At 42.1% G+C, this 62,327-nt stretch overlaps 3 protein-coding genes across 3 annotated transcripts; 1 reads left to right on the top strand and 2 right to left on the bottom strand.

Annotated features, from left to right (window-relative positions):
* Positions 1–13,418: 13,418 nt before the first annotated feature.
* Positions 13,419–31,334, bottom strand: LOC121585444 (hepatoma-derived growth factor-like). Its single transcript, XM_045221978.1, has 6 exons — positions 30,846–31,334; positions 20,637–20,713; positions 20,143–20,287; positions 19,696–19,854; positions 14,841–15,035; positions 13,419–14,413 (listed from the first exon to the last, which is right to left on the bottom strand). The coding sequence occupies exons 1-6, from the start codon at positions 30,930–30,932 to the stop codon at positions 14,393–14,395; spliced, it is 684 nt and encodes a 227-aa protein (XP_045077913.1). The 5' UTR covers positions 30,933–31,334; the 3' UTR covers positions 13,419–14,392.
* A 10,866-nt stretch (positions 31,335–42,200) lies between these two features.
* On the top strand, positions 42,201–48,577 carry prcc (proline rich mitotic checkpoint control factor). The gene is made up of 7 exons (XM_045221977.1): positions 42,201–43,103; positions 43,240–43,287; positions 43,773–44,252; positions 45,610–45,708; positions 45,974–46,120; positions 46,393–46,458; positions 46,806–48,577. The coding sequence occupies exons 1-7, from the start codon at positions 42,786–42,788 to the stop codon at positions 46,890–46,892; spliced, it is 1,245 nt and encodes a 414-aa protein (XP_045077912.1). The 5' UTR covers positions 42,201–42,785; the 3' UTR covers positions 46,893–48,577.
* Positions 48,578–50,509: 1,932 nt separating this feature from the next.
* Positions 50,510–59,503, bottom strand: mrpl9 (mitochondrial ribosomal protein L9). Its single transcript, XM_045222362.1, has 7 exons — positions 59,201–59,503; positions 53,386–53,545; positions 53,155–53,279; positions 52,909–52,962; positions 52,572–52,673; positions 51,947–52,030; positions 50,510–50,898 (listed from the first exon to the last, which is right to left on the bottom strand). Exons 1-7 carry the CDS (start codon positions 59,297–59,299, stop codon positions 50,647–50,649), a joined length of 876 nt encoding a protein of 291 aa, XP_045078297.1. The 5' UTR covers positions 59,300–59,503; the 3' UTR covers positions 50,510–50,646.
* Positions 59,504–62,327: the final 2,824 nt, after the last annotated feature.

Genomic DNA, 62,327 nt, shown 5'->3' with positions numbered 1-62,327 from the left:
ATTTATTTTCTTTTAAAATGTAATTGAGAGCCTGCATGTTCAAGATCACAATGTCCTGTAATTGTGATGGAGGTGGAGGTGTGGCTGTTTATATTCAGAACCACATTCCTGTAAAGCTTAGAGAAGATCTCATGTTAAATACTGTTGAAGTAATATGGCTACAGGTTCATCTGCCTCACCTAAAGCCGATTCTGGTGGGAAGCTGCTATAGACCACCAAGTGCTAACAGTCAGTATCTGGATAACATGTGTGAAAACACTAACTGTAAATGACTAAAATGTAAATGTAAGAGCCTCTCTATTTTGCAGAGCCAATTTACGCAATTCTTTTAGCAATGCCAATTTTCTCTACGTCTCTAGAGATCTCCCGAATTTGGTCTAGGGCACATGCATATTGACTTTCACAGGGAAGAGAGAGAACACATGTTATAACAGTTTCACACCAACCTTGATAAGAATGAGATTGGCGCAAGGTTAGCCCAAGCTACAATCTAGTGGCTCTCCTCACAATTTAGGGCATAGCTCTGTCTCTAGAAGCCTCACCTTTCCAAATCATAATTATAACTATTGATAAATTATCCAAACCAAATTTAGAATGACAGTCCTTAGTGCTTCATGTTGGTTCTATCACTTTAATTTAAGGCCCTCAACTTAGCACACACCGATACTGGCAGAATTACATTTACATTGACATACAGTATATATTTCTAGCATTAACTATTCTCATCATTTGTGGTAATGACAGATTGGTATCTCAATGCATTCTTAGTCTAAATTACTATACATTTCGCAGTGTGCAGACCTCCACAATCAACCTGATACCCAAAATAAACAATTTTGGATAAGCCTAAATCAATTACGGGCACGGTTGACCACCCCCCTCCCTCCCGGCACTCATCCTTCTGGCGTTTCGTCATGTTCTTCTTCAGATAGTGTTTCAGTTTGTCCTCCCAATGGCACATGTTCAAAGTGGATGGCCCTTGAAAATGTCTCTCACCTGAGCTGCCACTGTCCATTACAGTCCATTATGTCTTGTCCATTTTCCTACCAGTACACCAGCAAGTTTGGATGGGATCTCTCTCCATGCTCACTCCACGTGGACCCATGTTGCACTCCTGAGAGAAGATGCATGAGAGAAAAGGCAGTTGATAGATTAGACTGGATGCTGTGTACAGGTTGCTGGTTCGGACTCAGGTCTCACGGTAGAAGTGGTGAAGGACCATACTGAACGCCATTGTCGCCATTGCTTCAGCCTGTTAGGGGGGGTTGAGGTTCACACTGTTCTTGGTCAAATTATTCCTTCCATGCATCTAGACACCATCTGTGGTCACCTTCGCCATAACCGCGAGAGAGGACAGACCAGAACAACAGTTTAGTTTAGGGCATTTCTGATTCAGGAAATGTTATTTACTGTATAACAAATTATTACTACTACCAATATTCTTAATACAGATTTCTAAAACAAATGTAAAAGAAAATAACACACAGTTGAAACCATTTTTTTTCTCTCCCAAATTGACTTATACTCCCCTATCATCTTGGCGATCTCACCGCAAAGCGAGGGTCAGGAAGTTAGAGGGCTAATCCTTAGGGAGAAATCCCGACCATCCAGCAGATCCAATCTGGTGAGATTTGCTATTGAACAAGACAACAACCCAAGAAAATAAAACAACAACAGCAATACACATACAGTGGGGAAAAAAAGTATTTAGTCAGCCACCAATTGTGCAAGTTCTCCCACTTAAAAAGATGAGAGAGGCCTGTAATTTTCATCATAGGTACACGTCAACTATGACAGACAAATTGAGATTTTTTCTCTCCAGAGAATCACATTGTAGGATTTTTTATGAATTTATTTGCAAATTATGGTGGAAAATAAGTATTTGGTCAATAACAAAAGTTTCTCAATACTTTGTTAAATACCCTTTGTTGGCAATGACACAGGTCAAACGTTTTCTGTAAGTCTTCACAAGGTTTTCACACACTGTTGCTGGTATTTTGTCCCATTCCTCCATGCAGATCTCCTCTAGAGCAGTGATGTTTTGGGGCTGTCGCTGGGCAACACAGACTTTCAACTCCCTCCAAAGATTTTCTATGGGGTTGAGATCTGGAGACTGGCTAGGCCACTCCAGGACCTTGAAATGCTTCTTACGAAGCCACTCCTTCGTTGCCCGGGCGGTGTGTTTGGGATCATTGTCATGCTGAAAGACCCAGCCATGTTTCATCTTCAATGCCCTTGCTGATGGAAGGAGGTTTTCACTCAAAATCTCATGATACATGGCCCCATTCATTCTTTCCTTTACACGGATAAGTCGTCCTGGTCCCTTTGCAGAAAAACAGCCCCAAAGCATGATGTTTCCACCCCCATGCTTCACAGTAGGTATGGTGTTATTTGGATGCAACTCAGCATTCTTTGTCCTCCAAACACGACGAGTTGAGTTTTTACCAAAAAGTTATATTTTGGTTTCATCTGACCATATGACATTCTCCCAATCCTCTTCTGGATCATCCAAATGCACTCTAGCAAACTTCAGACGGGCCTGGACATGTACTGGCTTAAGCAGGGGGACACGTCTGGCACTGCAGGATTTGAGTCCCTGGCGGCGTATTGTGTTACTGATGGTAGGCTTTGTTACTTTGGTCCCAGCTCTCTGCAGGTCATTCACTAGGTCCCCCCGTGTGGTTCTGGGATTTTTGCTCACCGTTCTTGTGATCGTTTGGACCCCACGGGGTGAGATCTTGCGTGGAGCCCCAGATCGAGGGAGATTATCAGTGGTCTTGTATGTCTTCCATTTCCTAATAATTGCTCCCACAGTTGATTTCTTCAAACCAAGCTGCTTACCTATTGCAGATTCAGTCTTCCCAGCCTGGTGCAGGTCTACAATTTTGTTTCTGGTGTCCTTTGACAGCTCTTTGGTCTTGGCCATAGTGGAGTTTGGAGTGTGACTGTTTGAGGTTGTGGACAGGTGTCTTTTATACTGATAACAAGTTCAAACAGGTGCCATTAATACAGGTAACGCGTGGAGGACAGAGGAGCCTCTTAAAGAAGAAGTTACAGGTCTGTGAGAGCCAGAAATCTTGCTTGTTTGTAGGTGACCAAATACTTATTTTCCACCATAATTTGCAAATAAATTCATTAAAAATCCTACAATGTGATTTTCTGGATTATTTTCTCTCAATTTGTCTGTCATAGTTGACGTGTACCTATGATGAAAATTACAGGCCTCTCTCATCTTTTTAAGTGGGAGAACTTGCACAATTGGTGGCTGACTAAATACTTTTTTTCCCCAATGTATATATCGTTAGAAATGTATAGGTACCTCTCAAATAATCGCTTTGTGGTGTTTTTAGCCAATTCTTAATCGACACAAATCACTTCTTCAAACATTTTACCCGTGGAACCAAAAAAATAGACTGTCATTTCCCGGACATTGCCCTTAGCTCTGCAGTCGTGATGGTTATGACCTGTTTTGTTACAGTATTTACACGGGGCCTTACACTCCCTGGCCAAATGTCCCTATTTGTTACAGTTAAAGCACTTCCTCTCTCCTTCGCGCTTCCAAAAGCCATACTCTCGCTGTCTCTAGCCCCTCCCCTCGCTGTTTTTTCAAATCCGTTCCAAAGTTTAGCCTCTAATTTCTCCACATCGAGATGCCCAATAAATCCATACCTCTTCTCCCAAATGGATCCATAAAACATATTTCTTCGATCCCTCCCTAACATATATCTTTCATCCCCCGTTAATTCTCTGACCTCTTTAGAATATTTATTTCCCATGGTGGAAAAATAAGAAATCCCCCCGTTTAGTAATAATTCAATTCAGAATTATTTTCCTGGGACTTATTATTAGGTGCGACTCTTGAGCCAATGTTTATGATCTGCTTTTGTAATTAACCATTTAAATTATCCAACCGGTAACCCAGTTTAAATCCCCCCGTTTAGTAATAATTCAATCCAGAATTATTTTCCTGGGACTTATTATTAGGTGCGACTCTTGAGCCAATGTTTATGATCTGCTTTTGTAATTAACCATTGAAATTATCCAACCCGTAACCCAGTTTCATGAAAGGGATCGGACAACCATTTTTTCTCACGCAACCTATTTTAGTTCCTTAAAGGGATCGGACAACCATTTTTTCTCACGCGACCTATTTTAGTTCCTTCCTTGAAACAATTATCACGTATTTCGATGGATCATTAAGTCTCACACGTATACAACCTTATATACGATTCTTTGCTAACACTATCTGAAACCTAGAGGTCGTAACTGCTCCAGTTTCATGAAATAGACAGAGTTAGAGCAAATCCCCAGTTGTTTATGCGACTTTCGACTTGTTTAATGTATCTATCTCACACGACGATAATTATCCCCCTTCCTGTTTATATTGTAAAGACTGTATCTCGTACAATCTCAATATAAACTAGATTATTTTGGTAATAGCTATTCACCTAGGGTCAATTCCGGACCCCCCTTCCTTCCTTTAATAATTATTATTTCCTTTGAGATTTTGGTAACTATTCTCTGCCCTTCACAATAATTACTATTCTTATACAAGTTCAAATAATTACACCAAAAACCATGAATAAAAATGACTGACCTTCTCCTTGCAGTTTGGATTTAAATGCTTTTTCAATCTCGTTAACGTCTTTATCGTTCATAAGATTAATCACTGGCCTGTTTATAACCTTAACGTCGAAGGCCAGGACTATTCTCCACGGATGCAATCATCCGCCCGTGCACGGTTTCGGTGTCCTTAGAACGACAAAGACGTATTTTTAAGCTCCGCTCGAAGGACCACTTGTCATGAGAATTTCTATCTCTAATTCAACCTAAGCTTGAATCATTACCAGGGGTTGTAAGGCTCTGGTTTTAATCATAAATGATTCAAGGTCCACAACCAGCAAGAATGATCTGCATTTTTATTCATGGAGAGCTCTCCCGCCAAAACCCATACATTCAGCTTTATACCCCTTGACACACAAAGGCACTTTGCTCCGCCCACCTTTAGAAGGCTTTTTTTAAACCCGTTTTCTCAGTCCCCTTCACCCTGGAATGTTTAGTCCCACCCCCCTCTGTTAGTGGGTTGCCACTACATTATAACTCTAACACCGTTCACACATTTATACTGTATTTGGGGTGAAATCCTTTAGTCATTATTCTTAAAATACAAATTAATCTAACAAGGCGGCTTATGTTAGAGAAATGAACATTCAATTCTCTGGAAACAGCTCTGGTGGACATTCCTGCAGTCAGCATGCCAATTGCACGCTCCCTCAAAACTTGAGACATCTGTGGCATCGTGTTGTGTGACAAAACTGCACATTTTAAAGTGGCCTTTTATTTTCCCTAGCATTAGGTGCACCTGTGTAATGATCATGCTGTTTAATCAGCTTATTGATATGCCACACCTGTCAGGTGGATGGATTATAATCACTAACAGGGATGTAAACAAATTTGTGCACATAATTTGAGAGAAATACGTTTTTTGTGCGTATGGAACATTTTTGGGATTTTTTATTTCAGCTCATGAAACATGGGACCAACACTTTACATGTTGCATTTATATTTTTGTTCAGTATATAACCTAGGCCTTTTCCAAAGGGGTCTAATGTGAGAGGTGTGCTGCAGCTCTGCATGATTATGGAGTAGAGTGAAAGAGATTCATAGCCAAAGGCCTGTACCTTATGGGGATTTATTATTCTCATAGATGGATGGGATGACTAGCTTGGAAGGAATGCATTAATGATTAAGGCATGGAGGGTCTGGACTGTGCTGATGTGGGTTGTTTCACCTGGCAAGCTGTGATTGATGTGAAGAGCTGTTTTAGGGGGTAAGATAAGATAAGAATTTGTGTCTCCAAATACTAGACTATACTGCTTCTTTGTGATCTGTGAACCGTCCTTGGACGTAGGAATGGTGTCTAGGGGAGCTGGCTCTTCTCACCATGACAGGTTGTTATGATAAGAACTTATACCTGGCAACAGTGTGCAACGGGGGATGCGCCAAGAGCCTGGGACCAGCCAGTGCGCCAACGGATTGGCTGAGTGAGTCTAAACCACGCTCAGTCTCTACCCTGATAGGCCCAGCAGAGAGCGGGAACTAAAAACTGTCAGAGTATTTGAAGAAGAATCTGTAACAATGGATTAGTTCTCTGTTTGCCCTGCGTGGTATTTCAGTGAGCCCGTATACGAACCAACATACTTATCATACATACATTTTGCATATAATAAATTTAGCTTGGATTGAAGATCTCTTGATTCTTATTCCAATACCAGATTTGAATTACGCAATTTCTAACAACCTACTAGTCTGGCTAACACCTAATCTCGAAGTCCTCCTGACTTCAGAGTCTAGGAAGGCTGTTTTGATGTTGTTGAAACGATGTGTTGATAATGAAGGGGGCTGTGCTTTTACTGGATGGTTCTCCTCAGTGTCTAGCTCACTCAAACACCCACAGGCATAGTCACACTCAGCCCCAGAGTGCCGCCCCCTTCCATTACAACCGTTGGATTTTAAAATCCAAATGATGAGAGGTCTCAACCGCCCAGGAAAAAAAAAAACTTTTCAGAGAACCAATCAATGAGTCCGCACAATTTCTGAGCAAATTTTGCATTAACAAACAGCCTCCTGTCAAGACCAGTGAGTCACAGCTCTTCCTCGCTGTGTGATCACGTGGGTCGCGTCAGCCAGGCTACGAACACACAAGCATGACCAACAAACAGATGAGCCGGTGCACTTACACATAAAAGGTATGGACGAAGTAGGCGTGCATTCTCAAAGCCTGAGGATGGAGGATTGAGGATCACTGACCAGGTCTCCCTTGTCAATACAATATAGTAAAAGCAAAACTGATACTCTATCTGCCCCAAAATGCTTTTTGAAGATCATAAAAGAAGGGTGTGTGGTCAATGGTGAGAGTTTATGATGAGGCAGGAAAATCCAGACCCCGGTGCGTGTGTGTGTTTGTGTGTGTGTTCTCATCATTTCTGGACCGATGTAATGCATTAATTATATTAACAAAATGAACTAGAAAATGAATATAGTTGCTTGAAACCACACATTTCATCATATTATAGCACTGCAGTGGTAGTTTTATTGCTGTTTTAATGCTTATGCTCCTATTGTAGACATACTGCCTAGTAGCCAAGATAACTTGTAGAATGTGCAACTCAATGCATTCAATCCTGACCATTTGTTTTCAAGTGTATCTCCCAACAAAATAGTGGGCAGAGAAGGCCACACAAAGAGCACGAGATAATCAGACAGCAGCAGATAATTGAAGTACCCAAAAAGGCCACTAGATGTCACACTGACAGAGATAAAACAAAGTAGATCGTATAAGTCATATTATAGATGTATCTCTCCCAGAAAACATATGTTAAACGTAGTGTTAGTACAAGGAACCTATACTCTCAAGAAGCGAACAATATAACCGTAAAATGGCAAAAACAGATACAACAATACGCAGCACTACATAAATTGCACCAGGAGATGTCTAGAAAACAACTATCTGTAAGTAAAGGGTACCTGTGGTACACTAAGGGCAGGTTTCCCTGACAGAGACTAAGCCTATAAATATTACACTGAGTAGGTGTAAGTAGTGCCAGAGCCATAGTGAGGCAAACTATTCTCCAACTTGGCACTAAAAGTACTATGACATTCTCATTCATAATTTAGTTTTATTGTGGCCATGGAACCTTTGGGCCAGCATAGCACCCACCAAAATTATAATGTCAAACACCCTACGAGAGCTTTTAAACCCAGTCTCTACTTTCAGTGATGTACACGTTTATCATTAGGATAGCCTGTCGGAGCAGCAAGAACATTTTGGTAATCAAGTTGAAAATAGATTTTAAAAATATGGCTCAGTTTCACGACCAGGGGCAAATAGTAAGTATATCTCCAACCCATAAGAATGCTAAATAGCTAACAAAATGGCTACACAGACTATTGGAGTTGACCCTTGTATTTTATTTTTGCACTGTCTCTATGCACACTCACAGGACTCTACACACTCACACACACTGACGCACACTGACACACACACACTTCATTTGCTCACACACATAACATGCACACACATTTATACTGACTACACACACGCACTCACATACAATCATTATATACGCTGGTGCTATTCTGTTTATCATTTACAGTATCCTGAAGCCTAGTCCCCTTACCCCTATACATACAGTGGGGAGAATAAGTATTTGATACACTGCCGATTTTGCAGGTTTTCCTACTTACAAAGCATGTAGAGGTCTGTAATTTTTATCATAGGTACACTTCAACTGTGAGAGACGAAATCTAAAACAAAAATCCTGAAAATCACATTGTATGATTTTTAAGTAATTAATTTGCATTTTATTGCATGACATAAGTATTTGATACATCAGAAAAGCATAACTTAATATTTGGTACAGAAACCTTTGTTTGCAATTACAGAGATCATACGTTTCCTGTAGGTCTTGACCAGGTTTGCACACACTGCCTCAGGGATTTTGGCCCACTCCTCCATACAGACCTTCTCCAGATCCTTCAGGTTTCGGGGCTGTCGCTGGGCAATACAGACTTTCAGCTCCCTCCAAATATTTTCTATTGGGTTCAGGTCTGGAGACTGGCTAGGCCACTCCCATTCCTCCTCTGGATCATCCAGATGGTCATTGGCAAACTTCAGACGGGCCTGGACATGCGCTGGCTTGAGCAGGGGGACCTTGTGTGCGCTGCAGGATTTTAATCCATGACGGCGTAGTGTGTTACTAATGGTTTTCTTTGAGACTGTGGTCCCAGCTCTCTTCAGGTCATTGACCAGGTCCTGCCGTGTAGTTCTGGGCTGATCCCTCACCTTCCTCATGGTCATTGATGCCCCACGAGGTGAGATCTTGCATGGAGCCCCAGACCGAGGGTGATTGACCGTCATCTTGAACTTCTTCCATTTTCTAATAATTGCGCCAACAGTTGTTGCCTTCTCACCAAGCTGCTTGCCTATTGTCCTGTAGCCCATCCCAGCCTTGTGCATGTCTACAATTTTATCCCTGATGTCCTTACACAGCTCTCTGGTCTTGGCCATTGTGGAGAGGTTGGAGTCTGTTTGATTGAGTGTGTGGACAGGTGTCTTTTATACAGGTAACGAGTTCAAACAGGTGCAGTTAATACAGGTAATGAGTGGAGAACAGGAGGGCTTCTTAAAGAAAAACTAACAGGTCTGTGAGAGCCGGAATTCTTACTGGTTGGTAGGTGATCAAATACTTATGTCATGCAATAAAATGCAAATGTATTACTTAAAAATCATAAAATGTGATTTTCTGGATTTTTGTTTTAGATTCCGTCTCTCACAGTTGAAGTGTACCTATGATAAAAATTACAGACCTCTACATGCTTTGTAAGTAGGAAAACCTGCAAAATCGGCAGTGTATCAAATACTTGTTCTCCCCACTGTATATACCTCTATCACTCCAGTATCCCTGCACATTGTAAATATGGTATTGGAACTGACCCTGTATATAGGTTACTTTCTCGTGTTCTTCTTCTTATTTTTATTTATTGTGTGTTTCTGTTCAACCTTATCTTATTTTTAGTACTACTTTTATATTGATTACTGCATTGTTGGGCTTAACACTTGCAAGAAAGGCATTTCACTGTACTTGTGCACATGACATTAAAACTTGAAACCTGAAACTTGAAATGAGCAAGATTTACTACATTGAAATTAGGACTGGGATTGGTGTGTTTTACGTTGTTTTACTCTGAGCCAAAAACCAACTGGAAAATGGACTTTATGCCCACGTTACCCTTTGAAACAGCTATGTCCATACAAGTTACATCTGTCTACTTTCAGTAGAGGTAGTAGCACATGACTTCCATTTAGTGGATTTAAAAGCGTATAGCAAAGGGGTATTCTGTAGATACACTACAATTCAGCCATATTTGACATTTGAACCAGGATTAGGGCCATACTAAAAATTAAAATAAATCACATAAAGCCTATTATTTGGCAGGGAATACTATTTGTAGATCAGTGATTCTACACCTCACTTTGTTTAAGCTGATCCTCGCCAACGGATTTAGAAGTTTTACCCACAGAACAGCCTCAATTCGTTGGGCCATGGACTCTACAAGGTGTCAAAAGCATTCCACAGGGATGATAGCCCATGTTGACTCCAATGCTTCCCACAGTTGTGTCAAGTTGGGTGGACGTCCTTTGTGTGGTGGACCATTCTTGATACACACAGGAAACTGTTGCGCATGAAAACCCCAGCCTGGCACCTACTACCATACCCCGTTCAAAGGCACTTAAATATTTTGTCTTGTCCATTCACCCTCTGAATGGCACACATACACAATCCATGTCTGTTGTCTCAAGGCTTAAAAATCCTTCTTTAACCTGTCTCCTCCCCTTCATCTACACGGATTCAAGTGGATTTAACAAGTGGCATCAATAAGGGATCATAGCTTTCACCTGGTCAGTCTATGTCATGGAAAGAGCAGGTGTTTCTAATGTTTTCTGCACTGAGTGTATATTGTAGCGAATTCAGAGTTTAGCCTCGACTCGAACCCGGATCCAGCGCCCATCATTCCAGGATGTCACAGTCATTCAAGGGTGGAATGTTCTCAATTATCCATATGTTTTAAATGTATTTCTATGGTAAGTCAGTGGCGGTCTTAACTGATACAGCAACGGAACACATGGCTAGCATGAATGGCTTGTTTAAAATAGAAGTGTGTGTGTTTGATCTCCACCGGTTATTGTGCACCATGAAAACTATAAATATATGGTTACATGCCTCAATCCAAATAGTAATATCAGGAAGGAATTACAATGTATTAGTGCTACCATCGTGTTGCCAGAACAAGGCAACTGTTAACCATGCATCCTTGTGAAATAAAATGGCCTTGTATGATCTATTAATAAGGCTGTCATAAATACACTGGAGTCTTAAGTGATTTCAATGGGTTAATAAATGATGATTTATCCATTCCCAGGATAAATAAGAAAATGCTTTGACAGGAATCTACAAACATATTTTCCACACGTCAACAATGGCACTGTCGGATAGTGGACTGAAGGTAAAAGTTGCCTGTCTATCTTACATTTGGCAGCTGTGGGATAAACGTTAATGTCCAGGTGGAACGATTAGAAGGGAAGGTGCACATTCTGTAAGGAAAGACACTCCTGGTGGTGCTGACATAAATCCACATAATCACAGGCACATAGAAAGTTAAACATGACAGGCGGACTCATTTTGTAATCAACATGTTTATTGGTTTTAACCAAATGGACTGGCGGCTAGCTACAATGGTAGAAGTAAGCAAGAAGCGTGGCGGATTGACATTCAGTGAAAAGGATAGAAGAAAGTAATTAGTATTTTACTCCCCATAAAATAATCTGGATTTTAAGTCCACTGTGAATTGAAAAGGTGGTGAGGATCTGGCTATGACCCCCCAAAAAATAGAATCCTTTTGACAGCATTAGGTTTTGAAAGTTGAAATGTAAAAGGGAAAAATGATGAAAGATCCAGAATCATGGAGCAGGTCAGTCAGCATACAAAGTTGTCTATGAATGAGTGACGGTCTAGCAGTTGAAAGGGAATCCTGGAGTAAAGGTCTGGGCCATACTCAGTACAGACTTACAGCAGTTCTAAGGCCTGGTTCTGAAGCGCCCCTGTGTGTTGTGGTTTAGTTAATTAATGACTTATGGAGTTCGAAAGACCTGATGATTGAATGCATATATGGATTTCACCAAACAAGGGCCACAATATTGCAACAACGAATTAATGACATATCCAAAAAACATCCAATCATAAAAAACTGAATACACAGGGGTCCCCCACAATCACAAAACATACATAAGGGAGAGACCAATAAATGTGAAAAAAAAGGGGCTCCCCGAAAAGAATATCACATATTGCATTTCAAATATCAACATAAGGGTTATATTCTTACAACGACAACACAAAATAATAAAACATTTGGTTTAGCAGCCAAAATCATAGGACAATACTCACAGGTCTCACTCAGTTTCAGTTCAAAAGGTTTGAAGGGCAAGTCACTCACACCAAAATATTAAGCTACACACAGTTACACATACTCAAAGTATGTCCCACAAATCAGAATTGTGACACAACCATGTACCCAAAGACAGAGCTCTTTGGCACAGTGTTGAAGTGTTCTGTTTTCACAGGTGCCCCAATATCACAATAACCTGGACACCATCTTGTTGGACATTGGCCACAAGGCTGATGTCCTTTTCACTACATGGTCACCATTAAAGCACCATAAGAGATGATGACATGAGATTGCAAATGTCTAGACCAGGGTTTCCCAAACTCGGTCCTGGGGCCAACATTTTGGTTTTCGCCCTAGCACTACACAGCTGATGCAAATAACCAACTCATCATCAAGCTCAATTGGTAGAGCATGGCGCTTGTAACGCCAGGGTAGTGGGTTCGATCCCCGGGACCACCCATACATAAAAAAATTTATGCACACGACTAAGTCACTTTGGATAAAAGCGTCTGCTAAATGGCATATTATTATTATGATTTGAATCAGCTATGTAGTGCTAGGGCAAAAACCAATATGTGCACCAGGGGGGATTGGGGGCCAGGACCGAGTTTGGGAAACCCTGGGCTAGACCAATGAACTGTGCAAGAAATTAATATATTTTCAAAGAAAGACGAGTGATAAGAACCCTCATATTCAAATCTGAACCTTGAAGCCACTTCCACTGCTTTTTTTTTCTCTTTTCATTCTTCCCTTATAAATCAGGGACTGATTTAAACCTGGGACACCGGCAGCTAGGTGCAATTAATTAGGTGCAATTAATAGAACTGAAAACTAGAGGTACTCCAGACCTCCAGGGTAGGATTGAATGCCCCTGCCATAGAACATAGTCCTTCCAAGTCCTCTTTCAGACCTGAAAGTATTGTGCTCCTTCAAACATGTCACTGGTTAATACCAACATTGTCACAAAAACATCCAGGAATGTTTCTTGCTTTTAACAATGCACATTTCATTTTGGGGTACTTTCTGAAATATAGATTTCCCTTAACTATTTACATGTGGGAATTGGCCTATATGGATAGGGATAAATTGTAATGTTTCTTATAGAAGGAATATGAAAAGGTATATGCATAAGCATGGTAGCAATTGAAAGGGAACAGTTTGGAGATTATGGGAGAATTACTAGACCAAAGTTGAGGACAACAGTTCACCTACAATCCAAACATTACACTGTTGATTTTATGTGTATTTTAAATTTACTGTATCTTTCTCCGCATTTGTTGATAACGAAATCTGAAAACACTAAGTAAGGGAGGGATGGGGGCAACTTCTTGTCGGTGTTCAAGTTCAGAACGGCTGTCAGTCAAACCCCATACAGAGCTGTGAAGCGCAGAGCCTGAGCTCTGACGTCATTTATAGCATGTTACAGTAGAGCCACTGCGTTCCAATTTAGACGCTTATCAGTGCCCAAATCTGCCATTTTCAACCCATATACAGGTACGAGTGAAAACGGTTAAGACAGGTTTGCAAAGTGGTTTTGTTTTCTTGTATTTGTGTTTATGTAAAAAAAAAAATTGACATTCAATCAAAATAGGGAATTCTGTGGGATCTAAGTGTCATTGAAGACGCATTATTTGGTCACCTCCCATGTACAGGTAGCATGCAACATGTTATACAGCGTTAAAGCGATAGTTTTGCTAGTGATCTAGGCAAAGTTAAATATCTTAAAAGTGCAACACACCATGAGTAAGAAAATACATCGCCTGTTTCAAAGTCAGGCCGAGGAAAGGGGAAAAAAGCAAGTACAATTACTATTATGTATACACCTTAAAGCCAATAACACATTTTTTATAACACACAACAACATAGCAAAAAGCTATCAAATCTTCTAACACCAATGACCCTCAAAACTAAAAACGTATGAATTATGAATGTGATGTTTACTAGATTTCCCCGAAATTGTGTTGTTTTTGTATTCATTTGCTTATGTTCAGATTCTTGTTAAGACACCGTCAGGCATGTGTACTCTCTAAACTGTAATGCATTTGACACCTAGCAGCCAGACATAATTGCCCCCCCACCCCCAAAAAAAGGAAATTATACATCCAAAACTAATTTCCTCTTGAGCCTTGAATTTCTCATCACTATTGATTTGACAACAATTTCAATCCTGGGATATACAATATCCCCAACTGGCAAGCAAGGTTTTTTGACCTTTCAATATATATATATTGTATAGCAAGTACAATTTCTATTTAGGTCTTAACACATTCCAGTTACTTAAACAGCAGAAACCTATCATTCAAAGATGAGCTAATTACTGTATGTTGACGCCCCAAATTCCATGGAGAAGAACCAAGGGTCCTTGGTCATCCTCGGAGGCTTGATGTTAAGCACTGTCCATCACAGGCTGAAAAGAAAGCATGGAGAAAATGTTACATTGCATCAGTAATTTTCATGTTTTAAATAATGTTGGATATGAACCAAACAACACCAACTATTCAAAGTTAAGTGGATAAGGTGTGAGTTTGTCAAAAGCCTCATTGCCAGTGCAGTACTATACACTATATATTGATGACCTATCCCGTGTAGAACAGCAAAGTGCTTCATTTGATGAATTTCGTTCATTCAAGCACAGAAGATTATCAACCAAAATAACAGGCCACATTAGCTACAAGGCTTTTAGAATACTCACTCTGGGTCAGGCCCTGATGTATGAACAAATGAATAGATCTTCTCCGAACAGGAGATTAGTGTAAAACATATAGTGAAGGGTAAAAAAAAAAAGGTTGTTTTATATCTCTGTAACTCAACAGCCAAAAGACAGCTTCCCTCACCTTCTCTGATGTTAGTTGGCCCTCGGTCGGTGGTTTTGCATGGCCCTCTGGCTTTGATTCGCCCACAGAAGACAGTGCACTGGGCTTATGCCCTGCCTTGTCATTAAACTTCAGCTTCAGGTCGGTGTCAGACTTCTTACTATCAACCTTCGAATCACCTTTGCCCTCTGTGTCCTTAGGTCGTTTAGGAGAGCTCTTCGGGGAAAGAGAAAGACACATCACCCTTATTCAAGTGCCATGTTTCTGGCAAACATACGATTGCTTATTTTCGTTAGCGTTTTTTTTCCTTTTCTGTTTCAAATAACCGCTTAAAAACCTTTAAAAATGCCATGCAAGGATAGTTTCATTATGACAAGCAAAGTGACCCACACCTGCCACTTTTCTATTGAATATTCAGTAGCACTTTATAATAACACCTTGTAATAAAGCATATAATAATTTATTAATCATTACTCCCACATTTGTTAATGTTAGTAAGCTAGTTATTCACACATGTATAAACAACGTTTAAAGTAATAATGATCCATAAAATAATTTATAAGACATTTAATATAGGTCCTTATAAACCATTTACTAATCATTTATACTTTATGAATGTTTTGAGTGAACCAGTGTAATTTCTCACAAAAATTAATTCATTGGTAGACATTCCAGCAGTATCTGATGCTCCTTAAGGTCTCAAAAGAACCTAGAACATATCAATGGTAAAAGAATAAGCCCACAACACAGGATGTTGAAGGAAATATATACAGTGGGGAAAAAAAGTATTTAGTCAGCCACCAATTGTGCAAGTTCTCCCACTTAAAAAGATGAGAGAGGTCTGTAATTTTCATCATAGGTACACGTCAACTATGACAGACAAAATGAGGAGAAAAAAAATCCAGATAATCACATTGTAGGATTTTTAATGAATTTATTTGCAAATTATGGTGGAAAATAAGTATTTGGTCAATAACAAAAGTTTCTCAATACTTTGTTATATACCCTTTGTTGGCAATGACACAGGTCAAACGTTTTCTGTAAGTCTTCACAAGGTTTTCACACACTGTTGCTGGTATTTTGGCCCATTCCTCCATGCAGATCTCCTCTAGAGCAGTGATGTTTTGGGGCTGTCGCTGGGCAACACGGACTTTCAACTCCCTCCAAAGATTTTCTATGGGGTTGAGATCTGCAGACTGGCTAGGCCACTCCAGGACCTTGAAATGGTTCTTACGAAGCCACTCCTTCATTGCCCGGGCGGTGTGTTTGGGATCATTGTCATGCTGAAAGACCCAGCCACGTTTTAATCTTCAATGCCCTTGCTGATGGAAGGAGGTTTTCACTCAATCTCACGATACATGGCCCCATTCATTCTTTCCTTTACACGGATCAGTCGTCCTGGTCCCTTTGCAGAAAAACAGCCCCAAAGCATGATGTTTCCACCCCCATGCTTCACAGTAGGTATGGTGTTCTTTGGATGCAACTCATCATTCTTTGTCCTCCAAACACGATGAGTTGAGTTTTTACCAAAAAGTTATATTTTGGTTTCATCTGACCATATGACATTCTCCCAATCCTCTTCTGGATCATCCAAATGCACTCTAGCAAACTTCAGACGGGCCTGGACATGTACTGGCTTAAGCAGGGGGACACGTCTCGCACTGCAGGATTTGAGTCCCTGGCGGCGTAGTGTGTTACTGATGGTAGGCTTTGTTACTTTGGTCTCAGCTCTCTGCAGGTCATTCACTAGGTCCCCCCATGTGGTTCTGGGATTTTTGCTCACCGTTCTTGTGATCATTTTGACCCCACGGGGTGAGATCTTGCGTGGAGCCCCAGATCGAGGGAGATTATCAGTGGTCTTGTATGTCTTCCATTTCCTAATAATTGCTCCCACAGTTGATTTCTTCAAACCAAGCTGCTTACCTATTGCAGATTCATTCTTCCCAGCCTGGTGCAGGTCTACAATTTTGTTTCTGGTGTCCTTTGACAGGTCTTTGGTCTTGGCCATAGTGGAGTTTGGAGTGTGACTGTTTGAGGTTGTGGACAGGTGTCTTTTATACTGATAACAAGTTCAAACAGGTGCCATTAATACAGGTAACGAGTGGAGGACAGAGGAGCCTCTTAAAAGAAGAAGTTACAGGTCTGTGAGAGCCAGAAATCTTGCTTGTTTGTAGGTGACCAAATACTTATTTTCCACCATAATTTGCAAATAAATTCATAAAAAAATCCTACAATGTGATTTTCTGGATTTTTTTTTCTCAATTTGTCTGTCATAGTTGACGTGTACCTATGATGAAAATTACAGGCCTCTCTCATCTTTTTAAGTGGGAGAACTTGCACAATTGGTGGCTGACTAAATACTTTTTTTCCCCACTGTAGAAGATTGTTTGTAAATGAGGAAGTGTTGTAATGCAAATGTTCTGCTAAATGTCAACCTCACAAACGTGAACTAATCATAAAACAGGGAGATGTAGCCTACACACAACAGCTGGCTAGACCAGCCAGTTTTTCCTCTAGAGGATTTTTATTTCTTCATTACAACTGATATGTGATTGAGGTAGAAATGTTACATGTATGATTTGCAAGTAGAAATGCTACATGTATAACCTTTAAATGCTTCCAGTGCTTCAGTCTTTTAAACACAGACTATTTTCACACTTTGTTTGGCTTCACTTTTACTAGACCTTTAAAGGTAGTAACTTTTTTAACATAATGGGATAGTTAAGCGGAATATATACGGTATTCAGGTATTTATTTTCTTACCACGTAAGCGGTCTATGGACTGCAATCCACACTTTGGTTTTATTATAAATTCACTGTTAAGAACAGGGTAATGTTTCTGTTTTCAGACGAAAATGTTACTTTACTCAGTATAGAGCGCGTCTGAAGTTACACATCGCACTATTCCAACAGTGTGACTGTTTTGGAATCCAATGTTAAATAGATTTCCTTAAACATCTTCTGTAGTGTATGATTGTTTAACCAATTATATGTTCTAGGCCATTTTGAAACCTTAACGCCGGAATCCTTAATGGTGAAACTGCCATGTCCGTTTGCAATATTACAGCAAAGAAGTTACTACAAACATTAAACAGTTTATTTCCCCCTCGGACATCATTGCACGCGCGACAGAACAGCAGAATATGTTCTGCACATTTTCTTTCCACGTTGCGCGAACCTCCTTACCTCCGCTTTATAATAATAATAATAATAAACAGTGGCACTATTTCCTCTACTGCAGATTCCGTCTTTAAGGAGCATCGGGTACAGCTGGAATGTCTACCAATGGCATGTCCATTTTTTTATGAGAATGTACACCGTTCACTCAAGAAATTATGAATAATTATTACATACTTAAAAGGTTGTTTATAAATGTGTGAATAACTAGCTTACTAACATTTACAAATGTGGAAGTAATTATGAATACATTATGAATAAACGATTTACTTTATTACAAGTTATTATAAAGTGCTACCGAATATTCCTATGGAATATGTAATGCAGCTTAAAGCAGAACATGTTCACGCCGTTGCCTGTGAGGCAGTTCTTCATCAATACCAGCATTCAATGTTCCCTAAAAAAAAATTAGGCACTGAGCAAATTTCAGGTCTTATGAGCAGAATCTTGAACACTGTGAGCATTTTGTGCAACTTCCAGCACTCTTTTACTGTGAACACGGAGGCTGTGCACACTTTCAGTTAGTTTTAGAAAGTGGCCAAGTAGGCTACTGAAGCTATTTGGAGCCTATTAGGACTATCAGAGTGGCCTACAAACAAAAACAATGGATCAAAAGCATCGCATAACATTTTCTGATGAAAATAGCTATTGATTGAGCTATGATATAGCCTACAGTAGCCTATGGTGTTCAATGTAGGCCTGTATTCCATGAGACTTTTAAAAAAACATTATGCTTGCTTAACATTAACCTTCGGTTTTGTATTTGTCTGAAAGCTTAAGTCACTTATCAGAAAACAGAAAAAATGGTCTGTAAACAGTCAACACCATGGGCCAAATATGTGACTGGAAATTGTATTGTATTGTGATGTATGGTGCAAGAAAATACTTTACAAAATAGAAGTATCATTATTATTACCATACAGAGAATTAGAAAAACATTGGCTACCCTCTGCCTATTGGCTTCTTTGTATATTCAAGCCTGTCTCAAAACACACTACTGCCCCTTTAAGACAAAAAGAAAGCTCTTTACCCGACTTGCTTTTCAAAGATGGCTAGAAACGTACAGGGTTTGTGCTCTTGTAGGAAGCAATCACTCCCCTATTGCTGACCAAATATTAGCTATAACCTGCCTAATAACTTGCTAACTACCAAAGAATATGAAAACATTTGCACACACGACTCTGCTCTTTGATCTCAAAAGCACTTCTATTCCGACCACGGGTGATTGAAAGACTGCTTGTGCCTGTCAATACAATAGAATGTTATTCTGATACGCTCTGCCTACAACAAAATCACTGACAATCTTGCCAAGTTAGGTTTGTTGTATTGAAAAAGGCTGATATGTTCATTTGATCACAATTCCCACACTACTGTAGAAGGAAACATTGATCTGTTTCAGGAGAGATCATGTAAACTAACAGGGCAACTAAAGTTCAATAAAGTTATATTTTGTGCATCAGCATCTCTGCACAGGCTGGCATTTCTTCTTCATGGCAGTCCTGAAGGAGCTTAGAGGGAACATTGCCACAAACTGCTACCTACAATAGTGGCCATATCGCCAATTGACTTTCTTTGTAAATGCTCAGCCATTTGAATGCCCAATCAATTGAAATTGGCAAAACATAAACAAATACAGTAGCGATATGGTGTATGTTTCTACTTGTTAGACTGACTTGACTTGTGACTGTTTGACACTTACCTCGCCGGAACCCCCAGCTTTCCTCTTGGCCCCTCCCTTGTCATTCTTCTCGTCGATGACGAGGGTTCCTTCGTCCTCATCACTGCTTCCTTCTGCATCCCCCTTTCGTCCCCCTCCTGCCTCCACCGCCCCCTCTGTTGGGGTCTCCTTCTTTGCTGACTGGGGGAGAAAGAACAGAATTAAGGCTGGAAAACGTGGTGAACTACTCCCAATGCACATCTGTATTTGCTGAGGTTGAGTATAGGTAAATGTGTATTTGGGAGTACTTTTCATAATTGAGGATGAAGTAGTAGGATTGTGGTGTTCCCAGAATAGCAAAGAGAAACATTGTGTGGTGTGCGTCTTAATATTTGCTAAAATCATACGCCATCATGTGTCACACAGGAACAAAGGCTCACGCACGTCAGCAGGCACACAAACAGACACGCCCCTTTCCTAAGCACACACCTCATAGCCTGCGGGTTCGTGTATCACTGTAGGGTTGTTCTCAATTTCCCAGAGACCCTCGCTGAAGCCTTTCCTCTTGGTGGGCTTGCCAAACTTCTCCTTGCCCTCCTCATAGGGGAACAAGTCCTTGGGACCCAGGAATGCCCTGAGAGGGCAAAGGTTAGAAAGTTCAAAGGTTGACGCACGCAACCACCTACAGAGCTTCAAAATACTGTTCTATGGAACTACCAGGTAAAAGGCTAATGTGTAATTCCAAATGAACCGCCTAATGCACTCGTGGAGATCTGGGGAAATTTGATAGATGTAAGGAACAATATGTTGGTAGCTCCAACTTGTTCTCCGATAGGTATAAGTAATATGGTGAAAATACAGACTAGCCTATTAAAGCCTCTCATATCTCCAAAAGTGTATAGAAGGTAGGGGCTAGGTGTTCATTTGAAATTGGGCAAGACTAGGTGAAAGGATTCAACGCATCAAAAACGATATTTACTTACGTCTCATGTGTCCCAAAGAAGAACACTTGGTACTTGTTGGAGGGGGACTTGACCACTCCTTCGGGTAACTCGTTAATCTGCGGAAGAAGGAAACAGTGAGTGTAATTGTTAGTGAGTGCTTCATCAAACTAAACAACTAGGGGCAAAAACTTCAACAAAAAGCGAAAAAAAGATGGAGATTTATGAATTGCAGGAGCTACCGCAAACAATGGAAGTACATATAAAATATTTTGTTTGGCTACTGAAACAAATAAAAAAGAGACAGACCAGCGTAAACAAAAAGGCCAGTGCTGCTTTAAGAATTAGGTAACTAAAAATGTACTTCACACTCTCACTTCAGAGGCCAGGTTTCAAGTGCTTTAATGACTGACACACACAGTTTAGTTTTCTCACTCAAATACACACAGTGTAAATGACTGCCTTTTAGAGTTATGTGAAAATGGTGTCCCTCCCGCCAAGGCAAATATTGGGCACTGAACCCAGTGGCAAATTAAGGAGTCTCTTCACCAACCCCCCCTCACCCAATTTGAGCTGAACAACAAAAACAGACAGACCTGTGTGTGCATGTTTGGCATTATGGGCTAGTTTTGAGAACAGTAAAGAATTTTTGTTTTGTATTGCGTGCTGTGAATGTGTATGCACATCTGGGAAAATGCACAGATGTACTGATAACCCAACGCTTACAGTTGAAGTCGGAAGTTTACATACACCTTAGCCAAATACATTTAAACTCAGTTTTTCACAATTCCTGACATTTAATCCTAGTAAAGATTCCCTGTCTTAGGTCAGTTAGGAGCACCACTTTATTTTAAGAATGTGAAATGTCACAGAAGAGAGAATGATTTATTTCAGCTTCTATTTCTTTCATCACATTCCCAGTGGGTCAGAAGTTTACATACACTCAATTAGTATTTGGTAGCATTGCCTTTAAATTGTTTAACTTGGGTCAAACGTTTCTGGTAGCCTTCCACAAGCTTCCCACAATAAGTTGGGTAAATGTTGGCCCATTCCTCCTGACAGAGCTGGTTTAACTGAGTAAGGTTTGTAGGCCTCCTTGCTCGCACACGCATTTTCAGTTCTGCCCACAAATGTTCTATAGGATTGAGGTCAGGGCTTTGTGATGGCCGCTCCAATACCTTGACTTTGATGTCCTTAAGCCATTTTGCCACAACTTTGGAAGTATGCATGGGGTCATTGTCCATTTGGAAGACCCATTTGCAACCAACTTCCTGACTGATGTCTTGAGATTTTCCTTCCTCATGATGCCATCTATTTTGTGAAGTGCACCAGTCCCTCCTGCAGCAAAGCACCCCCACAGCATGATGCTGCCACCCCCATGCTTCACGGTTGGGATGGTGTTCTTCGGCTTGCAAGCTACCCCCTTATTCCTCCAAACATTACGATGGTCATTATGGCCAAACAGTTCTATTTTTGTTTCATCAGACCAGAGGACATTTCTCCAGAAAGTAAGATCTTTGTCCCCATGTGCAGTTGCAAACTGTAGTCGGTCTTTTTTATGGCAGTTTTGGAGCAGTTGCTTCGTCCTTGCTGAGCGGCCTTTCAGGTTATGTCAATATAGGTCTCATTTTACTGTGGATATAGATACTTTTGTACCCGTTTCCTCCAGCATCTTCACAAGGTCCTTTGCTGTTATTCTGGGATTGATTTGCACTTTTCGCACCAAAGTATGTTCATCTCTAGGAGACAGAACGCGTCTCCTTCCTGAGCGGTATGACGGCTGCGTGGTCCCATGGTGTTTATACTTGCGTACTATTGTTTGTTTGTAAGTCGCTCTGGATAAGAGCGTCTGCTAAATGACTTAAATGTAAATGTAAATTAACGTGGTACCTTCAGGCATTTGGAAATTGCTCCCAAGGATGAACCAGACTTGGCAGATTTAGAGGTCTTGGCTGATTTATTTAGATTTTCCTATGATGTCAAGCAAAGAGGCACTGAGTTTGAAGGTAGGCCTTGAAATACATCCACAGGTACACCTCCAATTGACTCAAATGATGTCAATTAGCCTATCAGAAGCTTCTAAAGCCATGACATCATTTTCTGGAATTTTCCAAGCTGTTTAAAGGAACAGTCAACTTAGTGTATGTATACTTCTGACCCACTGGAATTGTGATACAGTGAATTATAAGTGAAATAATCTGTCTGTAAACAATTGTTGGAAAAATGACTTGTGTCATGCACAAAGTAGATATCCTAACCGACTTGCCAAAACTATAGTTTGTTAACAAGAAATGTGTGGAGTGTTTGAAAAACAAGTTAATGACTCCAACCTAAGTGTATGTAAACTTCCGACTTCAACTGTGTGTGTAGTGAGTTTTCTGCATGCTCACATTGACATTCTTTGGTGTAGTTGCACATTTGCAGGTGCCCTACTTGAACACACACACACACACAGAAATAGAATTCCAAATTCTAAGAATTAATATTTCAGAAGTAGGCCTAAATTAGTACTACTTTTATCTATAATTACATTTATATGCTCACACACCTGCTTTTATCCAAAACTATGTAAGATCAAAGGATTATAATTGTTTACATGGAATGTATCCACAGGCACACTCAAGATACAATTCTGATGAGCACATGATACAATACTCCTGTTGTAATCTAAGGGGGAAAAGAGATGCCTTTATGTCAAACATGTAAGAGAAAACATGGCTACTTCGCCCAAACAGTATAACCATTGAGTAAGAAAATAAGCATTGGCATGTTCAACAAGGTATTCTGCAGGACTTGAACCCAAAGGTTTCTAACTCCACTCTCCAACCTACTGAGCCATATGAACTTTACATTATTGCTTGATACTCCTGCAGTGGTGGAAAAAGTACCCAATTGTAATACTATAAAAGTAAAGATACCTTAATAGAAAATGACTCAAGTAAAAGTGGAACTCACCCAGTAAAATACTACAAGTAAAAAGTATTTGGTTTTAAATATACTTACGTATCAAAAGTAAATGTAATTGCTAAAATATACTTAAGTATCAAAGGTAAAAGTATAAATCATTTATAATTCCTTATATTAAGCAAACCAGATGGCACGATTTTTATTTTTATTTATGGATAGCCAGGGACACACTCCAACAAAATTTAGGCTACCTTGTGTTTTCAGATCAAGGAGAGGAGATTTAGACTACAGAGGATTGAGAGGTACCCATGATCTTTCTCTGAGGAAGAGGATCTGGGTCCAGATTCTCCAGTCTCCTCCCCAAGTGTTCACTTGCACACTCCACATCGTGGATTTAACAATGATGGAAACTCCATCCAGCCAATGCTAACGCCAATCCAAGACAGGGAGTGTGCAAGTGCACACTTTGGAAGAAGAGTGGAGAATCTGGACACAGCTAGGGTGTGTTGTACAGGAAGCCCTGTGACAACGGTTGGGCCCTGTGTCACCATGCCCGTCGGACTGCCTGCCTTGCTGTGACACCTTGCTTCCTGACAGCCGTCATGCCAAAGGGGCCCTATAGGTGTGCCCAGATAGTGCCCGTTGTGTGTGTTTGATGGGGCGGGGTGTTGACTGTCGGCAGTCTGGTAAAGGCAAGGAGGGAGGGATAGTGGGAGGAGAGACAGACAGAAAACAAGAGGGGGGGGGGGGGGGTATATGCATTGTTCAAGAGATCTGACCAGCCATGTCCTGCATCTATGGTTACCATAGGCTGATAGCAGAAAGGTCATTATGGCTATCACTGTACATTTTACCCATTAAACTGCCCCCAAACTGAACGATAGCCTCTTCTCTGTTCCATTTCTATTGAATTGCCTGAACTTAATGGGAGTTCTGTAGTAGGCTAAGGTCACATTTCAAGAGAAAAGTAGCTATATGACGCTTATTGCACCTGTGAGATCTGTCCAATGAGGTTTATTGAATATTCTACCCAATATCTGGCATTTGACACAGGACATGCTGATAAACATTTTCCCTAGTTTCCAACAGTCAACTTTTGTAACAGTGCCCTCTATGCATCTGGCTGTGAATTGCTGTAATGTACAGTAAGTACAGCGCATTTGGAAAGTATTCAGACCCCTTGACTTTTTCCACATTCTGTTACGTTACTTTTTTTATGTCCTCATCAATCTACACCCAATACCACACAATGACAAAGCAAATATATAAAAAATTTAACAGAAATACCTTATTTACATAAGTATTCAGACCCTATGAGACTCAAAATTGAGCTCAGGTGCCTCCTGTTTCCATTGATCATCCTTGAGATGTTTCTACAACTCGATTGGAGTCCACCTGTGGTAAATTCAATTGATTGTACATGATTTGGAAAGGCCAGACGGAAGCCACTCCTCAGTAAAAGGCATAACAGCCCGCTTGGAGTTTGCCAAAAGGCACCTAACGGTCTCAGACCATGAGAAACAAGATTCTCTGGTCTGATGAAACCAAGATTGAACTCTTTGGCCTGATTGCCAAGCGTCACATCTGGAGGAAACCTGGCACCATCCCTACGGTGAAGCATGGTGGTGGCAGCATCATGCTGTGGGGATGTTTTTCAGCGGCAGGGACTGGGAGACTAGTCAGGATCAAGGGAAAGATGAACGGAGCAAAGTACAGAGAGATCCTTGATGAAAACCTGCTCCAGAGCGCTCAGGACCTCAGACTGGGGTGAAGGTTCATCTTCCAACAGGACAACGACCCTAAGCACAAAGCCAAGACAACACAGGAGTGGCTTCGGGACAAGTCTCTGAATGTGCTTGAGTGGCCCAGCCAGAGCCCGGACTTGAACCCGATCAAACATCTCTGGAGAGACCTGAAAATAGCTGTGCAGCGATGCTCCCCATCCAACTTGACAGAGCTAGAGAGGATCTGCAGAGAAGAATGGGAGAAACTCCCCAAATACAGGTGTGCCAAGCTTGTAGCGTCATACCCAAGAAGACTGTACATTTCGGTGTTCCTCAAGGTTCCGTTTTAGGACCACTATTGTTTTCACTATATATTTTACCTCTTGGGGATGTTATTCGAAAACATAATGTTAACTTTCACTGCTATGCGGATGACACACAGCTGTACATTTCAATGAAACATGGTGAAGCCCCAAAATTGCCCTCGCTAGAAGCCTGTGTTTCAGACATAAGGAAGTGGATGGCTGAAAACTTTCTACTTTTAAACTCGGACAAAACAGAGATGCTTGTTCTAGGTCCCAAGAAACAAAGAGATCTTCTGTTAAATCTGACAATTCATCTTGATGGTTGTAAAGTCGTCTCAAATAAAACTGTGAAGGACCTCGGCGTTACTCTTGACCCTGATCTCTCTTTTGACGAACATATCAAGACTGTTTCAAGGACAGCTTTTTTCCATCTACGTAACATTGCAAAAATCAGAAATTTTCTGTCCAAAAATGATGCAGAAAAATTAATCCATGCATTTGTTACTTCTAGGTTAGACTACTGCAATGCTCTACTTTCCGGCTACCCGGATAAAGCACTAAATAAACTTCAGTTAGTGCTAAATACGGCTGCTAGAATCCTGACTAGAACCAAGAATTTTTTTTTTAAGAACTCTGTTTATTAAGTTTTACACACACACAGACAAGACAAAGCAATATAAATAATATAGAACCAAGAAATTTGATCATATTACTCCAGTGCTAGCTTCCCTACACTGGCTTCCTGTTAAGGCAAGGGCTGATTTCAAGGTTTTACTGTTAACCTATAAAGCGTTACATGGGCTTGCTCCTACCTATCTTTCCGAGTTGGTCCTGCCGTACATACCAATACGTACGCTACGGTCACAAGACGCAGGCCTCCTAATTGTCCCTAGAATTTCTAAGCAAACAGCGGGAGGCAGGGCTTTCTCCTATAGATCTCCATTTTTATGGAACAGTCTGCCTACCCATGTGAGAGACGCAGACTCGGTCTCAACCTTTAAGTCTTTACTGAAGACTTATCTCTTCAGTAGGTCATATGATTGAGTGTAGTCTGGCCCAGGAGTGTGAAGGTGAACGGAAAGGCTCTGGAGCAACGAACAGCCCTTGCTGTCTCTGCCAGGCCGGTTCCCCTCTCTCCACTGGGGTTCTCTGCCTCTAACCCTGTTACAGGGGCTGAGTCACTGGCTTGCTGGTGCTCTTTCATGCCGTCCCTAGGAGGGGTGCGTCACTTGAGTGGGTTGAGTTACTGACGTGATCTTCCTGTCTGGGTTGGCGCCCCCCTTGGTTTGTGCTGTGGTGGAGACCTCTGTGGGCTATACTCGGCCTTGTCTCAGGATTGTAAGTTGGTGGTTGAGGATATCCCTCTAGTGGTGCGGGGGCTGTGCTTTGGCAGAGTGGGTGGGGTTATATCCTTCCTGTTTGGCCCTGTCCGGGGGTTTCTTCGGATGGGGCCACAGTGTCTCCGGACCGCTCCTGTCTCAGCCTCCAGTATTTATGCTGCAGTAGTTTATGTGTCGGGGGGCTGGGGTTAGTTGGTTATACCTGGAGTACTTCTCCTGTCTTATCCAGTGTCCTGTGTGAATTTAAGTATGCTCTTTCTAATTCTCTCGTTCTCTCTTTCTCTCTGAGAACCTGAGCCCTAGGACCATACGTCAGGACTACCGGACATGCTGACACCTTGCTGTCCCCAGTCCGCCTGGCCTTGCTGCTATTCCAGTTTCAACTGTTCTGCCTGCGGTTACGAAACCCCTACCTGTCCCAGACCTGCTGTTTTCAACTCTTAATGATCGGCTATGAAAAGCCAACTGAGAGACCTGAGCCCTAGGACCATACGTCGGGACTACCGGCCGTGGTGACTCCTTGCTGTCCCCAGTCCGCCTGGCCTTGCTGCCATTCCAGTTTCAACTGTTCTGCCTGCGGTTATGGAACCCCTACCTGTCCCAGACCTGCTGTTTTCAACTCTTAATGATCGGCTATGAAAAGCCAACTGAGATTTATTCCTGATTATTATTTGACCATGCTTGTCACTTATGAACATTTTTGAACATCTTGGCATGGTTCTGTTATAATCTCCACCCGGCACAGCCAGAAGAGGACTGGCCACCCCTCATAGCCTGGTTCCTCTCTAGGTTTCTTCCTAGGTTTTGGCCTTTCTAGGGAGTTTTTCCTAGCCACCGTGCTTCTACACCTGCATTACTAGCTGTTTGGGGTTTTAGGCTGGGTTTCTGTACAGCACTTCGAGATATTAGCTGATGTACGAAGGGCTATATAAAATAAAATTGATTGATTGATTGATTGATTGAAGACGAGGCTGTAATCGCTGCCAAAGGTGTTTCAACAAAGTACTGAGTAAAGGGTCTGAATACTTAAGTAAATCTGATACTTCAGGTTTTTTTTAAATCTGTTTTTGCTTTGTCATTATGGGGTATTGTGTGTAGATTGATGAGGAAAAAAACAATTTAATATATTTTAGAATAAGGCTATAACATAAAATGTGGAAAAGGTCAAAAGTCAAGCGGTCTGAATACTTCCCGAATGCACTGTATACTGCTATCATGAGAAATGCAAAATTAATACAAATGAACAAATAACACTCCCGAGTGGCGCAGCGGTCTAAGGCACTGCATCTCAGTGCTTGAGGCATCACTACAGACCCCCTGGTTCGATTCCAGGCTGTATCACAACCGGCCGTGATTGGGAGTCCCATAGGGCGGCACACGATTGGCCCAGCGTCGTCCGGGTTTGGCCGGGATAGGCCGTCATTGTAAATAAGAATTTGTTCTTAACTGACTTGCCTAGTTAAATAAAGGTTAAATTAAAAACACATTCTGCCATAGATAAGTAAAGCTGGTTGTTGAATTAACATTTACGAGATCATTTTCAAACACAGCATGAAGCCTGAACTTGTATGCACTAACTAGTCATACAAAGACATACAATGCTTTTGTGATCAAAAGGCATAGCCTACTCATTGTAAAATATGAATAGACTATTTTTTATTTCAAGTTTTAGCTGATAATTTCCCAATATTATTTGGGCATGACCTTTAATGAAAATAAATTAATGAAACTTTCAGAAGTCTCCAACTGCGGTTGTTGCAGAAATTGGTAGACTATTCACTTGAAACTAATCCACGTTGCCAAAACAGTTAATTACACTTCAATGTATTAGGGATGCTACAGGGAGGGAGAAACATTTTCATAGAGCACCAATTCAGACGATGTTTGTGGTCTCCTTTGCCCGAGAATAGATTGAGATTATATATATATATATGATTTTTTTAATAAACAATGCCAATTCTCATTAATGAAAATACATCACCTACTTTCCCCTAATTTGCAATGGAGTCTAGGCTAAAATACCGGTACACCATTTACATGACCCTTAAAATAGGCTCATGCATTGCTGCCAGACAATCAAACAATGGCGCTGCCGCCAAATACACTATATATACACACACAAGAGTATGTGGACACCCCTTCAAATTAGTGGATTCGGCTATTTCAGCCACACCAGTTGCTGACAGGTGTATAAAATCGAGCACACAGTCAAGCAATCTCCATAGACAAATATTGGCAGTAGAATGGCCTTACTGAAGAGCTCAGTGACTTTCAACGTGGCACTGTCAAGTCAGTTCGTCAAATTTCTGCCCTGCTTGAGATGCCCCTGTCAACTGTAAGTGCAGTTATTGTGAAGTGGAAACGTCTAGGAGCAACAACGACTCAGCCGCCAAGTGGTAGGCCACACAAGCTCACAGAATGGGACCGCCGAGTGCTGAAGCGCGTAAAAATGGTCTGTCCTCGGTTGCAACACTCACTACAGAGTTCCAAACGGCCTCTGGAAGCAATATCAGCACAAAAACTGTTCGTCGGGAGCTTCATGAAGTGGGTTTCCATGGCCGAGCAGCCGCACACAAGCCTAAGACCACCATGCACAATGCCAAGCGTTAGCTGGAGTGGTGTAAAGCTCGCCGCCATTGGACTCTGGAGCAGTGGAAACGCGTTTTCTGGAGTGATGAATCACGCTTCACCATCTGGCAGTCCGACAGACAAATCTGGGTTTGGCGGATGCCAGGAGAAAGCTACCTGCCCCAATGCATAATGCCAACTGTAAAGTTTGGTGGAGGAGGAATAATGGTCTGGGGCTGTTTTTCATGGTTCGGGCTAGGCCCCTTAGTTCCAGTGAAGGGAAATCTTAACGCTACAGCATACAATGACATTCTAGACGATTCTGTGCTTCCAACTTTGTGGCAACAGTTTAGTATTTATTTTGTATTTTATTAGGATCCCCATTAGCTGTTGCGAAAGCATGACATAATACAGAACATTAATAGACAAGAACAGCTCAAGGACAGAACAGTTTGGGGAAGGCCCTTTCCTGTTTCAGCATGACAATACCCCCGTGCACAAAGCGAGGTCCATACAGAAATGGTTTGTCGAGATCGGTGTGGAAGAACTTGACTGGCCTGCAGAGCCCTGACCTCAACCCCATCGAACACGTTTGGGATTCATTGGAACTCCGACTGCGAGCCAGGCCTAATCACCCAACATCAGTGCCTGACCTCACTAATGCTCGTGGCTGAATGGAAGCAAGTCCCCGCAGCAATGTTCCAACATCTAGTGGAAAGCCTTCCCAGAAGAGTGGAGGCTGTTATAGCAGCAAAGGGGGGGACCAACATCATATTAATGCCCATGATTTTGGAATGAGATGTTTGACGAGCAGGTGTCCACATACTTTTGGTCATGTGTATTATCCATTCGGGAATTCCCACACTGTAGCAAACTCAGTTACAATATTTCAAAGTATCCATTTCGCGACTCGCCAAGTCGCAACTTTGTATCACATTCACATTGTAAAATGCTACTGGTTGGACTTGGAATAGCCTAATATCCTAGAAGTCGAGGGTAATTAAATGTACTCGAGCCTATTTGTTACACAAGTTGAATATAATGATATGTTTGTTTACTTGAAGCCAGGATCTATCGAACAGCCTATACTAGGCCTCGTATCAATGGTTAAATTAAACGGCGTCTCTGCGAAATGAATAGTATTCAGGACGGCATTTGCTAGGTTACAGTAAAATTGTTTACTGCTTTAGATTTCACAAAATGAAACACCGAATGTACAAAAAAAATTTCACTAGCCTATTTAACAGCGCTTAGTCATTCGCAAATAAACTTAGCAAAGACCAGGGGGGTAGGCCTCATTGAACTGATCTAGCAGATAGGCCTATATACATGTGGAATAGAAACAAGAAGACATAGGCCTACTATTAGCGTTTGGTTTAGCAAGAAGAAAAGTCTGAAGTTGCTTACCCTCGCGGGCCAATGTGGATAACCCTTCATTTTCGCAAACACGAGATCCCCAGGCTTATATTCTTTTTGCCTATTCGACCTCGGCATGGCTTCTCAGTGGATGAATAAGATATTTAAAAAAATATATATATATATAAATGTACAATGTCGGTTTACTGTTACAAGTACAACGAAAAATATCCACCTAGAGGATTGCACTTCTTAGGTTAGGAGCTCCAACTTTGGGTTGCTTCAGGTTTTCGCGTCAAAATTCAATCACGCGTAGAAAATTGGAAAGTCGACGCAATCGAATTGGTAACTTTGCGCGGTCCAGCGCTTTGCAGAGTGTGGTTACAAGCTGCACCTATCAATTGTAATTGTTTTATTTAAAAAAAAAATAAAAAAAATCCTGTTATTCCTTCCGTCCTAATCCTCTGTATATGGATACTTGTTTTTGTTTGAAATTGGAACCGCTTCCCTCTTCCGAGCAGACTCATTATCTGAAATTGACTAGTATAGTCTAGGCCGAAACCGAGGTAGCAAAGATATTGGAATTCTGCAAGATTACATAACCTCCATGGATTATAAGCAACAGAAACCTTCAAAATTGTATTTTATATGCTTTACCTATAATATTCTACTGATACAAGATTATTGATGTATTTCGGTAGCCTATCTAAGGAGATCCAATACAATTTTCTCCTCTATTGTGTCAATCCAAAAAGGGTACTGTATTGGCTCTATTTTCTTTCACACCGTCCTTGGTGAATGAATGCATAACCGGGCCCGGCCACAATTCCGTTTGGCGCAGCTCTGCTGGGCTTGTAGAGTGACAAGGCTTGGGTTGTACACACATACCTCAAACTGACAATTAACTCTGAAATGTCCAACTGAAATGTCCCAGGGTTGCTCCTGGTATTTTCAAATCAAGACAAAGCGTGGGAATATTGAGAAGTCCAAAGTACCTGTACAAATCTGTGCAAATATTATTGACATTACTGGATATATCAAGTAAATGTAGTTTTAGCAGTACTTTCACAGGGTTCATTAGTGAGCACTGTCCAGGCGAGTTGCTGAATTTCCACGAAGGTTGGAAGAAATTAGATTTTAAAAAAAGAAGAAGAACAGAAAAGTGATTTTGTGACAACATATATTTTTTTAATGCCCCAAACACCAACAAACACTCTTACATCAGAGCACTCATATGAGACCACTTGACAAGGAGTGTAACTGTAATCATTGCAACTGGGGTAGGATATCTTGCAGCTTAACAGTGTCTTTGTAACTAGGCCTCTTTTAAGACATTATGCATCAAATAAAGATAGGCTCTGTTTGGAATATCTTGGAGCAGTGAGACTCAACACTCTTTACATACATCCAGAACACAAAAGCAGTGTGACCATCAATGGGCTGAAAGAGTCCAGTCTTCCTGTTAGATATGAGTAAAAATCCAAGACCAACCAAAGTATGTCCAACCAAACCAAACCTGTTGGATGTTGTATCATAATCTGTGATGCCAGACTTACTATAGTGCCTTAGTCTCGCCTTTACACTTTTGACACTTCATTGTATAGCATCTCAAGTACCTCATTTTACAGGTTCTGAGCAGCACAGACAAAGGTGTCAGCATCCTGGTTGCAGAAAAACCTGTCAGCAGGTTTGGGTCCCTCCACACTTGTGCCTGAGGATAGCTTCCTGGCTATACCAAATAAGGCATCTGCAACTACAATTTGAGTACCATTTGCCTAAAAGAAATTAGTCCTATTTACCTTATGATATTGTTTAAGAAGCCCCTCACCCCTCCACCTGTCAAATCCATATAGTTGTTTCTTGCTGTATACCTGAGGACATAGAGGGGTTCTGCTGCCATCTGAGGTAGCTGGTGGAATCCAACTACTAGTATTGAGCAGTGGGCAAAACCTGGTTGAAAGGAAGTCAGTATGACATCGTTTTATGACGTCTTATTCTGGTCACAAACTGGTTGAAAAATGACGTTTTTTAAACCAGAAAATGAAGTATTTTTCTGACCACCATATGACCAGTTGGTCATAATTCTGACCTCTATCTGACCAGCTGGTCATAATTCTGACCTCTATCTGACCAACTGGTCATAATTCTGACCACTATATTATGTGATATATTATGTAGCCTACTGGTCATAGTTAAGACCTCATCATAACCTGGTAATGACCACCTGGCTACAGTTTATTACCTATGCTGCCAATGTTGGAATTCCTTGTATGACTCATTTGTGAAGATCCTGTAAGATCGAATTGCTGCTCCAAATAAAGTACAGGAAATGAGAACCAATCATTTCAGGATGTTGGGTATTCATTGATCAGTATTTCAATCCAAACACGGTGTGCTGAGTAAAGACAGTAAAAGTTGTTAAAACACACACACTTTGGATCAACATGATGGCAACATTACGTTTGTAAAAAAACTAAAAAAATACTTTTGCTTATTGGCTCCCTGCAAAGTTGCTGCTACCCCCTTCGAGCAGCCCCATGTGGCAGTCTGTGAATGAATTGTCCTGTCTATGAGAAACATAGCATAGCATTCACACTTCATTCAACAATATCTGTTTTAAACCCAGCAATTGCCAATTTATCAAAATGGGCCCAGACATAAGGAGATGAGCAAGCCAAAAGCAGTAGATGGATTATCAGTACTGTTATATTCTATGCAGAATATCACTAATTCAGTTAGTCAGATTATGCAGAATAGTGCAGAAAATCTAGAATGATCAGGTGCTGATGAACAGGTGCTCTAAGGTCAATTGAAAGCTCATTGGATACAGTACATATCTCCCACAATTCCAAATTATGAACAATGTTTCCACCATTGTGAGACCTAATGATGCCAGTGCCACAGTCTCTACACCACCAGATCTCAACGCCTCCCTCCTGTGACACTCCATAACTGCCACAGCATGCTGTGTCTGGTGGAGTTGAAGCTCAACAGCTGGGATGTGAAGCAGCAGCTCATGCAGTGTCCTCTATATCAGTATTTTGGTCTTGGTCTTTGTATATTTAGAGGTTTCATTTCCCTGACAGGTTTAAAGGATATCCATGTACTTGAAAGCTACCATGTAGCAATGGGTTATTTTTTCAAATCACCATAGCAATGGTAGATTTGGACCTAATGGACCTAATAGATAATTGGTACCTACTGTTCTCATTCAATAGGAAGATTTGTTTCTAGGGTTAGTGTTTGGAAGTTGTTTGTTGTTTTGTTTGTTAGGTTTTTAGCCCATCAGGAGCGTGTTCAGCATAGGGCTGAAATCTAGCTTAATGTCAGAGTCCAATCTAATTGTTTTGTATCCTTTGACAACCGAAAATGATTTAAATGAACCCTTTTTTTGGTCTGATATGACTTTTATGAATATTTGATAGGATATTGAACCATAGGATATTGAACCATGGGGGGGAATAACATGTTCCATGTGTTCATAAAGTCAAGGTGCACATATAAGGTGGATTTGCAGAGTAATGGCGGCAGCAGAAGTGTTTGAGTCTGATGGTGTGTTCAGTAAAGTTGATGGAAGTGAGTGGAAGACTGTGACATTGGAAAATGGAGCAAACGGGAGATATATTTTGGGAGACCCAATTGCTGTCGCGCAAATGGTGGAGGATGCATTGGGAAAGGTGGAGGGAAAGGTGGAGTCAACCAGAGTTACCAGGAGTGGTATGGTGTTGATTTATTGTGTATCAGAAAAACAAAAGAAACCGGTAAAAGGTGTCATCTCTGGTGTCTCGGTGGAAATTGAGTGTCTTAAACACCACATACCAGGAGTAGTTGAGGAACGTAGGAACTGTATGGTGGATGGAAGGAAGAAGGAAAGCCTATCTGTGTTATTGCTATTTGATGAAGAGTTTCTCCCGACACATGTATGGCTGGGGTATATGAGATACGCGGTGACAGCTTTTGTGAACAAGCCGTTGCATTGTCGTAATGGCAAAAAGTTTGGGCATTTGTCAAGTGTGTGTAGACGGAATATATATGTTGCTGAAGATTCATCACATGCTTTGTAAACAACAGGTGTAGACTAACAGTGAAATTCTAATTTAAGGGCCCTTCCCAACAATGCAGAGAAATAATAGATAACTTGGCTATATACACGGGGTACCAGTAAAGAGTCGCAGTAAAGAGTCGATGTGCACGAGGTAATTGAGTTTGATACACTATATATACAAAAGTATGTGGACACCCTTTCAAATTAGTGGATTCGGCTATTTCAGCCACACCCGTTGCTGACAGGTGTATAAAATCGAGCACACAGCCAAGCAATCTCCATAGACAAACATTGGCAGTAGAATGGCCTTACTGAAAAGCTCAATGACTTTCAACGTTGCACCGTCATAGGATGACACCTTTCCAACAAGTCAAATTTCTGTCCTGCCCCGGTCAACTGTAAGTGCTGTAATTGTGAAGTGGAAACATCTAGGAGCAACAGCAGCTCAGCGGCGAAGTGCACAAAAGCTCACAGAACCGGACCACCGAGTGATGAAGCGCGTTGCGCTTAAAAATCATCTGTCCTCGGTTGCAACAATCACTATCGAGTTCCAAACTGCCTCTGGAGGTAGATCAGCTTAATATTGCAGATAGATTGTAACTTCCATTAATGTAATTGTCTGCATCACTTCCAATCCCCCATGTTTATATATATATATATATATATATATATATATATATATATATATATATATATATATATACACACACACACACATACATACACATACACACATACAGTGGGGGAAAAAAGTATTTAGTCAGCCACCAATTGTGCAAGTTCTCCCACTTAAAAAGATGAGAGAGGCCTGTAATTGTCATCATAGGTACACGTCAACTATGACAGACAAATGGAGAAAAAAAAATCCAGAAGATCACATTGTAGGATTTTTAATGAATTTATTTGCAAATTATGGTGGAAAATAAGTATTTGGTCACCTACAAACAAACAAGATTTCTGGCTCTCACAGACCTGTAACTTCTTCTTTAAGAGGCTCCTCTGTCCTCCACTAGTTACCTGTATTAATGGCACCTGTTTGAACTTGTTATCAGTATAAATTACACCTGTCCACAACCTCAAACAGTCACACTCCAAACTCCACTATGGCCAAGACCAAAGAGCTGTCAAAGGACACCAGAAACAAAATTGTAGACCTGCACCAGGCTGGGAAGACTGAATCTGCAATAGGTAAGCAGCTTGGTTTGAAGAAATCAACTGTGGGAGCAATTATTAGGAAATGGAAGACATACAAGACCACTGATAATCTCCCTCGATCTGGGGCTCCACGCAAGATCTCACCCCGTGGGGTCAAAATGATCACAAGAACGGTGAGCAAAATCCCAGAACCACACGGGGGGACCTAGTGAATGACCTGCAGAGAGCTGGGACCAAAGTAACAAAGCCTACCATCAGTAACACACTACGCCGCCAGGGACTCAAATCCTGCAGTGCCAGACGTGTCCCCCTGCTTAAGCCAGTACATGTCCAGGCCCGTCTGAAGTTTGCTAGAGTGCATTTGGATGATCCAGAAGAGGATTGGGAGAATGTCATATGGTCAGATGAAACCAAAATAGAACCTTTTGGTAAAAACTCAACTCGTCGTGTTTGGAGGACAAAGAATGCTGAGTTGCTTCCAAAGAACACCATACCTACTGTGAAGCATGGGGGTGGAAACATCATGCTTTGGGGCTGTTTTTCTGCAAAGGGACCAGGACGACTGATCCGTGTAAAGGAAAGAATGAATGGGGCCATGTATCGTGAGATTTTGAGTGAAAACCTCCTTCCATCAGCAAGGGCATTGAAGATGAAACATGGCTGGGTCTTTCAGCATGACAATGATCCCAAACACACCGCCCGGGCAATGAAGGAGTGGCTTCGTAAGAAGCATTTCAAGGTCCTGGAGTGGCCTAGCCAGTCTCCAGATCTCAACCCCATAGAAAATCTTTGGAGGGAGTTGAAAGTCTGTGTTGCCCAGCGACAGCCCCAAAACATCACTGCTCTAGAGGAGATCTGCATGGAGGAATGGGCCAAAATATCAGCAACAGTGTGTGAAAACCTTGTGAAGACTTACAGAAAACGTTTGACCTGTGTCATTGCCAACAAAGGGTATATAACAAAGTATTGAGAATCTTTTGTTATTGACCAAATACTTATTTTCCACCATAATTTGCAAATAAATTCATTAAATATCCTACATTGTGATTTTCTGGATTTTCTTTTCTCATTTTGTCTGTCATAGTTGACGTGTACCTATGATGAAAATTACAGGCCTCTCTCATCTTTTTAAGTGGGAGAACTTGCACAATTGGTGGCTGACTAAATACTTTTTTCCCCACTGTACATACCCACATACATAAATACATACACATTCATATCCTTTAAAAAATATATATATATATTCCCCTTTATTACTTTCCAACCCCGCCACCCTTTCCCTACTTGGAGTAAACTAGTGAACAACAATGCTTAGGCCTCTACTTCCAGCTTATACTTACTATCTACATTTTATGGACACAGTCAATTTTACAATAATTACATTTTGTTTGTTCTTTCTCCTGAACTTCTTCTACTCTCAACCTCTCCGATAATTTTTCATGATGTCCATCCGGTTTGCTTCTATATGCCATATCTTTCTAACTGTGCTCCTTCACAAAAGCTCCCAACCTACAACCTATACACTTATTATGGACACAGCGTGCCTACATTATTAGTTATCTTGTTATTGTTTGTTGTTAGTTGTTATTAGTCCCATCCTTCAATTCCATTCAACACCTCCCATCTATCTTTTAACACCATCCATATAGGATTTGTATTTGCCATATATATTTCAACTGTACTGTGACAAAAGTTCTGAACCTTTCTATTCTCATTTTTTCTACAGATTGTGAATTGAAAATAAACATTTTTGCTAATAGTATTATTATGTTATTGATCGATTGACTATGACTTTTCAGATCACCCAGTAGTGCTATCTGCAGGGTTAGCTCCAGGTAAATATTGCAATCCTTTAGCCATTCCTGGACCTGTGTCCAAAAACAAGCTACAAATGGACAGTACCAAAACAAATGATCTAATGATTCTGTCTCTTCGCAGCAAAATCTGCAGAGCTGGGAAGATTGTATCCCCCATATAAATAACATTCTATTGGTAGCAAGAATTTTATATAATAATTTAAATTGAATGATTCTAAGTTTTGAATCCGGTGTTGTTTTGCGAATCAGTTCATAAACACTATGCCATGGGATCGGTATATCAAAAATCTCTTCCGAACAATTTTGCAATCTATATGGGACGGCTGTCAATCCTTTGGTCCTTAAGTGAAACTGATATACTTTTTTTTATTTATCACAGTTTTCCTTAACCAATTATGTTCTTTAATGCAAGGCCGACAGACAAGTTCCTTACTTTCTCCCCCTTCCACTTTCCTCTTCCATTTTTGCGGTAAGGCTGCAATTATTTGGTTGTAATTTTGGGTAGAGCAGACATTTCCATATGTTTTTGTTAGCTGCATGTGCGACATAACTCCACCAGTCCTACCGATGATATCATTTACGAAGATTATACCTTTTTTAAACATTCTGTCAAAAAATAAAGGTTTTTTGTCAATTAGTATATTTGAATTTAACCACTATATTTGTTGCATTATTTGTTCTGTCGTTTTTGGAGGATTAAATTGAAATTGCAACCAACTTTCTATGGCTTGTTTTAGAAATAGTGATATCTGGGAGATGATTTCCTTTTCAAATAACTGAAAGTGAATGGTTGTAATCTGAATAAAGGGAAAAAGGCCATTCTTGAACATTGGGTGAGACAATCTTACTAATTTGCTAGAGAACCAGTTCGGATTTAAGTATAACTTTTGTATGACTGAAGCTTTTAGTGATAGGTCTAATGCTTTAATATTTAATAATTTCTGTCCTCCGAATTCATATTCATTATATAAATAGGCCCGTTTAATTTTGTCTGGCTTGCCGTTCCAAATAAAATGGAATATATTTTTCTCATATAATTTAAAAAACTGTTCGCTAGGCGTAGGCAAGACCATAAGCACAATAACTTTTGTTGGGAACTTCATGAAATGGGTTTCCATGGCCAAGCAGCCGCATACAAGCCTAAGATCACCATGCGCAATGCCAAGCGTCGGTTGGAGTGCTGTAAAGCTCGCCGCCATTGGACTCTGGAGTAGTGGAAACATGTTTTCTGGAGTGATGAATCACGCTTCACCATCTGGCAGTCCGACGGATGAATCTGGGGTTGGCGGATGCCAGGAGAACGCTACCTGCCGAATGCATAGTGCCAACTGTAAAGTTTGGTGGAGGAGGAATAATGGTCTGGGGCTGTTTTTCATGGTTTGGGCTAGGCCCCTTAGTTCCAGTAAAGATAAATCTTAACACTACAGCATACAATACATTTTAGACGATTCTGTGCTTCCAACTTTGTGGCAACAGTTTGAGGAAGACCCTTTCCTGTTTCAGCAGGACAATACCCTTGTGCACAAAGCGAGGTCCATACAGAAATGGTTTGTCGAGATCAGTGTGGAAGAACTTGACTGGCCTGCACAGTGTTGGGTCATTGTTCCATTGAAAAACAAATGATAGTCCCACTAAGCCAAACCAGATGGGATGGCGTATCGCTGCAGAATGCTGTGGTAGACATGCTGGTTAAGTGTGCCTTGAATTCTAAATAAATCACAGACAGTGTCACCAGCAAAGCAACCACACACCATAACACCTCCTCCTCCATGCTTTACGGTGGGAACTACACATGCAGAGATCTTCCGTTTACCCACACTGCGTCTCACAAAGACACGGCGGTTCGGGCTAGGCCCCTTAGTTTTTTTTAGGGCCTTCCTCTGACACCGCCTGGCATAGAGGTCCTGGATGGCAGGGAGCTCAGCCCCAGTGATGTACTGGGCCGTACGCACTACCCTCTGTAGCGCCATGCGGTTGGATGCCAAGAAGTTGCCATACCAAGCGGTGATTCAGCCCTCTGTTTCCTGTAGTCCATGACATTGAGGAAGAGGTTGTTGTCCCAGCCCCACACTGCCAGGTCTATGACTTCTCCCTAAAGGCTGACTCATCGTCGTCGGTGATCAGGCCTACCACTGTCGTGTTGTCGGCAAACTTATGATGGTGTTGGAGTCGTGCGCAGCCACGCAGTCGTAGGTGAACAGGTAGTACAGGAGGGGACTAAGCACGCACCCTTGAGGGGCCCCCGTGTTGAGAGTCAGCGTGGCAGATGTGTAGTTGCCTAACCTCACCACCTGGGGGTGGCCAATCAGGAATACCAGGATCCAGTTTCAGAGGGAGGTGTTCAGTCCCAGGGTCTTTAGCTTAGTGATGAGCTTGGAGGGCACTATGATTTTGAACGTTGAGCTACACTCAGTGGATACACGGTGCTGCAATTGTGTAAGAGTGAAGGAAGTTGAAGTAGCAAGAATCAGGGCTATCTGGCCAGCAGGTCTCCTATGCAGAGGCAGTGGAAATTGCTGAAGGAGACAGTGGAAATGAGGAAGAAATGTCAATAGACATCTTGCAGCCTGGAGAGAATGTTTATTAGTTGAAGGATCCTGAAATGTTGTTGTGTTTATTGCTCAGGTGATAAATTATACATGCCAAACAAACAAGAAATCAAAGAAACTGGATATAATTGTGAACGTGGCTAAAAGGTTTTTGGATCTCCAGGGCTTCACAGCCGAAACATTGCAGGGAATATTGTCTGAAGATGCTCTTCCCTCTCAGGCCCCAGAGCCTGTAGGGACCTGAGTAGACATTTGAATCTGACTAAAGGAGTACATTGATTTTTGTTTTCACCCCCCCACACCTCTAACGTTTGCTTGCGGACCGCCATAATACCATAGAAGAAGAAGAAGAAGAAGAAGCAGGGAGCATGGCAGCAGCGGGCAGTTCGATACAGATTTTCCTGAAGTCCCACAGGGAGATGGAAGTCATCTTGTCGGAGGACCGAGTGAGGAAGAGGGTGGATGGCGAGAAAAAGCGAGGCAGAAAGAAGGTTGCGAGGTGCAAATCTGAACCGACCGAGAAATACAAGCCGAGTACTTTCTCCTTTGGGTCATGTACAGGAGATATGTTTTTAAAATGAAGACCCTGAGAAGTCGACGGATAGTGAACTTCAAATTGATCCTGACAAAAGTGAGGAGAAAGAACCTGTGTAGTCTGGTGAGGTGAAGGCTTCTGAGCCTCACCCCAATGATCAGGAAAATGCCTGAGATGTCTCTGGCCCTGTGGTAGTACGATTCGTGGCCAAAGTGGATCCATGCCTTTTGGCTGATCTGTTTGTGGGTTCTGTCAATTTGGTCAATGTATCCAGACGTGGATGTGTAGATTTTTTGTGTCTGCTGCTCAGAGGGAGAGGGCAATGCGCGTTTCGAGGTAAAAGCGGAGTCCTGCTTTGCTCTCCGGAGCAGAGCACCACTGAAAGGAGTGAAAACTGGGGTGGGGTTTAGTGTTAAGGTGGATCAACTGAAGTTGGGGATCCCCGGTGTCTGTGATGCATACAGTTTAGTGCGACGCAGACCCGGTGGCGAGCGTGAGACTGAGTTTTGATGCAGAGAGTTTGCCGGATAAAGTCATGCTAGGGTATATAAGTTATCCCGTGAGAGCTTTTGTTACAAACCCAGTACGGTGTTTCAGATGCCAAGTTTATGGTCATGTTGCAGCAGTATGTAGGAGGGAGATTCTGAAGTGTGATAAGTGTGCAGGAGGGCATGGGACAAAAGTGTGTTGTTTCGGGGGAAAAAGTGGAGTGTTTCAATTGTGGGGGTAGCCATGTTGCTGGGGATCAGAAATGTCCTGGGTGAGAGCAGTGCAGAAAAGTGTCATATGCTAGGGCAGTGGGGAAAGTAGACAATGGTGGGAACAGGGTGAGGGAGCCTGAGAGGATTCCTATGAGTAGTAGGCCAGTACAGAGTGTCCCAGACAGTTTGTGCTTTAGTAAGGTTGGCTTCTTGGCGTTTATTGCTATGTTTATTAATTGTACTGCACAGATGGAAAGGAAATTCCAGAAGATTGAATTGGTAGTAGTAGCAGCAGAGAAGTTTTGGGGTATCAAAGATTTTAGTGCAGAAGAACTACAGGGGGTTTTGAGAGAAGGGGTTCCAGCCTCCCAGGCCTACAGCCTGGTGTAGGATCTGTTGGGGCCAAAGTAGAGGGAAGGGGTGGTGGGGTGTGTTGGGGATAGTGGTATATATAGGATTAGATGGCGGTGCAATTTCCTTTTTCCCCTCATTTCCCTTTTCCATTAACAAATGTGCAATGCACTTTCCAAACTGTGAAAGGCAGCAATACCCAACAAAGCGTCTAGTCTGCCGGAAAACCAAAGAAGAAGGTGGATTTGCGTCGAAGCTGCGCAATAAGTAGCAGCTTGAACACCTCTGTTTTGTACGCATCCATCCATGGTATCAGAGACCCCAAAAGGACATGCTAGCAATTGCTGTTGTTGGATGGAACTAGCTATTTTGGTGGAGGAAAGAAACCATGGGGTATTGATTGCATAATATTCAGTGTAACTGTAAACTAGAATTTGCTTAACATTCACATTAAAGGTCTGTTAACGACCTGCTGAGGCCTTGTTTGCTTCGAGTCTAGTCAATCCTCGGCCTGTTTGGAACATTATTACCCTGCAGTGGCTCGACTTGAGCCGCAGGATTTAGCCTCTCTAGCTAGCCAGTGGTTTTCTAATTCAATTTGAAAGTTAACTATAAAGTTGGTCATCAATTTTAAATGGTTGTCCACAATTTATTGGTTGTTCTCATGCAATAAGCCTCTTATACTTGTACGGCCAAACAATTTTAGCTAGCGAACGTTAGCTATCGTGAACTTGGCAAGTGTGGGTCGGTGGATGCAGCTAGCTAGTTAACGTTACCCATATCAGTATTTAACGTTACCCGCTACTTATGCCAACAAGCTGCTGCAGAAACATCAACAATGTCTTTGGTAGCGTATGCTAGCAGTGATGACAGTGATTCAGACGAAACGTCTAGTTCCATCGTCCCGGGTAGCAAACCTGGGGGGCTTTTCGCACGCCTCCCTACCTTAAAAAGATCTGCAGAGGCACTAGGAAACGTGCGACCAAGCAAAGGGACAACACACTTCTCATCACGGAACACTGTGTCAAACGATGGCGACGAGGACTCCGTTACCCGTTCTCAACCATCCAAGGGAGGGTTGCTTTTCGATTTACCTAAGCCGAAGAAGCGAACAGAGCCTGTCAAAATCACTATACCTGAGATGAAGAGAGGGGATGTAAGTAACAGGGCCACAGGCTCATAACTAGGCTACATTGTAAACATTTAATTTAGCTACAGACCAAATAACAAGTGCTTGTTTTGAAATGGATTAGAAGTGGTGATTTCAACATTATCCTATGTCTTGTCAACAGTCTGACTCCGATGAAGATGAACCAAGGAGAAAGAAATCCCTGCCCCAGGTAAAACATGACTTGCACTTGCATTTTTGATAATTCTCAGTGACAAATTCTCAGTATATGTGGACGTAGGCCTTGCCAACCATACCTATCATGATCTAACCCCTGATCTAAGTCACCACTAGCTGGCCTCTGCCCAGTACCCTAACCTGAACCTTAGTCACTGTTCTAGCCAGCACTCTACCCTGCACCCTAGAGACTGCTGCCCTATGTACATAGTCATGAACACTAATCATTTTAATAATGTTTCACCCACTTTATATGTATATACAGTATTCTAGTCATGGCTCATCCTATATAACTTATTTAAAAATTTTCAGGATTATGTGTGTATGGTTATTTATTTTTGCTATGTATTACTGCACTGTTGGACCTAGAAACATAAACATTTCGCTGTACCTGTGATAACATCTGTAAATCTGTGTATGCGACCAATAAACTTTGATTTGAGGACATGTTTTGTCTTTCCATCTCTATCTCTCTCTTAGGGCCCTGGCACTGGCCTTTCCTCCCTCCTGCCTCAGCCAAAAAACATGGTTGTGAAGGAGATGCAGAGGGCTCTAGTGCCTCACACCCTCACCAAACGGCCGGAGCCAAAGAAACCCACAAAGCCCTCCTTAGGGGCCTCCCAGGGCCACCCCAGCTCCAGTGCATCCCCCTCCGCCATCAAAGCAGCAGCCAAGTCAGCTGCTCTGCAGCTAGCGAGGCAAATAGCTGCTGAGGAAAGTGATGAGGAACTGGCCCCCGAGAACTACTTCTCCCTGGAAGAGAGTGCCAAGCCTCTCCCCGCTGTGGTCCCCAGCTTGAACCCGGAGCCTGTCCCCACCTCAGGCCTGCTACCCGCTCCTCCAGGCATGCAGCGTGGTACCTTCCAGTCAGATGCCCCTCTGGACTTTGGCGCGAACCAAGAGGGAGCTTGGGGAGGTCAACAGCTAGGGGCGTACCAGCAGCCCTCGGCAGCGCCTCAGGTACTGAGAAAAAGTTGGGTCCATGGATAAACTACATGACCAAAAGTATGTGGACACCTGCTTGTCGAACATCTCATTCCAAAATGGAAATTAATATGTAGTTGGCCCCCCCTTTGCTGCTATAACAGCCTCCACTCTTCTGGGAAGGCTTTCCACTAGATTGTCATTGTATGCTGTAGCGTTAAGACTTCCCTTGACTGGAACTAAGGGGCCTAGCCCAAACCATGAAAAACAGCCCCAGACCATTATTCCTCTGCCACCAAACTTCACAGTTTGCACCTTCCATTCGGCAGGTAGCATTCTCCTGGCATCCGCCAAACCCAGATTTGACCGTCGGACTGCCAGATGATGAAGCGTGATTCATTACTCCAGAGAACGTGTTTCCACTGTTCCAGAGTCCAATGGCTGCGAGCTTTACACCACTCCAGCCGACGCTTGGCATTGCGCGTGGTGATTTTAGGATTGTGTGCAGCTGCTCGGCTATGCATGAAGCTCCCGACAAACCGTTATTGTGCTGGCGTTGCTTCCAGAGGCAGTTTGGAACTCTGTAGTGAGTGTTGCAACCGAGGAAAAACATTTTTTACGCGCTTCAGCACTCGCCGGTCCCGTTCTGTGAGCTTTGGTGGCCTACCACTTTGTGGCTGAGCCGTTGTAACAGCAAATTACAGTTGACTGGGAAGCTCTGACCGGGCAGCTCTAGCAGGGCAGAAATTTGACAAACTGACTTGTTGGAAAGGTGGCATCCTATGATGGTGCCACGTTGAAAGTCCCTGAGCTCTACTGTAAGGCCATTCTACTGCCAATGTTTGTCTATGGAGATTACATGGCTGTGTGCTCGATTTGATATACCTATCAGCAACTGGTGTGGCTGAAATGGCTGAATCCACTAATTTGAAGGGGTGTCCACATACATTTGTGTATATATAGTGTATAGATCTCTTTCCCTCTAGCTGGATGGATGGACAGATAAGCTTTATTGCTTTGCACTGCATTGTATAAAATAATATTGCCAATACACCAAAATAAACTACAATAATACTCAACTTCCACAATATACCAAATACAATAGACCTGCTGTGCATTACCTACTCAAATGTCCAACTACAACATATTTTAGATGAGAGCAAATTATGTATATCAGTCTATTACCAAGCTGATATACAGGTTAAAACATCAGATGTACTGTGCCCAGAATGGATCCTTATTGACCCCTGTGAGTTGCTGACACAGCCGTTTACAGCAATTCGCTGTAAAATCTATTTTGTTTTCATCCATTGAGATGCATCAGGGTAGCGTAATGCTTTTATGTCATGTTGCATTGATACAGGCTAACAAAAAACATTCTCCTGTTGGATAGGGTTACTACAACGAGGCTTACTACCAGGATCCAGAGTCTGACCCAGCACTGCCTGAGCCAGAGCAACCTAGCTCCTCCGCCCTGTTTGATGATGAAGCGGTAAGAATGTTTCTTGGCTTGACACTGGTCTGTTGGCTTGTTATTGATCAGGAATGTGATTTTCCCTGATTAATCAGGAAGTCCTGCTTTTCTGACATTATCCTGTATATCACTGAATTTGACCTACCCCGAAACCAATATCCTGCTCTTCTTGATTTATTTTATATTGTCCTGATCACATCCATAATTGTCAGCGTAGTTCATACACTGAATAAAGAGGTTGCTGCTACAAGATATAGAAGAGTAAGATATTTTCTGGCTGCAGTTCATGAGGCTGCAGGGGAAGAGGAACAGGGGCAAGGAGGAGGTGAAGTTCCTGGAGATCAAGGGAGATGACCAGCTGAGCGGCAACCAGCAGTGGATGACCAAGAGCATGACAGAGGAGAAGCAGCAGCGCAAATCCTTCAGCAAGGTGAGGGAGATTTGCACTGGAGCCGTCCCCATATTGCTTACACTTGTCCATCATTTTCAGATCTGTTAACATCAAAGGGTTAGGGGCTTGGAGCTGAATTGGAACCTGGATCATAGTAGTGATGATGGGGTAGGGGAATGTAAGGCAATAGTGGAATGAGAGGTGAGGAATTGGTAGGGCAGGACTTTTTCAATGTGGCCTAAGTGAGGATTTTGTTATCTGATCTCAACCTTGCTTGGGCTGACCCCCTGACCTCTTCCCTGTGTCTGTAGAAAAAGGGAGACCAACCCACAGGGCAACAGCGACGCAAGCACCAGATCACATACCTCATCCACCAGGTGAGTACATACATACTGTATTCATTGCTACAGTACTGTCTTGGAACCTAACACCAAGGTCCCATTCGGTAGACACAAATGGGAGAAAAATAAAATGGAAAAATAAAATGTGTTCCCACTGGACAAGTTGTCCTTCTCTTCTGTTGAGAGTAAAACAAATCATTTTTTCCCCAGTTTGGCGCCTACTGAACACGACTTGGTACACCTATCACTGGCAATCATTTTGGAAACACTTAACATGCATGGTTATTGGCCTCACATCAACAGACCTAGATTTGACCAGATATGTGATTTTTACAAGCAAAATGTGTCAGTTTGAGTTAACTTCTAATTCTGATCACCTATAGGCAAAGGAGCGAGAGCTAGAGCTGAAGAACAACTGGGCCGACAACAAGCTGACTCGCCGGCAAACACAGGCCAAATACGGCTTCTAAGAACCGTAACAGAAGGCTTGGTGGCATGCATAGCTCTCCCCCTGAAGATTAGAGTAGTACAGTCCAGAAGATTTCCTCAACTTGGGGCATACTATACCCTTGTCGTGGGGTAGGGGTTACACACCTCATAGACCCATCCTTGAAGATGCTAGCACTGACTTTCCTTTTTGTCCCCCCTGTTTGTGGGCCTCCCTGGATTTGATACTTAACAGTAGTTTTGGTGGACTATTTTGTACTTATGTTGGTTCTTGGCTGCATAGGAAATCAAAATGAGACTGCTGCACACATGGTTGACCGACACATATGTTTTCCTGGGAAATAGTGTTTAAATGCAATTTCATGTGGTGGTATATTTCACCAGATTACACATTGGAACCACCAATGATCAGTAGTCTGAGAATAAAAGGAACGTTTCCCTTGCGGTGTCCAGATTTTATTAATCTTGTATGTTTCCAATGGTGGGACAGTGACCTGCTCTTAAATCCTGTCAATCCAACCCCAAGCTTTCCCTAGGTTTTTAGATGTTAGAAAACACATCATTTGATGCCCTTGGTGGAATTACCCTGTTGTGATACTTCAACCTGACCAGTTTGGAAGATCTCTTTACTGGATTTTGGGGGAGAGTTGGTGTCTTTTAAAGGAGCCAGAAACTCCTGTCGTCTGCCAGTAAAAAATATAATATACAGTGATGACGGAGAGACTTATTGGAATAATGAACTGTGCAATTTGAATAAAATAATACTGCCCATCTCTCAGGCTGTGGAGAATCTTGTATTGCTTTCTCTCCAGAGAAATGGATGTAAAATTGGATCAGTTATGTATTTTACCGTCCTGGCTAGCCAACCAGGTTTTTAAATGGCTGTTTAGCTAGGCCTCAACATTTAGTGAGGATTTGGGAATCCATGTTTCTGAAGGGCGCACTGTGCACATTCTGCTGGTTTTGTTGTACCTCTATATGGTGATAAGGGGACCACATCAATTCTGGATCTAAAGGCATCAGATACTGTATGTGTAAGAGATAGGCTAGGGTGCATTCATTGCTTACACATACCCAATCCTCTCAGAGCTTCAAGGGTGAGAATTAAGGGAAATTGAACTTGGAAGGGCAGTTTGTCAAATTAATCCCATTTCACCTGTATAACCAGAAAAAAAAGGTGCTGAAAACCAGCAGTTTCAAGGATCACGGGTCTACCTTTCGTGATAAACTAGCCATGCTGCACACATGGTTGACCGACACATGTTTTCCTGGGAAATAGTGTTTAAATGCAATTTCATGTGGTGGTATATTTCACCAGATTACACATTGGAACCACCAATGATCAGTAGTCTGAGAATAAAAGGAACGTTTCCCTTGCGGTGTCCAGATTTTATTAATCTTGTATGTTTCCAATGGTGGGACAGTGACCTGCTCTTAAATCCTGTCAATCCAACCCCAAGCTTTCCCTAGGTTTTTAGATGTTAGAAAACACATCATTTGATGCCCTTGGTGGAATTACCCTGTTGTGATACTTCAACCTGACCAGTTTGGAAGATCTCTTTACTGGATTTTGGGGGAGAGTTGGTGTCTTTTAAAGGAGCCAGAAACTCCTGTCGTCTGCCAGTAAAAAATATAATATACAGTGATGACGGAGAGACTTATTGGAATAATGAACTGTGCAATTTGAATAAAATAATACTGCCCATCTCTCAGGCTGTGGATAATCTTGTGTTGCTTTCTCTCCAGAGAAATGGATGTAAAATTGGATCAGTTATGTATTTTACCGTCCTGGCTAGCCAACCAGGTTTTTAAATGGCTGTTTAGCTAGGCCTCAACATTTAGTGAGGATTTGGGAATCCATGTTTCTGAAGGGCGCACTGTGCACATTCTGCTGGTTTTGTTGTACCTCTATATGGTGATAAGGGGACCACATCAATTCTGGATCTAAAGGCATCAGATACTGTATGTGTAAGAGATAGGCTAGGGTGCATTCATTGCTTACACATACCCAATCCTCTCAGAGCTTCAAGGGTGAGAATTAAGGGAAATTGAACTTGGAAGGGCAGTTTGTCAAATTAATCCCATTTCACCTGTATAACCAGAAAAAAAGGTGCTGAAAACCAGCAGTTTCAAGGATCACGGGTCTACCTTTCGTGATAAACTAGCCATGCTGCACACATGGTTGACCGACACATGTTTTCCTGGGAAATAGTGTTTAAATGCAATTTCATGTGGTGGTATATTTCACCAGATTACACATTGGAACCACCAATGATCAGTAGTCTGAGAATAAAAGGAACGCTTTCCCTTGCGGTGTCCAGATTTTATTAATCTTGTATGTTTCCAATGGTGGGACAGTGACCTGCTCTTAAATCCTGTCAATCCAACCCCAAGCTTTCCCTAGGTTTTTAGATGTTAGAAAACACATCATTTGATGCCCTTGGTGGAATTACCCTGTTGTGATACTTCAACCTGACCAGTTTGGAAGATCTCTTTACTGGATTTTGGGGGGAGAGTTGGTGTCTTTTAAAGGAGCCAGAAACTCCTGTCGTCTGCCAGTAAAAAATATAATATACAGTGATGACGGAGAGACTTATTGGAATAATGAACTGTGCAATTTGAATAAAATAATACTGCCCATCTCTCAGGCTGTGGAGAATCTTGTGTTGCTTTCTCTCCAGAGAAATGGATGTAAAATTGGATCAGTTATGTATTTTACCGTCCTGGCTAGCCAACCAGGTTTTTAAATGGCTGTTTAGCTAGGCCTCAACATTTAGTGAGGATTTGGGAATCCATGTTTCTGAAGGGCGCACTGTGCACATTCTGCTGGTTTTGTTGTACCTCTACATGGTGATAAGGGGACCACATCAATTCTGGATCTAAAGGCATCAGATACTGTATGTGTAAGAGATAGGCTAGGGTGCATTCATTGCTTACACATACCCAATCCTCTCAGAGCTTCAAGGGTGAGAATTAAGGGAAATTGAACTTGGAAGGGCAGTTTGTCAAATTAATCCCATTTCACCTGTATAACCAGAAAAAAAAGGTGCTGAAAACCAGCAGTTTCAAGGATCACGGGTCTACCTTTCGTGATAAACTAGCTCAGTGTTTTTGTATTTTGACACTAAGTCAAAGCAAAATAATGTAACCGTCATGTTCACAACTTGGCATTGGCAGGGACAGACTGGTTATGCCAAAAGCACCCCATTGAGGGTAATGGTATAGCAGACTGGATCTTAAAGGTCTGTGCTTTGCCAAGCTCATTAGGAGGCATTTCAATACTGTATATCAATGTAAGAGGTGGGGGAAATACCTTTTTGTTTTACCCTATACTGTTACATGTTTTGTGCTGTTAAAATAAAATGTATTTCATTTCCTGAATTGTCAGATTTGATACTTATTGTGCAATGTTCTGTCCACCAATATCTCAGCTCTTAACATTGCTTAAGGACAAACTGAAATAAAAATCAGTCGATGGTGCTGACACCTGAAACTGCGCACAGTAACTATTCATATCAACTTGACTTTGCAGTGAAAGTGATGGCATGCATATGGAAATAATGAAATGACAAAACGAGAGACTAGAATGCAATGTACAACCATGAGTTTGTCATGAAATAACTCAATCTTGCACTTTCAAAACAGATCCAAAGATGCTTTAATCATTTATTTACTGTTACTGGTAAACCGTTCCGTGAGCATCTAGTTATGACATTAAGTACTCCAAAGCTACGTTGAAAGTTTAGTCCTCAATCGCGGGGTTCTTAGTCTTTTTTTCTAGTTCTCTGTGGGCGGAACTACTTTTTTTTCCGCAGCCGCCTCTGGGGCAGCCGCAGCCGCCTCTGGGGCAGCCGCAGCCACCTCTGGAACTGCAGCTGCAACAACCTCTGGAACAGTAGCCGCCTCTGAAACTACGGCCTCTTGTACTGCAGCGGTCTCCTGCTTTTGCAACAGTTTGCGCCCAGTCGCTGTAGGGTCTTCAAAGGGCACCACCGACATGGGGATCCGCACAGTGTCTATCCCATTAACCTGGGAGACGAGAAAAGGCAAATTAACACTAGAACCGCAGGGCCAGATTACCGAACGGGCACTAACCTTAAACCTCCAGATAGCATATGAACGTCATAAGCCATGGCAAATTAGTTTCCCAAAATAATTTAAAATGTAAAATTCTGGCCTCATGGAGGTAGGTGCCCAGGGTCCAGGCATACCAAGTCAGGCCAATGCCGCACCTTTTGGGGCGTCAACATTCAATTGCCTAATAAATACATTTCATATACACAAGTCAAAAGTTTGGTCACACCTACTCATTCAAGGGTTTGCAAAAAAAATTGAGTTGTTTGGCAAATGTAGGTGTTTTAGAAACCTTAGAAAACGTCTGACCTGCATGAACCTCTGTAGGATGATTTTTTTTAAAGTCGCTTTTTGATAAGCTCCATTCCCTTATGTCAATTACACACGCTGTGCTGTTCATCAGTCTCTTCATTCACAAGACAATTTATAATATTGACTATTGTCAATCTAATCTTGTCTTTAAGCTAAATCTATTATTATATATGTGTGAAATTAGTTTTGATATAGTTCAGGTGTAGTTTCGATGGGCCATTGTTAGATGGACAGCCAACTGTCGGGCAAAGGAAGGGCGGGAATGTCCTCCTAAAACTGCTTATAACAAACATTTTAAATGTCAGTGTGTTAAAAATACTTTTTAGTTTAAATCAAGGACGGAGGGGGACATGACTTTAAAAATGGCAGTGATACTACAATTTTTTATTCACAAAAGGCGGTTATAGTGTTAATGGGCTGCCTTTAATATAAAATCGCAACCATTTTGGCTCTTCAGACCCCAGTTTCTGGGAGGCAACCATGCCCATCCTGTCTGATACCAGACCAGAGCCATTTGGGCTGCTGCTCTCTTCATTAGTGATCAAAGAGCAGACTTAGTTTGGCTGTAAATGCTTTCATAGGATAAAATTACCAATAAAACCAACAGTTGCATGCATTTAGACCAGACAAAAGAAAAGGAACTGAAAATACCATTTTGTCAACACAGTGAAATATGGAGTCGTGCCCTTACCGTGACCTCACACCAGTAATCTCCCAGGTCTTTGATTGGCTCTTCCGGTAGTCTCAGTGCATGAGGTGGCACAAATATGCCCCGCTGAATAGGAAAACGATGAGAGAAGAGAAGACTAAATCAAAAGATTGAAGTGAATGCAATGACTGCTTCTCAGTCATCATTGGCAACCTTTGTTACAGGACATGGTATAGAACGCTACCAAACCGACACCACTTAAATCAGCAGGGGATGATTAAACAGATGAGTGACTGTGGGCAATTCCACAGTAACTGTTGCTGAGACTCAGATTTCACTTTAAAATATATGTCAAACAAAAACCAATCATTGCAAAGTTAAACAAACCATACAACTCTGTGCACAAAGACTACTTTTAACGATTTCCACAGAAAATTTTACAAAAACACATTTACTTGAAGAACAGTGCAGTTGTAAAGTTTGGTAACAGAATGACGGTTTGTGCCATCATTCTGGTTTGTTTAACTTTGCAACCGTGAAATTGCTACATTACTGTCTTGATGAAAATGGTGATAATCCAACCCTCGCAGATCCGTGACTGCTTCAAGGAAGGATGAATGCACACTATTTTTCATGTTCCTGAACAAATCTACAAGCCCAGTCTTACCTTCTTGAGAAGCTGCCTGCAGACAATCTCTTTGGTGATGTCATACTCAATGGAGGTTCTTTTCTCAACTTTCAACTCCATATGCTTCATGATCTCCACCGTCTGCAAACACAAGACACACAGCTCGGTGTGGTTGTGGACAACTGACCAACTAATTGGTAGCAGGAGCAATGTTCATTTGCAAATACAGTAGTACAAATAGGATCTATTAAAATATTATTCTAGTTGTTTCAGACAAACAATTGGTGAAGAGCAACACAGCCACAGTACACCATCTTAAGCAGGGGTTAGCCTTCGAAATGAGATAAATTAAAGGAAAAAGGAATGCCCTGCTCACCAGCTGTCCTGTGCGGGTTTGGATTCTCTCCTCTGGCCTCCCTTCATGTAAGAGCTGTAGAAGGAAATGATACGTCTATTTTAGGGGGTGCAATATAAGGACTACATATAACAACAAACATAGGATCCAGCTATATTACATCAACCCTACCATAAAAATGTCCAACTCACACCCATGTACCTTTTTCTACAAACCAGAGGAACGAGATAAAATACACCATACTCCCAATACATCTAAAACACTCACCCTCAGCTCCTCTGCAAACATCTCTTTGTTTTCTGGTGAAGGGTAGACTGCCAGGCCTTGGGCCAGGAGGTTATTGCGTCCGACAGACTTTTTCACAAACACAGTGTCACCTCGCCCACCAAGCTCTGATAATAAAGCCACAAATACATTAGAATGCATGCATGCCCAATGCTTCATGCTAAGTAACATCCTAGTGTGGATATTGGAAGAAGAGCAAACAGGCATACTTACTAGCCACAGTCTGTGTGAGGATGAGTTCCATCTTCTCCTTAGGAGCATGCTTTGTGTCTTCTACCACTTTGTAGACCCGATGTCGCCGAGGGTATAGCCTTGGTGGGCGGCCCTCTTTGGACAATGGGACCTGCCACCAACGCTCTACCACAACTGTGTTCTGGGTAAGAGAGAGAATGAGGTATAGTAGGAGAGTTTGGTTCCCCAGGGGTGTATTCATTACGGAAAACGTTTACCATTTAAGAACCAAAAATGGAAGCAAACAGAAAACTGATCTAAAACGGGGAGGGACATACCTGAATTTGTCCAATACAAACTCTCGTTTTGGAATCATGACATTGTGTACTTTCGAGGAAAATAGGCAGGTTTAGTGACTCAAACCCTGACTTTAAAAAATGATCGCTTGACGATTAGCTTAGCAACCACGCAATGCAGCATGACAACGTGAACACGATTGGTCAACAGTCTGCTGGGCGGGACTTTATACTTTCCTCCATTCATTGCAACCTGGTCTCAGAGCATTTCATATTGTTCTGTACGTAAATCCGATTTAGTATGATATGTTACGTTTCATATGGTTACATTACATTTGAGTCATTTAGCAGACGCTCTTATCCAGAGCAACTTACAGTTAGTGAGTGCATTCATTTTCATACTGGCCCCCCGTGGGAAACGAACCCACAACCCTGACGTTGCAAGCGCCATGCTCTACCAACTGAGCTACACGGGGCCCTACATAAGACAGATAGTTACTTAAAAAAACGAAAGAAAGGTGGTCCGTCGGGGTAGCGAGGTCAAATCTCATCATGGACAACTTAAGCATTTGAGCAACTTCAAATCAAATCAAATTTTATTGGCCACATGCGCCAAATACAACGGGTGCAGACATTACAGTGAAATGCTTACTTACAGCCCTTAACCAACAGTGCATTTATTTTAAATAAAAAAGCACCAAGGAACTTGAAGCTCTCAACCTGTTCCACTACAGCCCCGTCGATGAGAATGGGGGCGTGCTCAGTCCTCTTTTTTTCCTGTAGTCCACAATCATCTCCTTTGTCTTGGTCACGTTGAGGGAGAGGTTGTTATCCTGGCACCACACGGCCAGGTCTCTGACCTCCTCCCTATAGGCTGTTTCATTGTTGTCGGTGATCAGGCCTATCACTGTTGTGTCGTCGGCAAACTTGATGGTGTTGGAGTCGTGCCTGGCCATGCAGTCATGGGTGAACAGGGAGTACAGGAGGGGACTGAGCACGCACCCGAGGGGCCCCCGTGTTGAGGATAAGTGTGGCAGATATGTTGTTACCTACACTTACCACCTGGGGGCGGCCCGTCAGGAAGTCTAGGATCCAGTTGCAGAGGGAGGTGTTTAGTCCCAGGATCCTTAGCTTAGTGATGAGCTTTGAGGGCACTATGGTGTTGAACGCTGAGCTGTAGTCAATGAATAGCATTCTCATGTAGGTGTTCCTCTTGTCCAGGTGGGAAAGGGCAGTGTGGAGTGCAATAGAGATTGCATCATCTGTGGATCTGTTGGGGCGGTATGCAAATTGGAGTGGGTCTAGGGTTTCTGGGATAATGGTGTTGATGTGAGCCATGACCAGCCTTTCAAAGCACTTCATGGCTACAGACGTCAGTGCTACGGGTCGGTAGTCATTTAGGCAGGTTCTCTTAGAGTCCTTGGGCACGGGGACTATGGTGGTCTGCTTGAAACATGTTGGTATTACAGACTCAGTCAGGGACATGTTGAAAATGTCAGTGTAGACACTTGCCAGTTGGTCAGCACATGCTCGGAGTACACGTCCTGGTAATCCGTCTGGCCCTGCGGCCTTGTGAATGTTGACCTGCTTAAAAGTCTTACTCACATCGGCTACGGAGAGCGTGATCACATAGTCATCCGGAACAGCTGGTGCTCTCATGCATGCTTCAGTGTTGCTTGCCTCGAAGCGAGCATAGAAGTGGTTTAGCTCGTCTGGAAGTCTTGTGTCACTGGGCAGCTCGCGGCTGTGCTTCCCTTTGTAGTCTGTAATAGTTTTCGAGCCCTGCCACATCCGATGAGCGTCAGAGCCGGTGTAGTACGATTCAATCTTAGTCCTGTATTGACTCTTTGCCTGTTTGATGGTTCGTCGGAGGGCATAGCGGGATTTCTTATAAGCGTCCGGGTTAGAGTCCCGCTCCTTGAAAGCGGCAGCTCTACCCTTTAGCTCAGTGCGGATGTTTCCTGTAATCCATGGCTTCTGGTTGGGGTATGTACGTACGGTCACTGTGGGAACGACATCATCGATGCACTTATTGATGAAGCCAGTGACTGATGTGGTGTACTCCTCAATGCTATCTGAAGAATCCCGGAACATGTTCCAGTCTGTGCTAGCAAAACAGTCCTGTAGCTTAGCATCTGCGTCATCTGACCACTTTTTTATTAACCGAGTCACCGAGCTTCCTGCTTTAGTTTTTGCTTATAAGCAGGAATCAGGAGGATAGAGTTATGGTCAGATTTGCCAAATGGAGGGCGAGGGAGAGCATTGTATGCGTATCTGTGTGTGGAGTAAAGGTGGTCTAGAGTTTATTTTCCTCTGGTTGCACATTTAACATGCTGGTAGAAATTAGGTAGAATGGATTCAAGTTTCCCTGAATTAAAGTCCCCGGCCACTAGGAGCGCTGCCTCTGGATGAGCCTTTCCTGTTGACTTATGGCCTTATACAGCTAATTCAGTGCAATCTTAATGCCAGCATTGGTTTGTGGTGGTAAATAAACAGCTATGAAAAATATAGATGAAAACTCTCTTAGTAAATAGTGTGGTCTACAGCTTATCATAAGATACTCTACCTCAGGCGAGCAAAACCTCGAGACTTCCTTAGTATTTGATTTTGTGCACCAGCTGTTGTTTACAAATATACACAGACCGCCTCCCCTTGTCTTACCGGAGTCAGCCGTTCTATCCTGCCGATGTAGCGTATAGCCCGCTAGCTGTATGTTATCCATGTCGTCGTTCAGCCACGACTCGGTGAAACACAAGATATTACAGTTTTTAATGTCCCATTGGTAGGATAACTGTAATCTTAGGTCATCCAATTTATTCTCCAATGATTGAAGCTTGGCTAATAGGATTGATGGGAGCGGCAGTTTACTCGCTCGCCGTTGGATCCTTACAAGGCACCCCGACCTACGTCCACGATATCTCTGTCTCTTCCTCATGTGAATGATGGGGATTTGGGCCTTGTCGGGTGTCTGTAGGATATCCTTCGCGGCCGCCTCGTTGAAGAAAAAATCTTCGTCCAATATGAGGTGAGTAATCGCTGTCCTGATATCCAGAAGCTCTTTTTGGTTTTAAGAGACGATGGCAGAAACATTACGTACAAAATAAATGACAAATAACGCGGAAAAACACACATAATAGTACAATTCGTTAGAGGGCTGTAAAACGGCAGCCATCTTCTCCGGCACCATCATCCAAAGTGACTACTTATTACTTTTTAGGTACTTTGCAACGACTAGGTAGCTAATGTTAGCTACCTAGCTAGAATCAATAACATATCATAATTGAGTAAATTCGTAACCTATTGTACGTTTTGCAAATTCGTAACATATAATACGAATTGTAATTCACAACATATAATACGAATTGTAATTCACATATCATACGAAATGGGTGATGGACATCCACAAATTAATACATACATACATACATACATACATACATACATACATACATACATACATATATATATATATATAATACATACCATACGAAACGTAACTAACCGAGTCACATGAGACAGCCTATAGGGAGGAGGTCAGAGACCTGGCCATGTGGTGCCAGGATAACAACCTCTCCCTCAACGTGACCAAGACAAAGGAGATGATTGTGGACTACAGGAAAAAAAAGAGGACTGAGCACGCCCCCATTCTCATCGACGGGGCTGTAGTGGAACAGGTTGAGAGCTTCAAGTTCCTTGGTGTCCACATCACCAACAAACTATCATGGTCCAAACACACCAAGACAGTCGTGAAGAGGGCACGACAAAGCCTATTCCCCCTCAGGAGACTGAAAAGATTTGGCATGGGTCCTCAGATCCTCAAAAGAATTCTACAGCTGCACCATCGAGAGCATCCTGACTGGTTGCATCACCGCCTGGTATGGCAACTGCTTGGCCTCCGACCGCAAGGCACTACAGAGGGTAGTGCGTACGGCCCAGTACATCACTGGGGCCAAGCTTCCTGCCATCCAGGACCTCTATACCAGGCGGTGTCAGAGGAAGGCCCTCAAAATTGTCAAAGACTCCAGCCACCCTAGTCATAGACTGTTCTCTCTGCTACCGCACGGCAAGCGGTACCGGAGTGCCAAGTCTAGGTCCAAAAGACTTCTCAACAGCTTCTACCCCCAAGCCATAAGACTCCTGAATCAGCTAATCATGGCTACCCAGACTATTTGCACTGCCCCCCCACCCCATCTTTTTACGCTGCTGCTACTCTGTTAATTATTTATGCATAGTCACTTTAACTCTACCCACATGTACATATTACTTCAACTACCTCAACTAGCCGGTGCCCCCGCACATTGACTCTGCACCGGTACCCCCCTGTATATATAGCCTCCCTACTGTTATTTTATTTTACTTCTGCTCTTTATTTCTCAACACTTTTTTGTTGTTTTATTTTACTTTTTTATTAAGAATAAATGCACTGTTGGTTAAGGGCTGTAAGTAAGCATTTCACTGTAATGTCTGCACCTGTTGTATTCGGCGCATGTGGCCAATACAATTTGATTTGAACATACCATACTAAATGGAGGGTCTCAAATTTACGTAGAGAATATTACGAAATGTTCTGAGACCAGGTTGTTCATTGTCCAATGGGATTCCTGACTCCTTTCTCTAATATCTCTGGCTAATTCACTGGAGACTGCTGAGGGGAGGACGGCTCATAATAATGTCTCGAACGGAGCGAATGGCACAAAACACATGGAAACACTAGCTGTGTTCGAATACTCATACTAACCATACTATTTGTAATGTAAATTTAGTGTGTAGTATGCGTATTGGACATAGTATGGATATAGTTAGTATGTCAAAAGTTCCCAGATGTCGTACTACATTCGCCAAAATACGAAGTATACAAGCAGTGGACTCTTTTACCGTGCTTTTATACACATAATGCAATTCTTTAGAAATTCATTTTCAGATTTGAAATAAATGGCGGAAAATATGCAGCTGAAGTCTGACGAGAGCGGATACAAATTCATTGCTTTCGTAATTATGACAAATGTTAAGAAAATGTTGAGCAATGTCATAAAGTAATGACTTTTCAAATAAGTTACGTTACACATTATGTTGGCTGACAATTTGTTCACGTCATTCTTAGCTTAGCTAAGTGGTACAGTCATTGTGCGTTCAATGGACATTGTTAATGAAGTCGTAAGATCTCTAGCTAGTAATTATTTATGCTAACAAACTAGCAACAAGTTGCATAGCAACAGCATCAACTTTCAGTAGACAGGCAAAGCACTAGTACACCAACTGAAAAGATACCGTTCATTTACAGTATACTAAAATGAACTAATGGTATATACTCATTAAGTATGTAGTATACAGTATGGGTATTCGAACACAGCTCATGTGTGTTGTTCATACCTTTCCACACATTACGCTCCAGCCATTACCAAGTGCCCATCCTCCCCAATTAAGGTGCCACCAACCTCCTGTGGCTATAGTTAGTTAGTTAGCTAGCAGCACTCATTTAGCTTGCAACCTTCTATTCTTTCTGCCTACGTTTAAATACCAGCAAAATGTTATAATTCACTCAAAAACAAAACTAACTTTACCTTGCATGATGTTTGTGAAATACACTGAACCGAGGAATGTGTCACTTTCGTAAACTCCCGGACTAGATCCTGAAGGACATGACGGCTGGTACTCCACATGGTTGTCAGATTAGCTGTATATAAAGGTCCCGTTTGTATTCAACACTGCACAAATGCTATTTTCAAACTGTGCTAAAGCAAGGTGGCGTTAATGCACCTAATGTAAACCAGAAGTTTGTTGTTATGAATCAAACAAGATCTTCAAATTCAAGCTAATCGGCTAGCTGGTTACCATTGACAAGGCGCTGTTGATGTGCGTCACATGAGCGACTACGAAGGAAAGGACCCTAGATAGGCGTCTTAAATAAAGCCTGCAATTACTTGTATCTTCCGTCAAAATGTGTAAGCATAATTTTATATTAGGAATGATTTGAATGAAAACGTTGGAATTATTTTATGCAATTGCATAAAGAAACAAATGTGTGTGTGTGAAAGAGAGGGTATGTGTGTGTGTGTGTGTGTGTGTGTGTGTGTGTGTGTGTTTTGGTATAGCCTATGAATTCACCAGTGGCTGTTGGTGACATTTCAGATGAGGGAGGTCATTTTGTATTTTTTTATAGCATGGCCTTATTTCTATTACAGCATATTGGATGACTGTCATTCATATTACATTCACCCAGCTAAATGTAACATCGATAGGTTTAGGCTACTCAAATGTTCCCTATACCTATCATGATGTTGTTACAATCTAGTCTATGAATTAAAGTTTACAACATAGGTGCACAGGTCGGGAGAAACATTTGACAGACAGTGACAGACAGTGGCGCATTCAATACCGCCTTTAACACTCTTGCCTGCATCTAGCTGATCTTGGGTGTAATCATTAGTCCAACAGTTGCAAACCAGAGTTTCCATTGGACAAATTCAGGTATGTTTATCCCTGTTTTGTTCGTTTGCTTCTGTTTAAGAAAACGTTTTTCAACAGAATCGGCAGAATGAATACACCCCTGATCACACGCAAACACAGTTCACTTTCATAGCAGCCACATAAAAACCGCATGATCATCTTGCTCGTTGTAGAGTTCCTACTCGCATCTACAGTGAGGGAAAAAAGTATTTGATCCCCTGCTGATTTTGTACGTTTGCCCACTGACAAAGAAATGATCAGTCTATCATTTTAATGGTATGTTTATTTGAACAGTGAGAGACAGAATAACAACAAAATAATCCAGAATAACGCATGTAAAAAATTGTATAAATTGATTTGTATTTTAATGAGGGAAATAAGTATTTGACCCCCTCTCAATCAGAAAGATTTCTGGCTCCCAAGTGTCTTTTATACAGGTAACGAGCTGAGATTAGGAGCACATTCTTAAAGGGAGTGCTCCTAATATCAGCTTGTTACCTGTATAAAAGACGCCTGTCCACAGAAGCAATCAATCAATCAGATTCCAAACTCTCCACCATGGCCAAGACCAAAGAGCTCTCCAAGGATGTCAGGGACAAGATTTTAGACCTACACAAGGCTGGAATGGGCTACAAGACCATCGCCAAGCAGCTTAGTGAGAAGGTGACAACAGTTGGTGCGATTATTCGCAAATGGAAGAAACACAAAATAACTGTCAATCTCCCTCGGCCTGGGGCTCCATGCAAGATCTCACCTCGTGGAGTTGCAATGATCATGAGAATGGTGAGGAATCAGCCCAGAACTACACGGGAGGATCTTGTCAATGATCTCAAGGCAGCTGGGACCATAGTCACCAAGAAAACAATTGGTAACACACTACGCTGTGAAGGACTGAAATCCTGCAGCGCCCGCAAGGTCCCCCTGCTCAAGAAAGCACATATACAGCCCCATCTGAAGTTTGCCAATGAACATCTGAATGATTCAGAGGAGAACTGGGTGAAAGTGTTGTGGTCAGATGAGACCAAAATTGAGCTCTTTGGCATCAACTCAACTCGCCGTGTTTGGAGGAGGAGGAATGCTGCCTATGACCCCAAGAACTCAGTCCCCACCGTCAAACATGGAGGTGGAAACATTATGCTTTGGGGGTGTTTTTCTGCTAAAGGGACAGGACAACTTCACAGCATCAAAGGGACGATGGACGGTGCCATGTACAGTCAAATCTTGGGTGAGAACCTCCTTCCCTCAGCCAGGGCATTGAAAATGGGTCATGGATGGGTATTCCAGCATGACAATGACCCAAAACACACGGCCAAGGCAACAAAGGAGAGGCTCAAGAAGAAGCACATTAAGGTCCTGGAGTGGCCTAGCCAGTCTCCAGACCTTAATCCCATAGAAAATCTGTGGAGAAAGCTGAAGGTTCGAGTTGCCAAATGTCAGGCTCGAAACCTTAATGACTTGGAGAAGATCTGCAAAGAGGAGTGGGACAAAATCCCTCCTGAGATGTGTGAAAACCTGGTGGCCAACTACAAGAAACGTCTGACCTCTGTGATTGCCAACAAGGGTTTTGCCACCAAGTACTAAGTCATGTTTTGCAGAGGGGTCAAATACTTATTTCCCTCATTAAAATGCAAATCAATTTTTAACATTTTTGACATGCGTTTTTCTGGATTTTTCTGTTGTTATTCTGTCTCTCACTGTTCAAATAAACCTACCATTAAAATTATAGACTGATCATGTCTTTGTCAGTGGGCAAACGTACAAAATCAGCAGGGGATCAAATACGTTTTTTCCCTCACTGTACATGCTCTCCTCCTCTCACCTTTCCCTTTGTTTGTGGACTTCAGTGCACAACACATCAGCTGTCTGTGACAAAGTGAGAGAACCTTTCCAAGCCAAACCTTCATATCATTACCGCTAATGTCAAGGGCTGAGCGTAGATGTGGTGCAGAAATCAAGCGCAGGACAACAGAGGCTCTTCAACAGTCTTTAGTGAGGATCAAACAAGACAAAAGACTCACGGCAAACTCCCAGCCGGAGGGCAAGCGAAAAATTACGCACACAGAAAACAGTGCGTAACCCAAACTGCGCACACAGTGCGGACACTCTCTCAAACAAAACAGAACGAGAGAGAACAAACTGATGCCTAGCTGACATGAAACAATTACACACAACACATGACAAAACCTAAGAGAACTTATAGGGCACATAATCAACACTAACAAAGAACAGGTATACAAACAG

The sequence above is a fragment of the Coregonus clupeaformis genome, chromosome 8, assembly GCF_020615455.1.
Source record: "Coregonus clupeaformis isolate EN_2021a chromosome 8, ASM2061545v1, whole genome shotgun sequence".
Taxonomy (NCBI): Eukaryota; Metazoa; Chordata; class Actinopteri; order Salmoniformes; family Salmonidae; genus Coregonus; species Coregonus clupeaformis.
Note: the sequence above shows the minus strand (reverse complement) of the source record. Positions and strands in the feature narration are given on the sequence as shown.

What these genes read in the sequence shown, in the direction of transcription:
- LOC121585444 (XM_045221978.1), bottom strand. Translation starts at nt 30,932, where the DNA reads ATGCCGAGGTCGAATAGGCAAAAAGAATATAAGCCTGGGGATCTCGTG. An exon ending in ACGAACCCGCAGGCTATGAG is followed by an intron (nt 19,855 to 20,142) that starts GTGTGTGCTTAG and finishes TTTCTCCCCCAG; the next exon opens with TCAGCAAAGAAGGAGACCCC. An exon ending in GCCAACTAACATCAGAGAAG is followed by an intron (nt 14,414 to 14,840) that starts GTGAGGGAAGCT and finishes CTTTCTTTTCAG; the next exon opens with CCTGTGATGGACAGTGCTTA.
- prcc (XM_045221977.1), top strand. Translation starts at nt 42,786, where the DNA reads ATGTCTTTGGTAGCGTATGCTAGCAGTGATGACAGTGATTCAGACGAA. An exon ending in AGCGCAAATCCTTCAGCAAG is followed by an intron (nt 46,121 to 46,392) that starts GTGAGGGAGATT and finishes CTGTGTCTGTAG; the next exon opens with AAAAAGGGAGACCAACCCAC. An exon ending in TCACATACCTCATCCACCAG is followed by an intron (nt 46,459 to 46,805) that starts GTGAGTACATAC and finishes GATCACCTATAG; the next exon opens with GCAAAGGAGCGAGAGCTAGA.
- mrpl9 (XM_045222362.1), bottom strand. Translation starts at nt 59,299, where the DNA reads ATGTGGAGTACCAGCCGTCATGTCCTTCAGGATCTAGTCCGGGAGTTT. An exon ending in TGTTTGCAGAGGAGCTGAGG is followed by an intron (nt 52,963 to 53,154) that starts GTGAGTGTTTTA and finishes TTCCTTCTACAG; the next exon opens with CTCTTACATGAAGGGAGGCC. An exon ending in AAACCCGCACAGGACAGCTG is followed by an intron (nt 52,674 to 52,908) that starts GTGAGCAGGGCA and finishes TTGTGTTTGCAG; the next exon opens with ACGGTGGAGATCATGAAGCA.